This window comes from Eleutherodactylus coqui, unplaced genomic scaffold (assembly GCF_035609145.1).
Source record: "Eleutherodactylus coqui strain aEleCoq1 unplaced genomic scaffold, aEleCoq1.hap1 HAP1_SCAFFOLD_24, whole genome shotgun sequence".
Classification (NCBI taxonomy): Eukaryota; Metazoa; Chordata; class Amphibia; order Anura; family Eleutherodactylidae; genus Eleutherodactylus; species Eleutherodactylus coqui.
This window is the reverse complement of record NW_027102295.1, coordinates 177,521-249,609: the sequence shown is the minus strand read 5'-3', so window position 1 is coordinate 249,609 and position 72,089 is coordinate 177,521.

The following is a 72,089-nucleotide window of genomic DNA, read 5'->3' as shown; positions in this document are numbered from 1 at the left end:
CCCAAATGAAGAATGGTAATCTAATATTTCTGGGGTACTTTCACAGTGAAATTATAATTTAGTATAGAACTATATTAGGATGTCATAATGTAATGTAAAACTGCATTATGATGTCATAATCTATTCATGGTAGGGGATAGTATTTAAAACTGCATTATGATGTCACAAATTAGTAATAACAAAAGATGCAACCTAGAACTTCATTATATTGTAATATAGAGCTCCATTATGATGTCATCATGTAATGTAAAACTGCATTATGATGTCATAATCTATTCATGGTAGGGGATAGAATTTACAACTCCATTATGATGTCACAATCTAGTATTATTAAAGGATACAACGTAGAACAACATTATTATGTAATATAGAACTCCATTATGATGTCATAATGTAAAACTGCATTATGATGTCATCATGTATTTATAGTAGGGGATAGAATTTACAACTGCATTATGATGTCACAATCTAGTAATAACAAAAGATACAACATAGAACAACATTATTATGTAATATAGAACTCCATTATGATGTCATAATATTAAACTGCATTATGACGTCATAATGTATTCATAGTAGGGGATAGAATTTACAACACCATTATGATGTCAGAATCTAGTAATAACAAAAGATGTAATGTAGAACTTCATTATAATGTAGTATAGAACTCTATTATGATGTCATAATGTAAAACTGCATTATGATGTCATAATCTATTCATAGCAAGTAATAGAATTTACAACTCCATTATGATATCACAATCTAGTAATAACAAAAGATGCAACGTAGAACAACACTACTTTGTAATATAGAACTCCATTATGATGTCATAATGTAAAACTGCTTATGATGTCATAATCTATTCATGGTAGGGGATAGAATTTACAATATCATTATGATGTCACAATCTAGTAATAACAAAAAATACAACGTAGAACAGCATTTTTATGTAATATAGAACTCCATTATGATGTCATAATGTGAAACTTCATTATGATGTCATAATGTATTTATTGTAGGGGATAGGATTTACAACTCCATTATGATGTCACAATCTAGTAATAACAGAAGATACTTTGTAGAACTTCATTATAATATAATATAGAACTCCATTATGATGTCATAATGTAAAACTGCATTATGATGTCATAATGTATTTATAGTAGGGGGTAGAATTTACAACTGCATTATGATGTCACAATCTAGTAATAACAAAAGATACAATGTAGAACTTCATTATAATTTAGTATAGAACTATATTAGGATGTCATAATGTAATGTAAAACTGCATTAAGATGTCATAATCTATTCATGGTAGGGGATAGTATTTAAAACTCCATTATGATGTCACAAATTAGTAATAACAAAAGATACAACATACAACTTAATGATAATGTAATATAGAACTCCATTATGTCATAATGTAAAACTGCATTATGATGTCATAATCTGTTCATGGTAGGGGATAGAATTTACAATTCCATTATGATGTCACAATCTAGTAATAATAAAAGATACAACATAATTATAATGTAATATAGAACTCTATTATGATGTCATAATGTAAAACTGCATTATGATGTCATAATGTTTTTATAGTAGGGGATAGAATTTACAACTTCATTATGATGTCGCAATCTAGCAGTAACAAAAGATACAACGTAGAACAACATTATTATGTAATATAGAACGCCATTATGATGTCATAATGTGAAACTGCATTATGACGTAATAATGTATTCATAGTAGGGGATAGGATTTACAACTCCATTATGATGTCAGAATCTAGTAATAACAAAAGATACAATGTAGAAAAACATTATTATGTAATATAGAACGCCATTATGATGTCATAATGTAAAACTGCATTATGATGTCATAATGTATTTATGGCAGGGGATTGAATTTACAACTCCATTATGATGTCACAATCTAGTAATAACAAAAGATACAATGTAGAACTTCATTATAATGTAGTATAGAACTCCATTATGATGTCATAATGTAAAACTGCTTTATGATGTCATAATTTATTTATAGCAGGTAATATAATTTACAACTCCATTATGTCACAATCTAATAATAATAAAAGATACAAAGTAGAAAAACATTATGTAATATAGAACTTCATTATGATGTCATAATGTGAAACTGCATTATGACATCATAATCTATTCATAGTAGGGGATAGCATTTACAACTCCATTAAGATGTCACAATCTAGTAATAACAAAAGATACAATGTAGAAATCCATTATATTTTAGTATAGAACTCTATTATGATGTCGTAATGTAAAACTGCATTAGGATGTCATAATCTATTCATGGTAGGGGATCAAATTTACAATATCATTATGATGTCACAATCTAGTAATAACAAAAGATACAATGTAGAACAGCCTTTTTATGTAATATACAACTCATTATGATGTCATAATGTGAAACTTCATTATGATGTCATAATGTATTTATAGTAGGGGGTAGAATTTACAACTCCATTATGATGTCACAATCTAGTAATAACAAAAGATACAATGTAGAACAGCATTTTTATGTAATATAGAACTCCATTATGATGTCATAACGTGAAACTGCATTATGATGTCATAATGTATTCATTGTAGTGGATAGGATTTACAACTCCATTATGATGTCACAATTTAGTAATAACAAAAGATACAATGTAGAACTTCATTATAATTTAGTATAGAACTCTGTTATGATGTCATAACGTAATGTAAAACTGCATTATGATGTCATAATCTATTCATGGTAGGGGATAGAATTTACAACTCCATTATGATGTCACAATCTTGTAATAGCAAAAGATACAATGTAGAACTTCATTATAATGTAGTATAGAACTCTATTTTGATGTCGTAATGTACAACTGCATTATGATGTCATAATCTATTCATAGCAGGTAATAGAATTTACAACTCCATTATGATGTCAGAATCTAGTAATAACAAAAGATACAACGTAGAACAACATTATTATGTAATATAGAACTCCATTATGATGTCATAATGTGAAACTGCATTATGACGTAATAATGTATTCATAGTATGGGATAGGATTTACAACTCCATTATGATGTCAGAATCTAGTAATAACAAAAGATACAATGTAGAAAAACATTATTATGTAATATAGAACGCCATTATGATGTCATAATGTGAAACTGCATTATGATGTCATAATGTATTTATTGTAGGGGATAGGATTTACAACTCCATTATGATGTCACAATCTAGTAATAACAGAAGATACTTTGTAGAACTTCATTATAATGTAGTATAGAACTCCATTATGATGTCATAATGTAAAACTGCATTATGATGTCATAATCTATTCATAGCAGGTAATAGAATTTACAACTCCATTATGATGTCACAATCTAGTAATAACAAAAGATACAACGTAGAACAACATTATTATATAATATAGAACTCTATTATGATGTCATAATGTAAAACTGCATTATGATGTCACAATCTAGTAATAACAAAAGATACAATGTAGAACTTCATTATAATTTAGTATACAGTCGTCACTGGGACAGGTGGGGTCCTTTAAATGAAATACAATTTCACTGTGAAAGTACCCCAGAAATATTAGATTAGATAATCTGTTCTATTAATAAAATATAACTTTTATTATAGGACTTTATTTAAAATACACTAAATCACACCACCAAATGGCCCAGCACACATCAGAAAACTAGACGAACATAAACATACAAACACCCAAAGAACATACAGGACAGGGGATAGGTATATCACCTTATCGTGGTGATCCGCTATACCGATGTTAATTACCGTTCCCTTAATAGATTTACATGTACGGTTATATTGCTATTTATACAGTGGTAATAACGGTATAAATTTTATTTCAGAAGGCTAAGGATGATAGACAAATAATATTTAATCGACGTGTTTCTACGGCCCTGATGTAATAAGTGAGCCGATTCATCAGGATCAAGACAAATAGCCTCTGTCTTTTGTACTCAAATGCCCCAAATGAAGAATGGTAATCTAATATTTCTGGGGTACTTTCACAGTGAAATTATAATTTAGTATAGAACTATATTAGGATGTCATAATGTAATGTAAAACTGCATTATGATGTCATAATCTATTCATGGTAGGGGATAGTATTTAAAACTGCATTATGATGTCACAAATTAGTAATAACAAAAGATGCAACGTAGAACTTCATTATATTGTAATATAGAGCTCCATTATGATGTCATCATGTAATGTAAAACTGCATTATGATGTCATAATCTATTCATGGTAGGGGATAGAATTTACAACTCCATTATGATGTCACAATCTAGTACTATTAAAGGATACAACGTAGAACAACATTATTATGTAATATAGAACTCCATTATGATGTCATAATGTAAAACTGCATTATGATGTCATCATATATTTATAGTAGGGGATAGAATTTACAACTGCATTATGATGTCACAATCTAGTAATAACAAAAGATACAACATAGAACAACATTATTATGTAATATAGAACTCCATTATGATGTCATAATATTAAACTGCATTATGACGTCATAATGTATTCATAGTAGGGGATAGAATTTACAACACCATTATGATTTCAGAATCTAGTAATAACAAAAGATGTAATGTAGAACTTCATTATAATGTAGTATAGAACTCTATTATGATGTCATAATGTAAAACTGCATTATGATGTCATAATCTATTCATAGCAAGTAATAGAATTTACAACTCCATTATGATATCACAATCTAGTAATAACAAAAGATGCAACGTAGAACAACACTACTTTGTAATATAGAACTCCATTATGATGTCATAATGTAAAACTGCATTATGATGTCATAATCTATTCATGGTAGGGGATAGAATTTACAATATCATTATGATGTCACAATCTAGTAATAACAAAAAATACAACGTAGAACAGCATTTTTATGTAATATAGAACTCCATTATGATGTCATAATGTGAAACTTCATTATATGTCATAATGTATTTATTGTAGGGGATAGGATTTACAACTCCATTATGATGTCACAATCTAGTAATAACAGAAGATACTTTGTAGAACTTCATTATAATATAATATAGAACTCCATTATGATGTCATAATGTAAAACTGCATTATGATGTCATAATGTATTTATAGTAGGGGGTAGAATTTACAACTGCATTATGATGTCACAATCTAGTAATAACAAAAGATACAATGTAGAACTTCATTATAATTTAGGATAGAACTATATTAGGATGTCATAATGTAATGTAAAACTGCATTAAGATGTCATAATCTATTCATGGTAGGGGATAGTATTTAAAACTCCATTATGATGTCACAAATTAGTAATAACAAAAGATACAACATACAACTTAATGATAATGTAATATAGAACTCCATTATGATGTCATAATGTAAAACTGCATTATGATGTCATAATCTGTTCATGGTAGGGGATAGAATTTACAACTCCATTATGATGTCACAATCTAGTAATAACAAAAGATACAACATAATTATAATGTAATATAGAACTCTATTATGATGTCATAATGTAAAACTGCATTATGATGTCATAATGTTTTTATAGTAGGGGATAGAATTTACAACTTCATTATGATGTCGCAATCTAAGATACAACGTAGAACAACATTATTATGTAATATAGAACGCCATTATGATGTCATAATGTGAAACTAAATTATGACGTAATAATGTATTCATAGTAGGGGATAGGATTTACAACTCCATTATGATGTCAGAATCTAGTAATAACAAAAGATACAATGTAGAAAAACATTATTATGTAATATAGAACGCCATTATGATGTCATAATGTAAAACTGCATTATGATGTCATAATGTATTTATGGCAGGGGATTGAATTTACAACTCCATTATGATGTCACAATCTAGTAATAACAAAAGATACAATGTAGAACTTCATTATAATGTAGTATAGAACTCCATTATGATGTCATAATGTAAAACTGCTTTATGATGTCATAATTTATTTATAGCAGGTAATATAATTTACAACTCCATTATGTCACAATCTAATAATAATAAAAGATACAAAGTAGAAAAACATTATGTAATATAGAACTTCATTATGATGTCATAATGTGAAACTGCATTATGACATCATAATCTATTCATAGTAGGGGATAGCATTTACAACTCCATTAAGATGTCACAATCTAGTAATAACAAAAGATACAATGTAGAAATCCATTATATTTTAGTATAGAACTCTATTATGATGTCGTAATGTAAAACTGCATTAGGATGTCATAATCTATTCATGGTAGGGGATCAAATTTACAATATCATTATGATGTCACAATCTAGTAATAACAAAAGATACAATGTAGAACAGCCTTTTTATGTAATATACAACTCATTATGATGTCATAATGTGAAACTTCATTATGATGTCATAATGTATTTATAGTAGGGGGTAGAATTTACAACTCCATTATGATGTCACAATCTAGTAATAACAAAAGATACAATGTAGAACAGCATTTTTATGTAATATAGAACTCCATTATGATGTCATAACGTGAAGCTGCATTATGATGTCATAATGTATTCATTGTAGTGGATAGGATTTACAACTCCATTATGATGTCACAATTTAGTAATAACAAAAGATACAATGTAGAACTTCATTATAATGTAGTATAGAACTCTATTATGATGTCATAATGTAAAACTGCATTATGATGTCATAATCTATTCATAGCAAGTAATAGAATTTACAACTCCATTATGATATCACAATCTAGTAATAACAAAAGATGCAACGTAGAACAACACTACTTTGTAATATAGAACTCCATTATGATGTCATAATGTAAAACTGCATTATGATGTCATAATCTATTCATGGTAGGGGATAGAATTTACAATATCATTATGATGTCACAATCTAGTAATAACAAAAAATACAACGTAGAACAGCATTTTTATGTAATATAGAACTCCATTATGATGTCATAATGTGAAACTTCATTATATGTCATAATGTATTTATTGTAGGGGATAGGATTTACAACTCCATTATGATGTCACAATCTAGTAATAACAGAAGATACTTTGTAGAACTTCATTATAATATAATATAGAACTCCATTATGATGTCATAATGTAAAACTGCATTATGATGTCATAATGTATTTATAGTAGGGGGTAGAATTTACAACTGCATTATGATGTCACAATCTAGTAATAACAAAAGATACAATGTAGAACTTCATTATAATTTAGTATAGAACTATATTAGGATGTCATAATGTAATGTAAAACTGCATTAAGATGTCATAATCTATTCATGGTAGGGGATAGTATTTAAAACTCCATTATGATGTCACAAATTAGTAATAACAAAAGATACAACATACAACTTAATGATAATGTAATATAGAACTCCATTATGTCATAATGTAAAACTGCATTATGATGTCATAATCTGTTCATGGTAGGGGATAGAATTTACAACTCCATTATGATGTCACAATCTAGTAATAACAAAAGATACAACATAATTATAATGTAATATAGAACTCTATTATGATGTCATAATGTAAAACTGCATTATGATGTCATAATGTTTTTATAGTAGGGGATAGAATTTACAACTTCATTATGATGTCGCAATCTAAGATACAACGTAGAACAACATTATTATGTAATATAGAACGCCATTATGATGTCATAATGTGAAGCTGCATTATGACGTAATAATGTATTCATAGTAGGGGATAGGATTTACAACTCCATTATGATGTCAGAATCTAGTAATAACAAAAGATACAATGTAGAAAAACATTATTATGTAATATAGAACGCCATTATGATGTCATAATGTAAAACTGCATTATGATGTCATAATGTATTTATTGTAGGGGATAGGATTTACAACTCCATTATGATGTCACAATCTAGTAATAACAGAAGATACTTTGTAGAACTTCATTATAATGTAGTATAGAACTCCATTATGATGTCATAATGTAAAACTGCATTATGATGTCATAATCTATTCATAGCAGATAATAGAATTTACAACTCCATTATGATGTCACAATCTAGTAATAACAAAAGATACAACGTAGAACAACATTATTATGTAATATAGAACTCTATTATGATGTCATAATGTAAAACTGCATTATGATGTCATAATGTATTTATAGTAGGGGGTAGAATTTACAACTCCATTATGATGTCACAATCTAGTAATAACAAAAGATACAATGTAGAACTTCATTATAATTTAGTATACAGTCGTCACTGGGACAGGTGGGGTCCTTTAAATGAAATACAATTTCACTGTGAAACTACCCCAGAAATATTAGATTAGATAATCTGTTCTATTATTAAAATATAACTTTTATTATAGGACTTTATTTAAAATACACTAAATCACACCACCAAATGGCCCAGCACACATCAGAAAACTAGACGAACATAAACATACAAACACCCAAAGAACATACAGGACAGGGGATAGGTATATCACCTTATCGTGGTGATCCGCTATACCGATGTTAATTACCGTTCCCTTAATAGATTTACAGGTACGGTTATATTGCTATTTATACAGTGGTAATAATGGTATACATTTTATTTCAGAAGGCTAAGGATGATAGACAAATAATATTTAATCGACGTGTTTCTACGGCCCTGATGTAATAAGTGAGCCGCTTCATCAGGATCAAGACAAATAGCCTCTGTCTTTTGTACTCAAATGCCCCAAATGAAGAATGGTAATCTAATATTTCTGGGGTACTTTCACAGTGAAATTATAATTTAGTATAGAACTATATTAGGATGTCATAATGTAATGTAAAACTGCATTATGATGTCATAATCTATTCATGGTAGGGGATAGTATTTAAAACTGCATTATGATGTCACAAATTAGTAATAACAAAAGATGCAACCTAGAACTTCATTATATTGTAATATAGAGCTCCATTATGATGTCATCATGTAATGTAAAACTGCATTATGATGTCATAATCTATTCATGGTAGGGGATAGAATTTACAACTCCATTATGATGTCACAATCTAGTATTATTAAAGGATACAACGTAGAACAACATTATTATGTAATATAGAACTCCATTATGATGTCATAATGTAAAACTGCATTATGATGTCATCATGTATTTATAGTAGGGGATAGAATTTACAACTGCATTATGATGTCACAATCTAGTAATAACAAAAGATACAACATAGAACAACATTATTATGTAATATAGAACTCCATTATGATGTCATAATATTAAACTGCATTATGACGTCATAATGTATTCATAGTAGGGGATAGAATTTACAACACCATTATGATGTCAGAATATAGTAATAACAAAAGATGTAATGTAGAACTTCATTATAATGTAGTATAGAACTCTATTATGATGTCATAATGTAAAACTGCATTATGATGTCATAATCTATTCATAGCAAGTAATAGAATTTACAACTCTATTATGATATCAACAATCTAGTAATAACAAAAGATGCAACGTAGAACAACACTACTTTGTAATATAGAACTCCATTATGATGTCATAATGTAAAACTGCTTATGATGTCATAATCTATTCATGGTAGGGGATAGAATTTACAATATCATTATGATGTCACAATCTAGTAATAACAAAAAATACAACGTAGAACAGCATTTTTATGTAATATAGAACTCCATTATGATGTCATAATGTGAAACTTCATTATGATGTCATAATGTATTTATTGTAGGGGATAGGATTTACAACTCCATTATGATGTCACAATCTAGTAATAACAGAAGATACTTTGTAGAACTTCATTATAATATAATATAGAACTCCATTATGATGTCATAATGTAAAACTGCATTATGATGTCATAATGTATTTATAGTAGGGGGTAGAATTTACAACTGCATTATGATGTCACAATCTAGTAATAACAAAAGATACAATGTAGAACTTCATTATAATTTAGTATAGAACTATATTAGGATGTCATAATGTAATGTAAAACTGCATTAAGATGTCATAATCTATTCATGGTAGGGGATAGTATTTAAAACTCCATTATGATGTCACAAATTAGTAATAACAAAAGATACAACATACAACTTAATGATAATGTAATATAGAACTCCATTATGATGTCATAATGTAAAACTGCATTATGATGTCATAATCTGTTCATGGTAGGGGATAGAATTTACAACTCCATTATGATGTCACAATCTAGTAATAACAAAAGATACAACATAATTATAATGTAATATAGAACTCTATTATGATGTCATAATGTAAAACTGCATTATGATGTCATAATGTTTTTATAGTAGGGGATAGAATTTACAACTTCATTATGATGTCGCAATCTAGTAGTAACAAAAGATACAACGTAGAACAACATTATTATGTAATATAGAACGCCATTATGATGTCACAATGTGAAACTGCATTATGACGTAATAATGTATTCATAGTAGGGGATAGGATTTACAACTCCATTATGATGTCAGAATCTAGTAATAACAAAAGATACAATGTAGAAAAACATTATTATGTAATATAGAACACCATTATGATGTCATAATGTAAAACTGCATTATGATGTCATAATGTATTTATGGCAGGGGATTGAATTTACAACTCCATTATGATGTCACAATCTAGTAATAACAAAAGATACAATGTAGAACTTCATTATAATGTAGTATAGAACTCCATTATGATGTCATAATGTAAAACTGCTTTATGATGTCATAATTTATTTATAGCAGGTAATATAATTTACAACTCCATTATGTCACAATCTAATAATAATAAAAGATACAAAGTAGAAAAACATTATGTAATATAGAACTTCATTATGATGTCATAATGTGAAACTGCATTATGACATCATAATCTATTCATAGTAGGGGATAGCATTTACAACTCCATTAAGATGTCACAATCTAGTAATAACAAAAGATACAATGTAGAAATCCATTATATTTTAGTATAGAACTCTATTATGATGTCGTAATGTAAAACTGCATTAGGATGTCATAATCTATTCATGGTAGGGGATCAAATTTACAATATCATTATGATGTCACAATCTAGTAATAACAAAAGATACAATGTAGAACAGCCTTTTTATGTAATATACAACTCATTATGATGTCATAATGTGAAACTTCATTATGATGTCATAATGTATTTATAGTAGGGGGTAGAATTTACAACTCCATTATGATGTCACAATCTAGTAATAACAAAAGATACAATGTAGAACAGCATTTTTATGTAATATAGAACTCCATTATGATGTCATAACGTGAAACTGCATTATGATGTCATAATGTATTCATTGTAGTGGATAGGATTTACAACTCCATTATGATGTCACAATTTAGTAATAACAAAAGATACAATGTAGAACTTCATTATAATTTAGTATAGAACTCTGTTATGATGTCATAACGTAATGTAAAACTGCATTATGATGTCATAATCTATTCATGGTAGGGGATAGAATTTACAACTCCATTATGATGTCACAATCTTGTAATAGCAAAAGATACAATGTAGAACTTCATTATAATGTAGTATAGAACTCTATTTTGATGTCGTAATGTAAAACTGCATTATGATGTCATAATCTATTCATAGCAGGTAATAGAATTTACAACTCCATTATGATGTCAGAATCTAGTAATAACAAAAGATACAACGTAGAACAACATTATTATGTAATATAGAACTCCATTATGATGTCATAATGTGAAACTGCATTATGACGTAATAATGTATTCATAGTATGGGATAGGATTTACAACTCCATTATGATGTCAGAATCTAGTAATAACAAAAGATACAATGTAGAAAAACATTATTATGTAATATAGAACGCCATTATGATGTCATAATGTGAAACTGCATTATGATGTCATAATGTATTTATTGTAGGGGATAGGATTTACAACTCCATTATGATGTCACAATCTAGTAATAACAGAAGATACTTTGTAGAACTTCATTATAATGTAGTATAGAACTCCATTATGATGTCATAATGTAAAACTGCATTATGATGTCATAATCTATTCATAGCAGGTAATAGAATTTACAACTCCATTATGATGTCACAATCTAGTAATAACAAAAGATACAACGTAGAACAACATTATTATATAATATAGAACTCTATTATGATGTCATAATGTAAAACTGCATTATGATGTCACAATCTAGTAATAACAAAAGATACAATGTAGAACTTCATTATAATTTAGTATACAGTCGTCACTGGGACAGGTGGGGTCCTTTAAATGAAATACAATTTCACTGTGAAAGTACCCCAGAAATATTAGATTAGATAATCTGTTCTATTAATAAAATATAACTTTTATTATAGGACTTTATTTAAAATACACTAAATCACACCACCAAATGGCCCAGCACACATCAGAAAACTAGACGAACATAAACATACAAACACCCAAAGAACATACAGGACAGGGGATAGGTATATCACCTTATCGTGGTGATCCGCTATACCGATGTTAATTACCGTTCCCTTAATAGATTTACAGGTACGGTTATATTGCTATTTATACAGTGGTAATAACGGTATAAATTTTATTTCAGAAGGCTAAGGATGATAGACAAATAATATTTAATCGACGTGTTTCTACGGCCCTGATGTAATAAGTGAGCCGATTCATCAGGATCAAGACAAATAGCCTCTGTCTTTTGTACTCAAATGCCCCAAATGAAGAATGGTAATCTAATATTTCTGGGGTACTTTCACAGTGAAATTATAATTTAGTATAGAACTATATTAGGATGTCATAATGTAATGTAAAACTGCATTATGATGTCATAATCTATTCATGGTAGGGGATAGTATTTAAAACTGCATTATGATGTCACAAATTAGTAATAACAAAAGATGCAACGTAGAACTTCATTATATTGTAATATAGAGCTCCATTATGATGTCATCATGTAATGTAAAACTGCATTATGATGTCATAATCTATTCATGGTAGGGGATAGAATTTACAACTCCATTATGATGTCACAATCTAGTACTATTAAAGGATACAACGTAGAACAACATTATTATGTAATATAGAACTCCATTATGATGTCATAATGTAAAACTGCATTATGATGTCATCATGTATTTATAGTAGGGGATAGAATTTACAACTGCATTATGATGTCACAATCTAGTAATAACAAAAGATACAACATAGAACAACATTATTATGTAATATAGAACTCCATTATGATGTCATAATATTAAACTGCATTATGACGTCATAATGTATTCATAGTAGGGGATAGAATTTACAACACCATTATGATTTCAGAATCTAGTAATAACAAAAGATGTAATGTAGAACTTCATTATAATGTAGTATAGAACTCTATTATGATGTCATAATGTAAAACTGCATTATGATGTCATAATCTATTCATAGCAAGTAATAGAATTTACAACTCCATTATGATATCACAATCTAGTAATAACAAAAGATGCAACGTAGAACAACACTACTTTGTAATATAGAACTCCATTATGATGTCATAATGTAAAACTGCATTATGATGTCATAATCTATTCATGGTAGGGGATAGAATTTACAATATCATTATGATGTCACAATCTAGTAATAACAAAAAATACAACGTAGAACAGCATTTTTTATGTAATATAGAACTCCATTATGATGTCATAATGTGAAACTTCATTATATGTCATAATGTATTTATTGTAGGGGATAGGATTTACAACTCCATTATGATGTCACAATCTAGTAATAACAGAAGATACTTTGTAGAACTTCATTATAATATAATATAGAACTCCATTATGATGTCATAATGTAAAACTGCATTATGATGTCATAATGTTTTTATAGTAGGGGATAGAATTTACAACTTCATTATGATGTCGCAATCTAAGATACAACGTAGAACAACATTATTATGTAATACAGAACGCCATTATGATGTCATAATGTGAAACTGCATTATGACGTAATAATGTATTCATAGTAGGGGATAGGATTTACAACTCCATTATGATGTCAGAATCTAGTAATAACAAAAGATACAATGTAGAAAAACATTATTATGTAATATAGAACGCCATTATGATGTCATAATGTAAAACTGCATTATGATGTCATAATGTATTTATGGCAGGGGATTGAATTTACAACTCCATTATGATGTCACAATCTAGTAATAACAAAAGATACAATGTAGAACTTCATTATAATGTAGTATAGAACTCCATTATGATGTCATAATGTAAAACTGCTTTATGATGTCATAATTTATTTATAGCAGGTAATATAATTTACAACTCCATAATGTCACAATCTAATAATAATAAAAGATACAAAGTAGAAAAACATTATGTAATATAGAACTTCATTATGATGTCATAATGTGAAACTGCATTATGACATCATAATCTATTCATAGTAGGGGATAGCATTTACAACTCCATTATGATGTCACAATCTAGTAATAACAAAAGATACAATGTAGAAATCCATTATATTTTAGTATAGAACTCTATTATGATGTCGTAATGTAAAACTGCATTAGGATGTCATAATCTATTCATGGTAGGGGATCAAATTTACAATATCATTATGATGTCACAATCTAGTAATAACAAAAGATACAATGTAGAACAGCCTTTTTATGTAATATAGAACTCATTATGATGTCATAATGTGAAACTTCATTATGATGTCATAATGTATTTATAGTAGGGGGTAGAATTTACAACTCCATTATGATGTCACAATCTAGTGATAACAAAAGATACAATGTAGAACAGCATTTTTATGTAATATAGAACTCCATTATGATGTCATAACGTGAAACTGCATTATGATGTCATAATGTATTCATTGTAGTGGATAGGATTTACAACTCCATTATGATGTCACAATTTAGTAATAACAAAAGATACAATGTAGAACTTCATTATAATTTAGTATAGAACTCTGTTATGATGTCATAACGTAATGTAAAACTGCATTATGATGTCATAATCTATTCATGGTAGGGGATAGAATTTACAACTCCATTATGATGTCACAATCTTGTAATAGCAAAAGATACAATGTAGAACTTCATTATAATGTAGTATAGAACTCTATTTTGATGTCGTAATGTAAAACTGCATTATGATGTCATAATCTATTCATAGCAGGTAATAGAATTTACAACTCCATTATGATGTCAGAATCTAGTAATAACAAAAGATACAACGTAGAACAACATTATTATGTAATATAGAACTCCATTATGATGTCATAATGTGAAACTGCATTATGATGTCATAATCTATTCATGGTAGGGGATAGAATTTACAATATCATTATGATGTCACAATCTAGTAATAACAAAAAATACAACGTAGAACAGCATTTTTATGTAATATAGAACTCCATTATGATGTCATAATGTGAAACTTCATTATAATGTCATAATGTATTTATTGTAGGGGATAGGATTTACAACTCCATTATGATGTCACAATCTAGTAATAACAGAAGATACTTTGTAGAACTTCATTATAATATAATATAGAACTCCATTATGATGTCATAATGTAAAACTGCATTATGATGTCATAATGTATTTATAGTAGGTGGTAGAATTTACAACTGCATTATGATGTCACAATCTAGTAATAACAAAAGATACAATGTAGAACTTCATTATAATTTAGTATAGAACTATTTTAGGATGTCATAATGTAATGTAAAACTGCATTAAGATGTCATAATCTATTCATGGTAGGGGATAGTATTTAAAACTCCATTATGATGTCACAAATTAGTAATAACAAAAGATACAACATACAACTTAATTATAATGTAATATAGAACTCCATTATGATGTCATAATGTAAAACTGCATTATGATGTCATAATCTGTTCATGGTAGGGGATAGAATTTACAACTCCATTATGATGTCACAATCTAGTAATAACAAAAGATACAACATAATTATAATGTAATATAGAACTCTATTATGATGTCATAATGTAAAACTGCATTATGATGTCATAATGTTTTTATAGTAGGGGATAGAATTTACAACTTCATTATGATGTCGCAATCTAGTAGTAACAAAAGATACAACGTAGAACAACATTATTATGTAATATAGAACGCCATTATGATGTCATAATGTGAAACTGCATTATGATGTAATAATGTATTCATAGTAGGGGATAGGATTTACAACTCCATTATGATGTCAGAATCTAGTAATAGCAAAAGATACAATGTAGAAAAACATTATTATGTAATACTAGCGTACCCGTCGCGCGTTGCTGCGAAGACAGACAGACATACATACATTTGTTTTTATATATCTAGATGACGGCAGCAGCGACCACTGAGGTTTTGTAGGCCGCTGCTTCCCCCTTGCAGGCTGAATAAAATAGCCGTTGTGTGGAACATCCAATTTATCCGGCTGCTGTGGCTTCTTGGGAAGATAGCCTAGTACATGTTTGCCCACTTCCAACTCCAATGGAGACTGACTGTAAATGGCTGGCGTGCTCTAGTATTTATGGTTCCAAGCTGTACGTGTCATTGCATACAGTCTGTCTATCTATCTATCTATCTATCTATCTATCTATCTATCTATCTATCTATCTATCTATGACATCAGGAAATGAGAGAATTAGATTCCGTACGTAAAATTTGAACGCTAATTCTTTGGCGCTTTGAATTGAATAATCGAGTTGGGACCCATTAACTTTTCCTATTTATGACATAATCAATGCTCGTGCCAAATTTCAAGTTTCTATGACATTGGGAAATGAGAGAATTAAATTCCGTACATAAAATTTGGACGCTAATTCTTTTGCGCTTAGAATTGAATAATCGAGTTGGGATGAGACATAAGGCCTTGCCCATAAGCATTCCCCAACCTCCAAGAACTGAACCTACCTACCTGAATGAGATTTTGTAGGCCGCTGCTTACCCCTTGCGGGCTGAATAAAATAGCCGTTGGGTGGAACATACAATTTATCCGGCTGCTGTGGCTTCTTAGGAAGATATCCTAGTACTTGTTTACCCACTTCCAACTCCAATGGTAATTGGCTGGCGTGCTCTAGTGGTTCCAAGCTGTACGTGTCATAATAGAGCCTTAATGACATCACAATGCAGCTTATGAGAACATGTTGGGGCATGTTCGCGCGTTGCTGCGAAGACAGACATACATACATACTACGTTTTTATATATCTAGATGACGGCAGCAGCGACCACTGAGGTTTACCGCTGGGGTATGTCACTCTTATTACTAATGGTGGGAGTGTCACTATTATTACTGCTGTGGGATGTCACTATTATCGCTGGGGTGAAGGTGTCACTATTACCGCTGGGGTATGTGTACATGTGGCAGAAATGGGCAGGGCTCTTTCAGAATAGACCGGGTGCAGATTTTGACTGCTTTTTAGATGCGGAAATGCTGCAGAATTTTCCACAGAAATCTCCGCTGAGCACATTCTGCAGTATTTCTGCGTCCAAAAAGCAGTCAGAATCTGCACCCGGTCTATTCTGAAACAGCCTTGTCCTTTTTAGAACGACGGGGGTAAAATCATACGTCGTGATAAGCCCCGCCCCCTGACGTGTTGGCACTTTGCGATACATAAGTGGGTTTTGGGTTGTAGTTTGGGCACTCGGTCCCTAAAAGGTTCGCCATCACTGGCCTAGTACATGTTTGCCCACTTCCAACTTCAATGGAGACTGACTGTAAATGGCTGGCGTGCTCTAGTATTTATGGTTTCAAGCTGTACGTGTCATTGCATACAGTCTATCTATCTATCTATCTATCTATCAGGGTTATTGCATACAGTCTATCTATCTATCTATCTATCTATCTATCTATGACATCAGGAAATGAGAGAATTAGATTTTGTAGGCCGCTGCTTCCCCCTTGCGGGCTGAATAAAATAGCCGTTGGGTGGAACATACAATTTATCCGGCTGCTGTGGCTTCTTAGGAAGATATCCTAGTACTTGTTTACCCACTTCCAACTCCAATGGTAATTGGCTGGCGTGCTCTAGTGGTTCCAAGCTGTACGTGTCATAATAGAGCCTTAATGACATCACAATGCAGCTTTATAGAACATGTTGGGGCATGTTCAAGGGCGTCCGATGTTGATGACATCAGTGATGACATCACAATAGCAGGTGGCTTACTTATTCGATCTACGTGGGGGGGGGCGTAACTTTCGACGACGCTCGCGCGCCATTTATCGTAGGATATTTGTACTATGCCTATAATCTTCCCAGGAGTGTACTCAACAACTTCCCAAAGTTTCATGGCGATCGGATGAATGGTGTAGTAGCGCATAAAGGACAAACACGCACGCAGACAGACATACATTCAATTTTATATATATAGATAGAACGCCATTATGATGTCATAATGTAAAACTGCATTATGATGTCATAATGTATTTATGGCAGGGGATTGAATTTACAACTCCATTATGATGTCACAATCTAGTAATAACAAAAGATACAATGTAGAACTTCATTATAATGTAGTATAGAACTCCATTATGATGTCATAATGTAAAACTGCTTTATGATGTCATAATTTATTTATAGCAGGTAATATAATTTACAACTCCATTATGATGTCATAATCTAGTAATAACAAAAGATACAATGTAGAACAATATTATTATGTAATATAGAACTCCATTATGATGTCATAATGTAAAACTGCATTATGATGTCATAATGTAATTATAGTAGGGGGTAGAATTTACAACTCCATTATGATGTCACAATCTAGTAATAACAAAAGATACAACGTAAAACTTCATTATAATGTAATATAGAACTCCATTATGATGTCATAATTAGAGATGAGGGAGCACCAAAATGCTCAGGTGCTCGTTACTCAAGTCGAACTTTCCGCGATGCTCGAGGGTTCGTTTCGAGTAACGAACCCCATTGAAGTCAATGGGCGACCCGAGCATTTTTGTATATCGCCGATGCTCGCTAAGGTTCTCATTTCTGAAAATCTGGGAAATTCAAGAAATTGACACTGAAACGGATAGGGCAGGCGAAGGGCTACATGTTGGGCTGCATCTCAAGTTCCCAGGTCCCACTATTAAGCCACAATAGCGGCAAGAGTGGGCCCCCCCCCCAACAATTTTTACTTCTGAAAAACCCTCATTAGCAAGGCATACCTCAGCTAAGCACCACACTACCTCCAACAAGGCACAATCACTGCCTGCATGACACTCCGCTGCCACTTCTCCTGGGTTACATGCTGCCTAACCCCCCCCCCCCCCCCCCCCCGCACGACCCAGTGTCCACAGCGCACACCAAAGTGTCCTTGCGCAGCCTTCAGCTGCCCTCATGCCACACACTGGCCTCATAGCCACACCACCCTCATGTCTATTTATAAGTGCGTCTGCCATGAGGAGGAACCGGAGGCACACACTGCAGAGGGTTAGCAGGGCCAGGCAGCGACCCTCTTTAAAAGGGGCGGGGCGATAGCCCACAATGCTGTACAGAAGCAATGAGAACTCCAATCCTGTGCCACCTCCGTCAGGAGCTGCAAACGTGGGCATAGCAATGGGGAATCCATGTGCCACACAGTATTCATTCTGTCAAGGTGTCGCATAGCTCAATCCACACTGCAAGGGGAAAGCAGTCAGCGCTCTGCCCCCTACCCAAGTCAGTCAGTGCCTTTGTGCCAGACAGGTCAAACACCACAATGGGAACTAAGTTTGCACCAACAGCATAGGTGGGTCCTAGGAAACCCAAGACATGAACAAAAAATTGATCTGAGCGGCCAAACATGGCATAGGCCTCGGCCCACACATTCAGCAATCCTAGGCTGGAAGCGGACTTTCACTGCACCCAGGACATAGGCCTCTGCACAAACCATCAGCAATCGCGTGCCTACAGCGGACTCCAATGCTAGCGTAGTAGCATAAAAGCACTATCCGTACAAGAAAGACAGATCTACCAATCTCAAAACATTTTGCTGAATTTCACCATACAATCAGTCAGCTCAAATTTAGGGTCATTGACTCTGTTGCCCCACTGCCTCAAGGTGGGGACCGGGAGGGAATCCTTAAATGTAAAGAGATCCGTTGGATACACGAACTTGATACCCTTTCCCCCAAGGGTCTTAATATAGAGTATCCCATTATGTCCTGTATATAAATAGGTCCAGTTGATAGTCATGTGTCAGACTAATGTGCACTTTCTCTATCTGCAAATTATGTAAACATAATCTCATCTACGGTATTTGATTTTAATTACCTTTTATTTTATGTTACAGATACCTGTTTGATGCATGTGCTCCGGACTCCTTGTTGTTCCATTACTTGTTGTTTGGCTTCCAGTATAAACTCCCCCCCCCCCCCAAAAAAAATATTTTGTGCATTAATGTGTGCTAATGTGCATAATAAATAAATATGATATCATTCTATGTATTGGCTGCTTTATGAGGTATCACTATAGGTTATGATAATAGAGGGAGCTGTACTCTAATTGTTGGACCCATGAGTCATATGTATGAGATATGAACTATGATTAAAGACATATTGCTGTGAGATATGGTAGATTATTGATTATTAATATATTAGGGTTATTACCCAAGATTATTTATATTTTGACATTTATTTCAATAATGGACATCATTTTCTCCATATCTCACTCTTCAATAAAAAGTTTGTTGCTAAATCAACATACAGATATATGAGGCTGATCAATATTACCATTATTGTTTAATGTTGCTGTGGAATATATATATATATGTATATATATATATGTGTATATGTATATGTGTGTGTATGTATGTATGTATGTATGTATATATATATATATATATATATATTTAATATGGATTTGTTGTGTTGGAGCTAGTTTTCCCTATAAGACTACCTATAAACAGCATCTTATTTATAATTAATACTGTTTGCCACTACATATAGTCTTCTCCGTGGACCAGCGATACTTCTATTGCTATTAGAGCAGTGGAACTGCTAGCGCATGCGCACTTAACTTCTGAAGTCTCTTTTACTAAATAGAGTCCAATAGTTATATCAGCGGCATCGCAGGACTCCAGGCGCATGCGCGATCAGTCCCTCAAGATTCCTCTTGCTCTTCTAAATCTCGCGATAGTGGCTAAATCATGCACAGGCGCACTCGTTCAGATGACAAACCGGAAGCATCGGGAGCCATGGAGGACGTGAGCACATGCGAATTAGGTACTGTTCAGCTGTTACATGTGGGATTTTAATTGTTGTTTCACTATATATAGTCTGTAACTAAGGGTGTATTTGTACTTGACAAAGATCACTGTGTTGATCGAAACGTCGTATGTGTGTGGAGGAATAAAGGAAGAAGTTTTACTGCATCGCTGTCTGCTGCCACAGTATTTTCCTTCTTGATTGTGCTAATGATTGCAGCATCACCGCTCACCATCTGGGTAGACTCCTCAAAGTTTCCAAGGACCTGGCAGATGTCTGCCAACCAGGCCCACTCTTCTGTAAAGAATTGAGGAGGCTGACTCCCACTACGCCGCCCATGTTGGAGTTGGTATTCCACTATAGCTCTACGCTGCTCATAGAGCCTGGCCAACATGTGAAGCATAGAGTTCCACCGTGTGGGCACGTCGCACAGCAGTCAGTGCACTGGCAGATTAAACCGATGTTGCAGGGTCCGCAGGGTGGCAGCGTCCGTGTTGGACTTGCGGAAATGTGCGCTGAGCCGGCGCACCTTTCCGAGCAGGTCTGACAAGCGTGGGTAGCTTTTCAGAAACCGCTGAACCACCAAATTAAAGACGTGGGCCAGGCATGGCACGTGCGTGAGGCTGCAGAGCCGCCACCAGGTTACGGCCGTTGTCACACACGACCATGCCCGGTTGGAGGCTCAGTGGCGAAAGCCAGCGGTCGGTCTGCTCTCAGACCCTGCAGCAGTTCGTGGGCCATGTGCCTCTTCTCTCCTAAGCTGAGTAGTTTCAGCACGGCCTGCTGACGCTTGCCCACCGCTGTGCTGCCACGCCGCGCGACACCGACTGCTGGCGACATGCTGCTGCTGACACATCTTGATTGTGAGACAGAGGTTGCGTAGGAGGAGGAGGAGGAGGAGGAGGAGGGTGGTTTAGTGGAGGAAGCATACACCACCGCAGATACCACCACTGAGCTGGGGCCCGCAATTCTGGGGGTGGGTAGGACGTGAGCGGTCCCAGGCTCTGACTCGGTCCCAGCCTCCACTAAATTCACCCAATGTGCCGTCAGGGAGATATAGTTGCCCTCTCCGCCTGTGCTTGTCCACGTGTCCGTTGTTACGTGGACCTTGGCAGTAACCGCGTTGGTGAGGGTGCGTACAATGTTGCGGGAGACGTGGTCGTGCAGGGCTGGGACGGCACATCGGGAAAAGTAGTGGCGACTGGGAACCGAGTAGCGCGGGGCCGCCGCCGCCATCATGTTTTTGAAAGCCTCCGTTTCCACAAGCCTATACGGCAGCATCTCCAGGCTGATCAATTTGGCTATGTGCACGACGGCGTACTTGCGTTCAAACAGTTGCGCTAGCGACGGCTGGACGCTGCGCTGAGAGACATTGCTGGATGGGGCCGAGGACAGCGGAGGTGAGCATGTGGGTGCAGGCCAGGAGACGGTCGTGCCTGTGTCCTGAGAGGGGGGTTGGATCTCAGTGGCAGGTTGGGGCACAGGGGGAGAGGCAGTGGTGCAAACCAGAGGCTTGCACCACTGAATGACATCACTGAATGACATCATTGAATGGCTGTGATTGGTTAATCGGGCACTGGCTGATGCAGTGCTCCTCGGATACATGGAATACAGCAGCAACCACAGAGTACTAGAATGGAGGCAAATACTGACACAGAGACTAGTGTGGAGTATATGACTTGTGACCAGTGTCCGAACAAGCTTTCAACCAGTCCCTGAATGGATCGTCTATGCCAGAGTTATCAGCTAGTTCATTTTATTATGCATTTACCCCTTCCAGTGCTCAGGTATCATCTGGTGCCGTGTTATTAGGAATGAAAGTACAACAATATCCTCCAATCATTTTACAAACTTCTCCTTTTTCTGCTAGTAACATATCAAGAGCCATTCTATTTTGCCATGTAATAAGTAAGGTATGTCCTAGTTGTTCCTCTAGGCCCCTAATTGCATCTCTTGTATAATTAACAAATCTCTGTTGGTTATAGTATGTGTAATTAATCCAGTCTACATTTTTATCCACTGTTGCCCACCATGCAAGAAGAGACTCAAACCCGCTGCAGCCATCTGATTTCTTGCCCTATACTCGTTCAGTACCCCCCTTAGGACCCCTGATGGCGTCAAAGGAACCTTTGGGAGAGGAATTCCTAGTTTTCCGGACACGGCCCTTGCTGTTGTCCTCGGAGGTCATGAGGTGCACAGGCATTATCAGTTGTACCAAAGCACAATCCCGTTAGGGCCTGTACCTGGCACCTGTTCTAGGTACCTGTGACCACACAACCATCACACGTCTGCGTGTGCTCTTTGTAGCTCAGGCCATATCCCAGAAAACAGTGTGCCTCCATGGTTCTCCTCTCCATATAGTGTCCCTCAGGCAGTCTCCCGTAGTCTGCCTTGGTCCCATTACCAGGTAGCGCAAAGCAAGTATAACCCCAGGATCAGAGACAACAGCAGGTCCTTGCCCACAGGTGGAAACAGCAAACTCAATGTATAACATGGATCGCTTATCTGTGGGGTGTAGGTACAGTTAAGAAGCTTAATCCCACATTTTACGGTCATCACGGCTTGAAGACTTGTCATTAACTTTTTTTTTTATTCTTTATTTTTCAGATTATAACTTGATTACAGTTTACATAGTGTTCATTGCGCACCGTCACACCAACTTTATGAACATTACCATACCAAAGAATTAGAACAGTTTTTCTTTGTTGTGAATAAAAGGAAGACTTAACTTATTGCAACATTCAAGACTCGTTGTCCTTCTGTTCGTCATCTGTGTTTCTTTTCTTTCTATATTATATAAACTAACATGACCAATTAGACAGACGTGACACAAGGGGGATTAACCAGGGGGACACATTTAGGGGAAAAATAAAATAAAACTCAACCATTAAGTTGCGTGGAGTATAGCTATGTGGTCAGGTTTCGCTTTTGTCGTTTAGTGATCCATTAACGAGCGATATTCCTCAGATTCCTGGAACACCATCCAGTGATACCATATGTTCCTGAAGCTTTCCTGTGTGCCCCTTAGTGCCGCAGTGAAGTCCTCCATCTCCATGATCCTCCTTACTGTATTGAGCCATAGAGCCATTGTTGGTGAGGTTGTCTGTCTCCAAAGTTTAGGAATGCATGATCTTGCCGCACTCACTAGAAAACGTACTATAGATTCTTTGTAGGTCGCCAGTGGTATATCGCTGTGATGCAGGAGGAAGAAGGCCGGGGATTTTGGCAGGGGGTAGTGGGTGAATCTAGATGCTATCTGCCACACCTCTGATCAAAAAGCTCGCCAGGACCGAGCAGTCCCAAAAGACATGTAACATTGTCCCTTGCTCCGCCCCGCATCTCCAACATGTGGGGGGGACTGTCGGGAATATTCTATGCAAGTGGGAGGGCACCCTATACCACCTGGTGAGAACCTTGTATCCAGATTCTTGTATTTTGTTCAATATTGAAACCGAGTGTGTGATGATGAAAATTCTATCTCTTTCCTCCGGTGTAAGTGTGACTCCCAACTCTTCTTCCCATTTATTCATGTACTTAGGTGGTGAGGCCTCAGGTTGTGTGTTTAGTATGTTGTACATTTTGGATAGCGTATGCCTGAGGGTCCCTTCTCCCTACAGATGACTTCAAATTGTGTTTTTGGGCAGGCAAAAGTAGTGGGGCGGGGTAGCGTAGATAGAAAGTGTCTTACTTGTAATGCCTGCCATAATGGGAGTTGGGGTGAGTCCGTATTCCCTCTGAGCATTTCCAGTGGGAGCCACTGGCCTTCTTGCATAAAATGTTCTGCCCGGAATCTGCCTTCGGTAATCCTTGCACGGAATACTTTGTTCTCATTGCCTGGGGGAAATCTCGGGTTACCCAGAACCGGGAACATGGGTGAGGGCCTGGGAGAAATGTCTTTCCTGGCTAGTACTTTGATGGCGATCCCTAGTGTGGGGCCGATTGTAGGATGGAGTGCTAGTTCTGTGGGGGCTTGTCCCTCAGACCATGGGAGAGCTACTAACGGCGCCAGGGCTGCTGTTTGTTCTGTTGCTATCCACTGTTTAAGGGCTGCATGCCGGTGCCAGTCCACCATGCGTACTAAGTGTACTGCCTGGTGGTATTTTACGTAATCTAGTAGTCCCATGCCCCCCTCGCTTTTCGGCCGAGATAAAGTGTCTCTTGCTATCCGTGGGGCCTTTCCTGCCCATATGAATGTGGACGTGAGTGATTGTAAATGCTGGACGAAGAGCCTTGGCACTTGTATGGGAAGGGCCTGAAGTAGGTATAGTATACTGGGGAGTATATTAATTTTGATTATTGCTCCCCTGCCGAACCAAGAGAAAGTCCCTTTGGTCCAAGAGTTGAGGTCTTGTCGAATTTCGCTTAAGAGTGCTGGAAAGTAGGCGGGGTATAGGTCCTCAATGTTTGGCGTTAGCTTGGTCCCCAAGTATTGAATGTGATTCTTTTCCCACTGAAATGAGAACGAGTCCTTTAATTCCTCCACAAAATGTTGTGGGAGAGAGATGTTAAGAGCTGCTGACTTATGATAGTTTATTTTAAAGTTTGATATTTTGGAATAGTGGTTAATTTCTGCCAATAGGTTTGGTAAGGAGATTCGTGGGTTGGAGATAAAGAACAGGAGGTCGTCCGCATATGCGGCGATCTTATATTCTTCCTCCCCCACCGTGATCCCTTTAACGTTTGGGTTATTAAGTATTTGTGACAACAGTGGCTCCAGGCATATTATAAAGATCAGTGGCGATAGAGGGCAGCCCTGCCTTGTACCATTTGAAATGGAAAATGGCTTTGAAAGCTGGCTGTTTACTCTAACGGACGCGGATGGGCTGGAATATAGGCCTGTAATCCAGTGTAACATGTTAGGGCCCATACCCACGTGGGTAATTGTCGCAAATAGGAAGTCCCACTCCACCCTGTCAAATGCCTTTTCTGCATCTGTGGATAAAAGGCATATCGATTTGGAGAGTCTGTGCGCCTGGTGTATTAGGTTAATGGCTTTGGTTGTGTTGTCCCTTGCCTCTCTTAATGGGACGAAGCCGACTTGGTCTTTGTGTATTGTTACATAAGTAGGGGGAGATCCTATTTGCCAGAATTTTAGAAAATAATTTCAGGTCTGCGTTAAGTAAAGAGATGGGGCGGTAGCTCTGGCATTGCGCTGGGTCCTTCCCTTCTTTAGGGATGACCGCTATGTGTGCTGTTAGGGTATCTCTAGGTATTTTGTTTCCGGATGTTATGGAATTGAAGGCTTGGATGAAGTGGGGTGTAAGTGTTTCTGCGAATTTCTTATAATATGATAGGGTTAGCCCATCTGGACCTGGCGCTTTCCCTGTCTGAGAGTCTGTCAGCGCTTCTGCTAGCTCAGTCGGGGATATTGGGGCCTCCATCAGTTCTATGGCCTCCTTTGGGAATCTGCGAATGTTTGATCATTGTAGGCATTCGTGGATCCTAGCTTTCTTGTGTTCTCTGGCTTGCTCGGACTGTGGTGGAGATTGGTTATATAAAGAGTAGTAATATTGCCAAAACGCTTCTGTGATTTGTTCGGGAAGATGTAGTGTGTGGCCTTCGGAGTTCTTAATGTGTAGTACGTAGGCCCTAGCTCTTGCTGCGCGGAGGGCCCGGGCCAATATGCAGCTCGGTTTGTCTCCAATTCAAAGAAATGACGTCTACATTTCGTCAGGCTCACTTTTGCCTTTCCCAGACAGTGGGAACGGACCTGCTCCTTCAACCGTAGTAATTCTGTTCCCTTCTCTCTGTCTAGTGTCGATTTGTGGGAGGACTCTAGTGCCTGGATCTGATCCAGGAGTCCCCTGAGATGTGCGCTACGTTCCTTTTTAATGCGTGAGCCAAGGCCTACACAGAAACCCCGTATCACGCACTTGTGTGCTTTCCATACCGTTAGTGGGTCAACCTCTGGAGTGACTTTGTGTTCAAAGTATTTCCTTAATGTTGTGCGGATTTCGTCTGAGTTCGCCGTGTATTGAATATCCAATGCCATATTCTATTGTGCAGGGTAGGTAATTTCAGCGCTAGTATGATCATTGCGTGGTCTGAAAATGTGATGGTGTCTATTGTAGCCGAGACTAGATTCGCTAGGGATGAGAGTTGGAGGAGGAAAAAATCGATTCTGGAGTATGAGTTGTGTGGTTGGGAAAAGAACGTGTAGTCCTTTGTGGTGGGGTGTAAGGTTCTCCAGGCGTCTTCCAACTGATACTTGTGTAATGTATTTTTGATCCTGCGGTACGCTGACCTGGGAAGGTTACCGCTGCCTTTAGATGTGTCTATTCTTGGGTCCAACGGCATGTTAAAATCTCCTCCCAGGACCAGGGTGCCCTCCTGAAATTCCTCCAGCTCCTCCAGGATCTCCTCTAAGAAGGACACCTGGTTGGAGTTGGGTGAATAGATGGCCGCTAGTGTGATTTGTGTGCCAGTGAGTTTCCCCTTGAGGAAAATATATCTACCTCCCGGATCACAGCGGACCTCTTCCTGCTCCCATGGGACGGAGTTGGCGATAAGGATGGAGACCCCTTTGGACTTGGATTCCGCATTTGTGCTGTGGTAGGTGTTTGGAAATCTGTCGTTTGCAAATCTGGGGCTTTTGTTCGTGCGGAAGTGGGTCTCCTGGATAAAGGCCACATGTACTCTTCTTTTCCAGAGGAGGTGGAGGATGGAGGACCTCTTCTCTGGCACGTTCAGTTCCTGCGCATTAATGGAGATTATGGAGAGGTTAGCGGAGCCTGACATTGCGAAAGAGAGAAGATCAGGTTGCAAAAAGAAGGGGTAGTGAAAGCACCAAGTTGAGAATCAGGAAAGATATAGAGAGAGAGGGGGAAGGAGAGGGGAGAGTGGAAGAAGAAGAGAAAAAAAAAGAGGTGGGGGGATGGACACTTACACGACACACAAGGAAAACTAATCCGGGACAAACACAACTAAGGCTAGCCCGGTGGCTAGCAACTATATTTTAGTCAGGGAGCCTGTTTCCCCCCCTCAAAAAAGGGGTTAAGCCAGGCCCCCTGATGCCCTACTGGAGGTAACGTGGAAGTGCACTTACTGTTAAGGCCGCTGTCTAACTCGGAGATCAGATAACAAGGAAAACGACCACCGATTCCGTATCTGTTCCTCTATAACCTTCTTACTCGGAACTTGCGGGATGCCACTATCATTAGAAGTAGTACTGTGGGAAAAAAACAAGAGGAAGCAAAGAGACAAAATTAGACAGCTTTCAGCCCGTCCGGCGGGTAAGAGACTGGGGAACGCGCCGCCGTCATTCGTAGGGTATCTGCTGGCGGGGCACAATAAGTCTCGATTTCTTTGATTGGTTGTTAGTCTCGGTCCCTGCTGCCTTGCCGGTTGGAAAGGTTCCCTGGGTCCTTCGCGGGTCACGGGTTGCTCTGTGCCGTGTCCATGGGCATAGTCCAGTCTGGAATGGGCCGCGCCAGGACTTCTAGGAACCTGAAAGCTCTGTCCAGGTCTGTGGGTGATCTGACGGTGTACAGGCGGCCTCGCTTGTGTAATATTAAATGAAAGGGGTGGCCCCATTTGTAGGTCGCGTCCGCCTGGCGTGCTGCGTCCACAAGTGGTCTTATCAGTCACCGACTATTGAGGGTCAGTCTGGAGACATCTGGTAAGATAGTAATTTCCACTCCGTTAAAGTTAACTGGACTTCTTTCCCATGCCATGCGTTGGATTTCCTCCTTTTGTCTGTAAAAGTGCACTCGGCAGATGACATCCCTTGGCAGATTGGGGTTCCTTGTTCTCCCGCCCATCATTCTGTGGACCCTGTCCAGCTCTATTGTCCTGTCTTCCGGACGGCGTAGTAGCTTGTTGAAGACGGTTGTTACACACTCATAGAGCGCTTCTGGCGCCTCTCAGCTTTAGGTTGTTGCGGCGGCCTCTGTTTTCGACGTCGTCGAGGTGGAAAGTTAACTCACTGAGCTGTTTCTGCTGTTTTTCTATGAAGCTTGTTAGCTGTTGAAAGTCCATATAGGAGACCTCGGGGTTCTCTTCTAGCGCCATCACCCGTTCTGTAAAGGCCTGTACTGAGTGGTTAACTGCCGCGATGGCCCTCTCGTGTTTCTCTTCTATACATCGTATCTGCATCTCTAAGTCTGTTTTGGTCGGTAGGGCACGTATCATGACCCAGAGTGCTTGTAGTGTTTGGGAATCGTCTGCAGGTGGCGCTGTATGATTGCCAGGAGCTTCTGTTTCGGGAAATTACTGGGAGCTGTAGTCATGGAAGGTATTTATATCTCTGCTGTTGTCTCTCTGTTGAGAAGGAGGTCGGGCGATAGGGATAGGATTATCTCCCTGCATTACCCCGCTCTTGCTTGGGTTGTCCTTCCGGGGAGGGGTATGGTCTGCATCAGGTCCCTTTCTGCCACCCTTTGCGTTAGGGCTGTGTCCCTGGCTGGGGGTTTCATGGGATTCATTACCAATTGTGTAGAGTGTGGGTACAGTGGAATGTCTCGCTGGTGACCTCGGGGTCTCTGCCCTATTCCCCCTCCCATCCTGTTCAGGGTGTTGGGCTCTGTTTGGTGGTGAGGTACCTGGGTTCTTGGTCCACTGCTCCCTTAGTCCTTCTTGCTGCCCCTGCTCCGTGTTGGTGTGGAGCTGCGCTGCTCCTCCGGCATTTGAAGGTGGTGCTTCTGCACCCTGTACTGGCTGCCCGCTCTTTTCTGTCTGTAGCCCCTGGGTCTAGTCGGCAGGGGATTTTCTCCTTCCCTCAGGGTATGGCTCTGCTCCGCTGTTGTATGGGCTTCTCTCTCTGCCCTGGCGGTGTGCCAGCATGGGGCTCTCCTGCCTTCACCTGGCCTGTGGATAGGGTTGCTGGATCTCCACTCTGCTTCAGCGCGGGCTTGTCGCGCTGACCCAGTGCCATGTTGGAGAGCCGTCTTCCCGCTCCGGCGGCGTGTGTTCCGTGCAGGAACCGACTTATAGGGGATCCCTGGATCTGTGGCTGGTCTGCCTTCCTCTTCCCCACTCTAGTCATCATCGGGTATGGGCTATTTTCTTTGTTTTCTGGTTTTCTGAGAGTCAGTGGCAGCGGAGCTCCGAGATGTGCGGCCTCCCTCTCCTATGCCAAGCCACGCCCCCCATGCCACTTGTCATTAACTTTTATCTATCGTACAGTCATGTCTTTCTATCTCATATAATTATTAATAACATATAATTCTCTATACACTTAACCGCTTAATCCTCCAACCTTAACAACCCCCCCTCAGGAATTTCTCTTATCAAGGAGAGGTGATGGAGTAAGATAAACAAAGCTTTAACTGTTTTAGACTCCTACAGCTAACTGCAGTATCCTTGGAATATTTTTCCCTTAATAGGAACACTCAGGTCTCACATTATTAACAACTTAATTATTATTATTTTTTCTTACATGACATTATCACATTGAAAACACCATTTAACAATCAAACGCACTGCAAACCAATTACAGAACTAACATGTACACAAATAACAGCAAGAATGTATGTTCCCTATTCACACAAGTTTATATTAAACTTAATTCCTGATCATCTTCATTACAAGTCTATTCATTTCAAGCAAGCAGAGCATCGCTCTCAGACTACTACGTTAGAGAGTCAGTCACACACTCCCCCCTCCCTTCTTCTCACTAAACTCTAAAGCTGAAAGGTGAGGGTGAAAGTGAAACAAGCATTCCAATGTAACAGATGATTTAACCATTTGTGAGCTAACCCCACCACACAGAGCCAGCACTCAAGCCATTGTCTGTCAACTTCATTTAATACTACTGTAAACTTTCATTCCTTCACTGTCTTACCCCAGGACTATCTGCATCATGTAATCATCTCTGCTGTCCTGCTGCCTACTATCTCTGATCCTTGTCAGCACTACCGTCATCCATAGCAACCTGTCCCCTCACTACCTGACACTTATCTGAAGGAGACCATACATATTCCTCTGCTACGACTAAATATCCCACAGTATCATACTGACCCTATCTTATAACCCATATCACAGTTATAGACTAAAATGTATATACTTTAATGGAAATTTAACTTAAAAACATGAATGGGCTCACACACATGCGTATCGCATGGACGAACAAAACAACCACACAAAAACACAAAGGTCGCCTCTTCCTTATCTCAGGAAACTTATGGAGGCTAGAAAAATCAATATTGATAAAGGACTACTAATGTTATGTCCTCTATTTTTTATTTATATCACATAGGAGGTAAGAGGAAGGCTCTATCTGCTGTAGGGCGCCTGTAAGTATAATGCCCCCCGCAGAGTATTTTAGGTAGGGAACCTCTTCCTAACAAAAATTCGCCCCTCTGTGATTACAGTATAGCGCTTAGCGCATGACGAGATGGTTCAAATAGGAGAAACTCCAAGAGAACTAGACCCTTATGCGCAAGAATTACGGCGCAGACCAGGGTTATTCAATTGCAGTATGCTCGGCTCAACGCGTTTCCCCACACGAATGTGGTTCATCAGGAGCACAAATATTTTGAAGAAAGAATGATAAATCAGGATGATAACTGATTCTGCTTTTTGTTGTTTTTTCGTGATAAATAGATATTTTAAAATATTAGAACAGGGTGGCTTGGGAAAGCGCAATTTATGTGCTCGATCATATATAGACTGGATCACAGCATCTGATTTATTCAGGACAATTTCGAGCACTAAATCGCCATGGCGTGTCTCTATAGCCAAGTTCTTGGGAAATCCACACAATGGATAGCTATAGTGACAAATAACAGTACAGCTAGGGCTGAATGCGATTCACCACAAAAAGCCCACAAGTAGATCTTGCCCAGAACTAGGTATTGATTGCCCCAGGCAAAAGAAGTTGTTGCAGAGATAAATGCAACAGCCCCAAAAAGGCTAATAAGCCCTAGAGATTTTTTGACCCTTATTTGGTGTATTAGCTGCAGATGGTGCAGCCAGTTTCAAGAGTCAGCAGCTCATGAACAGCAAATAGTTGTTGCAGAGATAAATGCAACAGCCCCAAAAAGGCTAATAAGCCCTAGAGATTTTTTGAAAATAGAAAAACAAATAAATAAAAGGATAAAGCCTGTGGCTCTGATGGTGAGCCACAGGAGTAATGGCTCACCATCAGAGCCACAGGCTTTATCCTTTTATTTATTTGTTTTTCTATTATTGGGTGCTTTTAGGGATACTTTGGCGAATTAGATATCTGACATCTACTTGCAGGCTCTATTAGATAGCTCCTCTAATACCCTCACTGGGTTTTATGATAGAACTATTTGCTGTTCATGAGCTGCTGACTCTTGAAACTCGCTGCATCATCTGCAGCTAATACACCAAATAATCATCAAAAAAATCTCTAGGGCTTATTAGCCTTTTTGGGGCTGTTGCATTTATCTCTGCAACAACCATTTGCTGCTCATGAGCTGCTGACTCTTGAAATTGGCTGCACCATCTGCAGCTAATACACCAAATAAGGGTCAAAAAATCTCTAGGGCTTATTAGCCTTTTTGGGGCTGTTGCATTTATCTCTGCAACAACTATTTGCTGTTCATGAGCTGCTGACTCTTGAAACTGGCTGCACCATCTGCAGCTAATACACCAAATAAGGGTCAAAAAATCTCTAGGGCTTATTAGCCTTTTTGGGGCTGTTGCATTTATCTCTGCAACAACTTCTTTTGCCTGCGGCAATCAATACCTAGTTCTGGGCAAGATCTACTTGTGGGCTTTTTGTGGTGAATCGCATTCAGCCCTAGCTGTACTGTTATTTGTCACTATAGCTATCCATTGTGTGGATTTCCCAAGAACTTGGCTATAGAGACACGCCATGGCGATTTAGTGCTCGAAATTGTCCTGAATAAATCAGATGCTGTGATCCAGTCTATATATGATCGAGCACATAAATTGCGCTTTCCCAAGCCACCCTGTTCTAATATTTTAAAATATCTATTTATCACGAAAAAACAACAAAAAGCAGAATCAGTTATCATCCTGATTTATCATTCTTTCTTCAAAATATTTGTGCTCCTGATGAACCACATTCGTGTGGGGAAACGCGTTGAGCCGAGCATACTGCAATTGAATAACCCTGGTCTGCGCCGTAATTCTTGCGCATAAGGGTCTAGTTCTCTTGGAGTTTCTCCTATTTGAACCATCTCGTCATGCGCTAAGCGCTATACTGTAATCACAGAGGGGCGAATTTTTGTTAGGAAGAGGTTCCCTACCTAAAATACTCTGCGGGGGGCATTATACTTACAGGCGCCCTACAGCAGATAGAGCCTTCCTCTTACCTCCTATGTGATATAAATAAAAAATAGAGGACATAACATTAGTAGTCCTTTATCAATATTGATTTTTCTAGCCTCCATAAGTTTCCTGAGATAAGGAAGAGGCGACCTTTGTGTTTTTGTGTGGTTGTTTTGTTCGTCCATGCGATACGCATGTGTGTGAGCCCATTCATGTTTTTAAGTTAAATTTCCATTAAAGTATATACATTTTAGTCTATAACTGTGATAAGGGCCAAATAATTTAGTCTATAGACTTTTTCCGTCTCTGTGACAAGTATCTTATAACCCACACTTAATAAGGTAGACTACATATCATCAACACACAGAGGACAGTGATGGAGGGTTCTTACTATTCCTGCACAAGTCAAAGAAGGCACTAATCACTAGTGTTGTGTACTACAATCAGTGCAAGCATTGGGATGCTAGGTAAAAGGTACATCTATGGGAGGTGTGAAGCCAAGGTGGCGCCTGGGCGACAGCCGAGGGTATTGCAGCAGGTACTAAAATGGCCGCAGGCCATGACTAGCACTAAAATGGCCACCAGGGATGTGGCCTGACTAAGAGTACTATCAAGCCAGGCAAGCATCTAGCCACGCCTTATTCCTTTGTGTACAATGCCAACAAGTCCCTCATCTGACACATATCTATAATAATCTTTATGTGTATAGCGCCAACATTTCCACAGTGTTTACATAGACAGGGGGAATACAGAAAGACAAAAGTACAAAAAATACAGAACCACGGATACATAGTAATCAGCTGATGGAAACAATAGGGGTGAGGGTTCTGCTCCATCGAGCTTACACAAGTAATGGGGTGATACAGAAGGTAAAGGGGCTGGAGATGTGCACAGTATAGCGGGGTGGAGAGTGAGGGATGCTATATACAGACAATGGTCAGAGCTCTTCCACCATTCCCCCATCGTGTAGGATCGGGTAATATGATGATGACCTCTGACAATTTCAGGGCTGTCATCAATAGCGTTCCCCAGACTCACCAATACACCGAAAAGAAATGTTATTCCTGTTATTTTTGTCCTTACCGAGGAGGCCCATGGGGAAAGGGTGTGGATTTCTTCACCGAGTTGAGATGGAGACCACCTAATGTGCCCCCCCCCACCCCCCTGTAATGGGCTAAACTAGACCCCCTCAGCACACTGTCCCTGCTCTGCCTGTGTTACCTTTTTACAGTGAGAATGGTGAATCCAGGTCTGCCATTCAGCAATCTTTATTGCAGCAGGAGTGGTCAGGAGTACCTGGTAAGGTCTTTCTCACTTTGGGGTCTTCCAGTTCTTTTTCTTTATCCCCTTGATGAGGACCCAATCACCTGGTATTATTTCCCTTAGTAATGCTTTAGCCACTGAGGCTTCATGCGACTGACCTGTGAGAAACACTTCTATCCACTTGGCTAAAGCATCTATAATAACTAGGCAGTATTTCTTACCTTCACATTTGTTTAATTCTATGTAGTCCATACAAATGTGTTGGAGGGGATACTGAGGTGTAGGACAGCATCCCCTCCATGGTCTTGTATTATTTGTGCTAAACACAAGGCACAAGGGAATATAAGATAAACAAAAATTTTTAGAGTAGTTTGTAAACGCATAGGCTGTGAATACTTTCGATATGAGTGCTACCATCCCCCCTGCTGAGAAATGACACAGGCCATGGCTCAAATTTGCTGCATATCTGAAGAACGATTTAGGTAAGATAGTTTTTTTTCCTTCTGCGGAGATGTCCAACCCATGTACAAAGAGTGTATTCAGCATCTACAAGAGATACATCCTGCAGATCTGGTCTGGGTAACACCTTATGTGCCATCTCTCCTAGACAGTTGTATGGAGGACCGTCTGAAGAAATAGGCAGTAAGGTAGATGGATGGAGCGTAGTACATCCCTCAGTTGTCAGGTGTGGCTGTGAGAGCAGTAGTGTCATGTAGGAGGGATGTCTGGAAGGACAAAGATATGAGTATAACCAACTGCGTGCGGTACACAGTGTGAGTGGCGGAACAGCACTATAGTGGCAGGTCTGACTGCTTCAGCTGCCGCTGCTACCGCTTGTACACAGGGTGGGAGCGCTCGGCCACTGGATCTAGTCTGCAGGAGTAGTATGCCAGCGATCTGTTTCCCACTGTGTGCCTGAGTTAACACAGAGGTCATATATCCTTCCCTTGAGTCAACAGCACAAAGAGCTTGCTGTAGTTCAGCAGCCCCCAAGACTGATGTGCCCACCAGAGTCTGTTTTAACCTGACAAAGGCTTCCTCAGAGGGTGCATCCCACTGGATCCTGTCAGCTGCAGAAAGAGGTTCATCATAGATGAGTCTGGTAAGAGGTGCTGTCAGGGATGCATAATTTAGGATCCAGGCTCTGCAGACGTTTGTCATTCCCAAAAAGGACAGAATTTGCTCGTGGTTTTGGGACTTCCAGAATTGCTTGCCTACCTTCATCTGACAGGTTATACCCCAGATATTTAACTGTTTGCTGACAGTATTGGAGTTTCTACCTGTTTACTTTATGGCCTTGCTTATAAAGAAACCTCAAGGGTTCGACTGTGTCCCCCCACAATTCGCTCCACTGTCTGCTGCTAGCTACCAACATACAGTAGTAGCCCAGTTCCAGCATCCTAGAGGTAGTCAGCTAAGTTTGCTGACATAGCCTGGGAGAAAATTGTTGGAGATTCACAGCAGCCCTGAGGTACTCTGGTGAAGGTGTACCTAATTTTATCATAATATCTTATCTCAACCATTTTACTGGACATATTTAAGACTATATAATCTGACATTTCACAGGCTTATTTGTCTCTAGATCTGTTATAACTGGTTCAGAGAGGGATTCCCTGTGGGTCCGTCCATTAACCCCTTTTACCATGATATGACTATTACTACATTTTACATTGGGTATATATTGGGATGTATTAATGCCCTGGTGGCTCCTGAGCCCACCAGGAAAGTAATCATCAGCCCATTCACCTGGAGATCTATCTCAGGCAGTAGAAATTGCCAAGAGATCCTCCAAGTGTTGTACATCCATCCCTCTTAGTCATTTTTCCCCAAGGTGCCTGTGAGCATTGTTTCTCTGGGCATCCTCAGGCAAAATCACCAGATTTCCAATCATTCAAACACACATTTAAATCCCCGAGCTGTATCCCACCTCTGCTTCTTCCTTTGCCTCTACTTTCACATCCTCTCGCTGTCCAATGACCTCTCTGACTTTCTTGAACCGTCGTGTCACATTCTTCTCCCTGTATAAAAACTCTCACTTTCCCAACCTTTTCTTTGTAAAACTTTTCTGCATGTTTTGCATATTCCAAAACATCCTGCAATGATCCCATCCTAAGGGTAATCATGTATCTCATTGTGGTGGAAGCCCAGTATATATCTATATGGATCGGTGGGCCTTGGCAGTAGACAGTTGTCAATTTAACATTCTGTATACATATTTGCTTTCTGTCTTGCTACAAATATAATGTTCTTACAGTTATGCAATAGGTACTTCCGCTCATATGAAAATATCTGTTTTATAACTCTGCTGACATGGGGAAGCCAACATGAAACTTCTGTACTCAAAACGCTGACAAGATAATATATAGTATAAACACGTTACATTTTCCATCTGTTTTGCAATTTTGGAGGACAGTATAACTCAGACGGACAACCACAGTCTGAAACAGCCACCGCAGAAATTACCCAAGCAATTTTACTGGAAACGTATGCAAATAATATGGGGGGTTTGTGCAATTTATAGTTCATGATGTAACATCCAATCATATCGAAGGAACCACACGTGGCTCCAGGACAACCCACTCATTTCATCCACCACCTGATGGCCAATCACAGATGACCGGAGGATGGAAGAATTGCAAGATGCTTATCCAATAATTAAACAATACGTTGTATCTATGTAATCTTTGACCTGCCCAGATGGGCGGATATGTTAAACTCTTAAAATAGGCTACACGCCGATCATTAAAGTTAGAATTGAGGAAGCTATGCATGCTGAACCTCGTGTCAGTGTGAAAACTTCTTATGCGCATTATCAATTCAGAATTAATATGGAGGGGTGTAAACATTCCAACTTGAGTAAGCCGTGATTCCGCAAAGGAATTCTACGACAGTGGCACCCCAGATGGGACTGTGATCGATAGGCTCCGAAGAAATCGGACACAAGGCACGGACATAGACAACCTTGGACTTAGCGGGCCCACCAAATACACGGTAGGATAAATTAATTATCTATACCTGTGTGGCTAACTCCGGGCTTGCCTATGTGCCGTGCCAGGCCGATAGATTTGGAGACGCACGACGACAGGTACTTCTTTAAGTCTCGATCACATGATAAGAACCTGTCATAAGATATAAAGGAATGTTTACATGCCTGTTGTTTTGAGAGTACTGGTCGAGTGGCGAGGTCAGTAGCTGCCTTAAGGGGGGGGTTGACCCTGCGCAGGTGTCCCGATTACTCGGTCCAGGTTTGGTTACAAAACCTAAGAGTAAGGGACCTGTGAGGGTAGTTTGACGGGAAGGCTTTCCTGCTCTGGTCTGGTTTGGTTACAAAGCCTAAGGGTCAGAAAGCCGTCAAACGTCTGGGCAGGTATCGCTACTTTGGTAAAGTCTGGTAAAAGGCTTCCGAAGAAAGGGAACTGACAGACCGGATCCCGAGGGGCAGTAAGACTAAAACCAGCCGTACTGGTGCTCTGTCTATTTGTGTGTGTCCACAAATATTTGTTTATCGTTTGAATGTCCACGAGTAGATCCCTCCGTCTGAGGGTAGATTGATAAACTGTGTAGCGACAGAAATGCTAGAGACTCTAGGGCGGGGCATATTGTGTCTGGCGTCTGAGGAGACTTCTATAATCATAAATCTGGCAGCCATGATTGAAATTGAAAGGCAGCGAACATTGTACCGAGGTTAATTCTTACACCCTCCAGGAAAGTGTGGAAGGGGTGGAGAGTCAAGTTATCATTGATTAATCAAGCAATCTTTCTGTGTGTTTAAAACGTCCTGCCTGTCCTTTATATAAAGTTAGTGTGCTTGTCTGTTGTGTAGAGCTAATCCTGCTGAGTTATTATATAGAATTAGTATCAGTCCTGCTCAGCTGTAAGAAGGGATTGTTAGCAATGAGCATTGCATTGGCTGGGTTATAGCCAAGATAATGCACCGTACACAGTGGCGCGCTGTGGGTTTGGACTTTATAGGTTAGGTTGCATTATTGGATCCCTTCTAGTAAAAGACAGACTACTAAACTGTGTTGCCTTTGAATTGTTAAACGTTAACAATAGCATAGAAGTATAGGCTTGTGCCCGTAAGTGTGTTTGGAGGAAAAGAAGAAAAAAAAGGCTGCTAAGTTCATTTAAAAAGAAGAAGTGGAACTCCTAATAGAAGCAAAGCGATTCTTGTGCTCCAACATTTGTTAGTTATTTAACTAATGTTGGATGTTAAAACTACTCGTATGTTTTATTATGTAATCTCTAAACTTTGTTATACACCCGTCACATAAATGTAAAAAGTTATATGCCACTCACATCCTGAGGGGGCTCTTAAGAATACAGACTGCGTAGCCCACCATGCCCACAAGAAAATACGTCTATGTTTGCCAAGTCCCCAACAGCATACATGTTAGCAGTCCCCAATTCAATTGTAACCACATACAATGTTAGGTGGTCACCGCTGTGACCGTAAAGTTACAACATAATATATGTGATTTATGCATTAGACGTTAGAATTTCCCTAAGAGACCTGAAAAGGGGAAGAGAAGGTCGGTTGAAATGGCGTCTGTATTAATACACGCCAAAGGCACCAGCGTTCAATATAACAGTTTAGTGAATAGAGAGAATTGCAGTACATTACCAATCAGATGGAGATGCCCGGCATCTAAGACTGCATCTGCCCGGTCGCCGGAAGTCTGGGACAAAAACTGTTGTAAAAGTAAAAATTGTAATCCCTTGTAATCCTGTCGCTGGGCTGTCACGGGAGGGAGAGATTCTGAAAAGAGGAAGTTACTTGCCCTGTAGTCCCAGCACAAGTAACGTATATTCACAGACAATATAAAATAAATAAATAAACTACAGGGAGTAAGAGAAACTGTGGAGAAACTGCAGAGAAGCCAAGGAATAGGAAACAAGCAGGTAACGATAAGGCCAGGTATCCACAGGAGGAACGGGGCAGATTGACTCGTAATTTGTAAAATGTAAATTGTGTGATGCATAAGACTTTATCTTTATTGAGTTGCGATGTGTGCCCAAGGACTGCCAAACATTGAATGAGAGAATAAGGAAGTAAGTGATTAGCCACACTCAGAGGGGTGGAGCTAGATGATGCAAAAACACGTCTCTTATCCAAGGAGGGGGTAAGAATCATAGATAGCCAGAAGAAAAAGTTTTGTTTTTTCTCTTGTCCCAAACTCAGCTTTCCACGGTTCCTGACAAATTATGGGACAACTACAAGACAGACATAGGAAAATTGAATATACCCACCATGATAATATATACGAGACCCGGATACACACCCCTGGGTCAAACAGTATTCCCCTAGTTAAAAAAAAAAAAAAAAAGGGGGTGAATGGTCAGCCACGCAGATCAGGTGCTGTGTGCTGATGCTTCGGAAAAACTGCCAACCGGCCACAATTTCACTGTTAATTTCTCTTGCAGAAGGCTGTAAGGCCTGGAGGCCTCCAAAGACTAACCAAGTTCTGCAGGCCATACCTGTACATACACTGTTGCCAAATTCCGCACCTTTCAGGGCCTTGCTTCATACTGCCACCCATACGACAGTATTGACGCAAAAGCACGGAGGACAACCACAGCCATGAGGTTAGATCCAGTGACTCGAGGAGCTCCCTCATCTGCTTGTGCGGTGGCAGCAGTACAGGCAATGGCTGACAAATCTTCTAAGTTGTTATTGGACTACCCCCTAGTGGTCCGCACCCCAAATGACACCCAGAACATACTCATGCAAGTGCAACCCAAGCACTTATCTCTGGCCTATTAGATCCGGCTACAATGTGCTCTTTCCATGCCTCCCCCAATATCTCTTCCCAATGTTGTAATACCTTGAACCCGGCTACTCTTCTTTTAATCAGGTATTCCTGGGGGGAGGGGAGGCATAGGTGATTTGAGTATGGCAGATCAGCTATTTTTTAAAATTGGTTAAAATTCTGTGCAACAAGATTCTGACATTATTGTAGTGATGTACACACTGTTAATGATGCATATTTTGAGGTTTCTTTGTAGATGGTATCAGGGTGAGGATTGATGATTCCGAACCAGATATGCAGAGGTGACACAACAAGATGTCCTAAACGCAGAAGCTCTGCCTCCGTATGTCTCAGGGCAAGAAGCGGAACCGGAGGCCCTCACTGAGGCGTGTGGAGTGGTGGAAGGTAAGTCGGCAACTTTTTACACTGACTCCTGGAATGCATTTGGCATAGCTCATGATTATGGCCCAATATGGAAGGCCAGACAGCTTGTTATCTCAGTAGGACAGCCAATTAAGAATGGTGCAGCGGTGCAGAGTCTCATGGAAACCCTACTACTACTACCTGGCAATGGAGAATCCACACCGATTTCTACAACGGAGAAGCGAGAGATGACACCCTCGCCGACAACACAGCAAAGGCAGCGGCCCTCAAGCCGTGGAAGAAAGAAGAATAAATACTGACAGCATGAGTCAGTGATAAAAACTTTGGACTTTGATAAAAACTTTGGACTTTGATAAATACTTTGGACTCTGATAAATACTTTGGACTTTGATATGTCAAGGACTTTACAGTTACAAGTCAACGAGGAAAGAAAGCAGATGGGCTAAAAGACGGGAGCGACAGAACAGGACGGCGTATGGCGAACAATCAACAGAACTTGCCTACAGAGGTCCCTGTCCCCCATGATGGCCCAACTGGTACACAGAATCAAAAGCAGCGATGACGTCGACACTGAACAAGAATGGGTGACACCTAGGTTCTCTGTAGCTGCTGCATCATTTGTCCAGTTAGCATGATCTTTGCCATATGCAAGTCCGGACAGAAGTAAGGTGGCCATATAACACTTGCCTTGACCACTCTACCCATTTCAGGGATTGCCAATTTGACCACATTCAGCTCACACCTGTTGGGGAGTATGAACATGTGCTTGTTGTTGCTTGAGTCTTTTTCAGGTTGGAGGCCCACCCTGATACTAAGGTAAATGAGCAGATAACCACACAGAAGCTCATGAATGAGGTAATCTGCAGATACAGGGTACCGGAAGTGAATGAGGTAAACGAAGGTACACAGGTGTTCTCTTCCAGACTCAGAGGCAGACACTGGGACACATATCTTGCAGCCTGGGGATTGGGTGCGCATCAAGAAGTTCCCCAGGAAGCACCCTCCTGAGCCCCGATTTGATGGCCCCTACCAGGTGCTTCTGACTACTGCCACAGCTGTGAAACTAGCCGAAAGACTTACATGGATCCATCCATGCTTCATACTGTAAGAAAGCTTCAGATCCGGGAGACCAGTCTTAGTTGTGCCAAGGACATTACTCTGGTTAGGGCTAGTGAGAGAGGAGGGTGGCAACTGGAATCCTTAGTCGGAAGAATATGGGGGTATGGTTACCTTCCAGTATAACTCGTTCAATGTTGATGAGGTACAATGCTAACAGGAGCAACAAGTCTAACTGTTGCGTGTGCGGTAGTGCCCGACTACACTCGGGGATGGTCCCCCTAAATCTCCCTGTAGATGCTGAAGAGTGGTTTATTAGTCTCTTCACGAACATTTCCGCTAATTACACTGTCCGTGAGAAATGGAAGAAGGAATACTCTATAACTACTTAAGTGTCTTGCACCGGAGAGAGTATTACTGACTACCCTGGAAACTACACCTGCCAGGCAATTAGGCAGGGTAGAGGGAGATTTTTGGGGAACTCACCAATATTTCCCTTATTTAAAAAAGATGAAGAGCCAGTTCCGATAATGCCAACCACATACGCTACCAAAGAAAAGGAGAAATGTACTAGTACTGTGCCTGCCCCGATCTCCTAAGATGGATTGTCAGTGGAATTCCCATTTGCCAAGGGATAGTGCAGAAGACCTTAGGTTCCGGCGAGGGCACACCCTGTGGGGTGTTAACTTGTACAGATAGAGGGTATGGATGCCCGGAAATGAGCCCAGGGAATCCATGGCCTCCCTCTAAGGTGAGGTAGGGATCCCCCCCCCTCCTAGGAGTAGGGACTTACGGGCAGTGGGAAAACCCTGACGCAAGGGTGAGGCGACCTGGACGTGTTCACCATTAGGACTATCTCCAGGAGGGACATTGGTGTGGGTGAAGATTAGGTAGTCCCACGCCGTGCGTACCTGTGCACACTACTAGTATGTACTTCTAGTACAGCACATTAGAGTGAGAAGAGAGGCTCCTGGTGATAGTTTTGACCCACACATGTACGTTGACGTCATAAGACAGCCAAGGGGGGTACCTGACGAGTTTTTAAAGAATTTTCCTGATTTATTAGGGTAAATAAATGTTGACTGGATTAATTATGTTTATTATAATTAACAGCGGTTTATAAATTATACTAGAGACGCCTTATAGGGACTAGTCTACCAATAGGACCTACCTCGACTATGACTTTCCAAAATAGAATGGCACTAGGTACGATTTAGCCAAAAAAGGGAGTGTCTGTAAGATGATAAGGGAGACTTGTACCTACATTCCAGACAAAACGTGACCCGCAGGTAAAGACGCAGTTGCCATTAAGAAGCACTAACTAAAAAGAGCTAACCTTAGTCTGTTTTCCTCAGTTAGGTACCTGACAGGAGAAGGGAAAAATATAGAAAAATAAGTTTTAAGACATTGTGTATTTAGAACACTGTGATAGGTTTTCGCTAAGATTTTGCTTTATTTTATCTGCAGTGCACTCTGCTTATGTCCACGCAACATACCGGTGCTACAACGCCCCTGGTCCTGTTACCTTGCCGCCTCTGGAAAAGGGAAGTGGGAATAATCACCTTGTAGCTCTTTCCTTCCAGACTAATATATATGATAATGCACGTACTAATAAGACAGGGGTTCAGTCATGTTGATCAGTTATTAGATAGTCCTGATTTTGCACTCTTGTCGATGAATCGAGGTAACGTCAAGAAGGCGGGTTCTATACCAGTTATGCAGTGTTTACCTGAAATAGTAAAGGTCGCACCTAATGCCTAATGCCTCGAGATCCCAGGTGGTAGCCTAGACCTCCACATGTACCAAAAGACCCGATTGCCATGAACCCACACCTAGGTATCAGAGGGGCATTTACAGCCTAAGCGACAGTTGTGAAAGACCGCCACTCTACTGAGTTTTCAGAACATTCTGCACAAGAGGTTATTCTGATAAGGAAGTTATTAATTATATTTGTCACCTTTATAGTCATCCTAATTTCTGTTTGTCGTTGCATACAGTGTATTCCGACCCTGATGACTGCCTGGTCCACCTGTCCCACTACGACGTCCAACAAAAAGCCCACTGTCAGCGCAACCGTCGTCATCATGGATCCAGAATGTGATGATGTCGAACCATCCTATACCCCCATGGCAGTAATAGGCCCAGTCGTCTACAACACAATGCGAGTCTAGGGTCAGCGGTGGGGGATTGGGGTGGGACGGAGCAGGGCGAGTTTAGTGAAACAGATAGTTTCAAGGGGGGTCTGTGGTGGAAGCCCAGTATATATCTATATGGATCGGTGGGCCTTGGCAGTAGACAGTTGTCAATTTAACATTCTGTATACATATTTGCTTTCTGTCTTGCTACAAATATAATGTTCTTACAGTTATGCAATAGGTACTTCCGCTCATATGAAAATATCTGTTTTATAACTCTGCTGACATGGGGAAGCCAACATGAAACTTCTGTACTCAAAACGCTGACAAGATAATATATAGTATAAACACGTTACATTTTCCATCTGTTTTGCAATTTTGGAGGACAGTATAACTCAGACGGACAACCACAGTCTGAAACAGCCACCGCAGAAATTACCCAAGCAATTTTACTGGAAACGTATGCAAATAATATGGGAGGTTTGTGCAATTTATAGTTCATGATGTAACATCCAATCATATCGAAGGAACCACACGTGGCTCCAGGACAACCCACTCATTTCATCCACCACCTGATGGCCAATCACAGATGACCGGAGGATGGAAGAATTGCAAGATGCTTATCCAATAATTAAACAATACGTTGTATCTATGTAATCTTTGACCTGCCCAGATGGGCGGATATGTTAAACTCTTAAAATAGGCTACACGCCGATCATTAAAGTTAGAATTGAGGAAGCTATGCATGCTGAACCTCGTGTCAGTGTGAAAACTTCTTATGCGCATTATCAATTCAGAATTAATATGGAGGGGTGTAAACATTCCAACTTGAGTAAGCCGTGATTCCGCAAAGGAATTCTACGACATCATTATATAACCTCCTATTTCCTTCTTTACTGCACTTACAAACGCATTCTTTATAATGGCTGATTATATGCAGTGTTAGTATCATCTCTCTCCCCCTAGTTATCCTATGGAAGAGTTCTACCATCTCCGCCCTTCCCATTCTAATTTCCTTCTACAGAACTCCAATCTGGCCCTAGAATTTTTCTATCTGCTCTTTCCATTTAATTGTAACTCCTCATTAACCCTTTGAATTGTTTATCAAAACTGTCGGGGCTCTATTTATATGGGCGTGACAGTTTGGGGCTTCTTTTAACCAGGCTTCAGCAGCGGATAATTCGTATTTCTGCTGATCTTTAGCTGATTTTGTCCGTATTTTATCACATAATTCTTTACAACTTGGAACTTTTAATTTATTTTTTAAATCCATATTTCTATCCCCCCTTATGTCACAATATTTGACAGTCAGGATCTAACTTGTCCATGTACTTCTTATCCCCTTCAAGGACTTCCTGTCATTGGCAACAACAGAGACATGCACAGGAGAATGCCTTACAATTTGTATTTCCCATTGTTAGTAATTATGTTCTTGACATCGATTTACAAGACAAACAACATAAAACAAGCCTCTGGCCACTAAAATGTATAGTGAAAACGCAGGGGTTCCTGACCAGAATCAGTGCTTCGCTATATACACGAAGACTCCTTCTTGCCTTTCCGAGTAGGGCCTGTGAACATAAAACACAATATGGGGCTTGTCCGAAAACAACCTGCACAGCAAGGCTGGTCCTTAATGTGTCCTAGAGGTCAGTGCCCACGTATCAGATCCGCTTATCTCAAATCACTCACACATTCGCTTCATGCAGTATAAGTCAACAATACAAATATTACAATATGTTAGTAGGCGGCCGCCCTCTTTATATTCTTAGTTACTCTATAACACAATATCAAAGAAAAAGTAGTAGTAGTAAGATAAGAAGTAAAGTTCCTGGACACCCCTGTGCCCCATGACGTCATCTAACCGATTCTTTTACGTGCTGCGTGGAGTAATTCTTTCCTGTAGCCTTCTCACAATGCCTATGGTCTCACATAGACTACTGCTATTGTCCCTTGACAACAAATTTGTCTATACTTGCTTCTAATTTACAATACACATCGCACATAGACTACTGCTATTGTCCCTTGACAACCCATTCCTCTATACTTGCTTCTCTTTTACAATACCCATTGTAAATTTTACTAACACCAAAGCATACAGAAGAAGAGAGAAGAAAAGTTTAACCATTGTTATACTTACTACACGTTATCTGGGAGGCTTCTAAATTCTTAGGCTAGTTCGGAAAAACATCACTGTTTCAGACAGGATGCCCGACTGGCCTCTAATGACGTCTAAGCAAGACGGAGGTCTTTTAATGATTGGAGAGTACTTCAGACCCACCTTTTCACAGCCAGGCTGTCCCTTCCCTCTGCAGTGAGTCTTTCCGTCACGAAGGACCAAAAATGTAAGGAGAATTTATGTGTTTATCAAAGAGAAGATGATCCCAGATCTCGTGCAGAAGTCTGGACCCAGGAGAAATACATATCACACCAGCCTGTGCGGTATCAGATGATTTCTAATTTATTCAAAGGTGTATTTGGTTTATATACCATAAATGACATCACAGGAAAAGTATATACCTCCAAGGTTAATAATAATACATGATAGGCTGAAACTAAAATGTTTAACATAAGTTACACCTTTTAAGGTGTTACTATAACATACAATGAGACCGTTATGAGTTCACTGAAAAGGAATGAAGGTGGGGTGGGGGGGGGGGGGGGGTTCTGGGAGACTGTCTTATCTGCTGTCTGTCCCACCAGTACCATGCACGAATATAGAAAGGTTTCGTTTATCCCCTTCACCATTTCTGGACCCAGGTATATGTTAAGGAAATTGTAGATCAATGTATCAATTAATAGCTCTTTTATTGGATTATAGACTAGAAAGATTTAGCATGCTAGTATAAGTAGTGAAGTCTGGGGCAATTCCACCATATATGTAAGAAGGTACCCTCACCCTCATAGGCCTGAAACCGGAGACCTGATACCCTAGGAAACATACAGGACAGTCTTTGAGGCTTCAGATACCATCACATTAAGAGTTTGCAGCCTGCTTTAATAATTGATACATTGACAGACAGCTTGGCAGTTGAATCAGCAATTTTATTCCGTTCCAAGACCAGAAGTTCCTCATCTGGTCCAACTCCTTGCTCAATGCAGGATCACTAAATCATACCAGACAGATGTCTGTCCAGCCTCTGTTTGAAGACTTCCATTGAAGTAGAACTCACCACCTCCCGTGGTAACCTGTTCCACTCATTGATCACCCTGACTGTCGAATATCTAATTTGTGTCTCCTCCCTTTCACTTTCATCCCATTGCTTCTAGTCTTTCCTTGTGCAGATGAGAATATGGCTGATCCCTCTGCACTGTGACAGCACTTCAGATATTTGTAGACAGCTATTAAGTCTCCTCTCAGCCCTCTTTTTTGCAAGCTAAACATTCCCATATCTCCTAACTGCTCCTCATAGGACATGATTTGCAGACGGCTCACAATCTTGGTAACTCTTCTCTGAACTTGCTTCAGTTTGCCTATGTCTTTTTTTAGAGTGGGGTGCTCAAAACTGGACAAAGTATTTCAGAACCAACGCAGGGTTCTTCTTCAGGCTTAAATCCTTGCCTTTAGTAACAACTGTTTTCCATCACTGAGCCCAAAGACACATTTTCCACCAGACCAAGCATTCTCATGTTATGTCCCAACCATTTATGTGTCACAATATCAAATGGTTTGGAAAAATCAGGACATACAGTACAATATCTAGTGTCTTACCATGATCCAGCTTAGAACTTACCTCCTCATAGAAGCTGATCAGATTGGTTTGACAGCAGCTTGTCGCTCTCACCTATTGAATGATATTGAACAACGCATCTCTACAGGGAGGTGTATGGCCATCTTCAAGCTTAAAGAGGTAAATTATTGATGGCGTTTTCTCGGGATGGGTTTAGTGCCAGGGACCCCCACCGGTCGATTGTTTTGTGGGTCAGTGAGCTCAAGTACCAAGCTGATTTCTGTTCCAACTGCACTGGCCTGGCTTGGTATTGCTAGCTAAGTTCTCAATTAAATGAATGGGCACTTGGCATGCAATACCAAGATGCGTTACTGCAGTGGGAACAGAGCTGTACACTTCTGCGGAAATCAGCTGAGTGCACCAGCCCAGAGAACAGCTGATCGGTGGGTCTGCCTCCCGCCTCTCTACTATTGATCACTCATCTTAAGAATAGGCCATCAACAATTGACAACTGAACAACCCCTTTAAGGGCAGTCCTCTTGAGACATTAATAGTATTTTTTAAAAGTAACTCCAACACAATATGCTTGATTCCATCATCGGAATCACTAACCAGGCAAAGAACAAGATTTTATTTCTCAACCATAGGAATACACAAATGGGTGTACATAGAGCAAAAGACAAAGGAGCTCCTCACCAGGTGCCACTACTCCCCCCTTCCCATTCGTGCAAGTGCATAAAAATACTGAATATATTTGTGCCTGCTCTGGCTATTCTGCTTCCCTTTTGCAAATGTTATATGCACTAGAGCTTTGAACACCTTCATAGCATCAATAGGAAAGAGTTTAACCAACCAATCACCTCCTTTTTTTCCTTCATGAGCCTCAATGCTGCAGCAGAAGTTCCTTATATATTATGTCCCCCCCCCCCCCCCCGACAAACACACCCACATACAAAATATTCATGGAAAGGAAAATAAATTAGGCTTTGAATATACGTTAACCTAGAATAATTCTATTGACTCTTACTGTGATCCCAAATATTGTATTTCCTGCCTTGGGTTCTATACATACCATGTTTGATCATATACAGTTGCAATCAAAATTATTCACCCCCAAATTACATTTCATTGCTAAATTTACGAACTCCCGGCTCTTTGCAAAAAAAAAACTAAAACTAACAAAAACTATTTAAGTATCTCAATGCAACTAATATAACAGGGGGCTTCTCCAAATTCAACACAAAATGACACTTTTAAAGAATCCTGCAGTCTCAGAATTGTTCAACCCCCTCATGAGAATTGTCTTTAGTACTAATTAGAGCTCTTTGCTGTTATGACCTGCTGTAACCGTGATGCATAGCCCGACAGCAGCTTCTGACAGCGTTCCTGAGGACTCTTACCCAATTTCTCATGGATAATGGCCTCCAGCTCACCAATATTCTTGGGTTTGAATGCTGCAATTGCCTTCTTCACATCCCGCAAAAGATTTTTTTCTACGGGGTTCAAGTCAGGCAACTGTGAAGACCCCTCCAGAAGCTTCCAGGACTTCTTCTGAAACCACGGCTTGGTGGAGTTTGAGGTATGTTTGGGATCATTGTCCTATTATAAAGGTCCAATGACATCCAAGCTTCAGCTTCCTCACAGAGGCATGATTTCTTCTAAGATGCCCTGGATACTTGATTGAATCCATCTTGCCCTCTACATACTGGAGGTTTCCAGAGCCAGAACAACACAAAGCAGCCCCAGAGTATCACCCAGCCACGGCCATACTTCACTGTAGCAGGGGGTTCTTTTTAGCATATGCTTTATTCTTCCCAACATACCGCTGATCCACAGGCCTGAAAAGTTTCACTTTTGTTTCATGTTCCACAGAACAGAATCCCAAAACTTCTGTTGCTTATTTATATGGCTTTAGGCATGAGCTGACTTTTCTTGTGCTTTGGGTCAGTAGAGCTGTACTCCTGTGCAAATTGAAACCGCAGTATCTGCTGCCACCAAATCTTGCTGCAGGTGTTTTGCAGTTATACAAGGGTATTTGACCACCTACCTGTTTAGGAATCTGGTGTCAGCCGGTGATAGCTTCCTCTTTCTGTCACATTTAGGTAGTGTAGCCAGTGTGTCTTTAACTTTAAACTTGCAAACTATGCTTCCAACTGTATCTATAGGAACAGTCAGTGCCTTTGCTAACTTTTTATATAATTTTCCTTGTTTATGCAATGATGTCTTCACTTTCCGGGGAGAGGGGGTTGGAAACAGGTTGTACTAGATGGACATTGTCTTCTTTCAGCCTAACATACTATGTTAAGGCCCATTTAGACACAACAATAATCGCTCGAAAGATGTCTTTTGAGCGACTTTTCAGCAATAATCGTTGTGTCATTTAAGCACAAGGTGATTGCTCAAACGTTGAGCGATCACCTTGCGATCCCAGCAGAGGATGCAGATGACAAGCGGGGAGCCACTTGTTCTCTGCATCCAGCTGTTCCCCGCTGGGAGCCCCCGTCTGTCATACAGCCGAGCGCTCGGAGCGGAGGATGCAGAAGACAAGCGGGGTGGCCCTGCTTGTCTTCTGCATCCAGCTGTTTTCTGCATGTAGCGCCCGGCTGTTATCCAGCCGAACGCCCCGAGAAGGGTATGGAGACCGCAGCTAGACAGCTGTGTTCTTCATACCCAGCCTGTCAGCAGGGTATGAAACAATAGTATCAGCTGTATCCCGCTGTGAATCCCCGATAAGGCTCATTGTTGTCTTTCAGCATGCTGAAAGACAACGTTGAGCGACAGCTTAACGAAAACTGCATGAAGTCAGTGCAGTTAAACATAACGATTATCGCTCAAAAGGCGAATTTTGAGCGATAATTGTTGTGTCTAAATGGGCCTTTAACCATATTTCTAACATGCAGTCAAATGTCGTCCACAAACCTCTATCTAGTCCAGATAGATAATAAAGCCCTTGATTAGTTGCATCAGGTGTGCTTAAGACAACACCTAATTTGCAAATGTGTGCTCCCATGAGGGATTTTATTGAGGGAGGAAGGTGAATAATTCTAAAAGTGCAGTAGTCATGAAAAATTATATTTTGTGTTGTATTTGGAGAAACCACTTATGTTAGTTGTGTTGAGCTATTTAAATTGTTCATCCCCTGCTTTTTTGCAAACAGCTGAAAGTTTGTAAATTTGGCAAATAAACTTGCAATGGGATTGAACAATTTTCATTGCAATTATAGATGGCAAAATATGTTTAAAAATATCTAATCATACAGCATATAATACAGCATTTCTAAAGTAAAGGTGGCCATTCACATTAGTTGAAGGGCTTCTGTCATCACTAACTGTAAACTAAGTTATGGGGCTCAAAGGTGAGAGCCGGTGGTCTGCTTATTATACTCAGTGTCCCCTGTTTCAGTGCTGGGCCCCTGAGAAATCAGCACACACACACACAGTGACCATATCAGAAGGCTGTGCGCATACGCTCTCCCATCTATCTCTTTAGGAGAGTGGGCGCACACAGCCTTGGGAAGAGTGTCACCATATATATGCGAACACTAATTTCTCAGAAACACAGTCCTGGAACAGGGACCCTGTGGCTATAAAAAGCATCTTACCTGATCCCCCGTCCCTTTATCTTTGAGGCCCATTATACAGTTCATGGGGCCAACAGTTGAAGACAGAGGCTCTTTAAGTGCATTTTGCATGGAGCAATTTGCTCCGGTAGCCAAGCGCCAAATCATTGGCACTTGTATACCAAGCCTTTACATAAGCTGATTCAAACCTTCTGCAGGACTAATCGTTTGTCCCACATAGAGAATCATTGATGTCGGCACCACATCCCTTGTTGACATCATGAGGTTTGCAGCTGGCGATGATTTTGTTCAGCTGCATGAAAGTTGCGACCAGCTGCTGAACAAATGTTTGCTTATTAAATGGTGGATCAGGTACAGCTTTACATAGGTCAAAAGTCAGGCAAAAGGGTGTTCATGTGATCGTTCATGCCAGATTGTCAGCTCATGTACAAAGACGTATAGAAGGTGGTTGATCAGTCGTTAAATTTTCATCTAGTGAATGATTGTTTCACAGATGTAGCCATACGTTTGTAAGTCCGTGTTGGCTGCCACAGTTGTTCAAACTGGCCATACTAGTTCAATGACACTTGGCGACAGACTAATGAGCTTTTGTGCATGATTCTTCGAATCTTTTGCCTCACCCTTGGACAAAGATTTCCAGACAAGGTCTGTATGTCTAAGAAAGAGCTCTGTACTCCAACATACAATTGTAGATGTGAGGGTTTCATTAGACAGGCAATCCTAAGTCAGTAACATTTCATTCCACTCACATATTTGGACCCTTTTCAAACAATTGTTACTGGTAATCAAATATCATCACAAAGGATTAGCTGAATTGCACGAAGGAGAAGACATCGGTCACGTGTATGGCACCATATAATGCAGAGTTCTTACTTACATATATCAGATGGAACTCCTATTCTAGCACCCAGCTTACACCACAGTGCAGTCAACTATCTGACTAGATGAGTGTATGCGATTTGTCAGATGAAACAATTGTTGATTGTTAAATTTAACCTTATGAATGAGGATTTTGCTTGATATTGTCCATTTTCATCAACTTAAGTTTAATGTGTATGGGTACGAACATTGGGGAAGGCAATGGCAAACCACACGGCAAAAACGGTCTGCCAAGAAAATGTCATGACGTGACGTGGCCCTAGGAGTCAGTCATGACTCTGTGCTTGCACCAGGGGACTTTACTTTTACCTACCAACATACACCAAAAGTATATATGTCTTTATGGGATACATCTGGATACATTTTTTTTGGTACAGTACTAAAAACAATAAAATTATAAGTCAAGAGCAGAATCCAAGAATTATGCATATACACTACCACAGAATATGATTGGACCAACCCACATCCTCCTAATAATAAAAGGCGCATCCTCCATAGAAAACAAAACAATGTATCATCTAGATCCTGACTGTATTTTTGTATCTTCAAAACCAGCATACAATGGCATCCATGTGTTTTTTCTAACTATATCGTTGGTCATAGGATTTGGCAACAACAAACTGAATAACTTTACTTCCATCGTTACGAGGAAACTTTATAAAAGTTCGTCAAAAAGTACTCGGCGAAAACAACAGAAAAAGTAAAGCAATAAAAGTAAAAAGAAACTCATCACTGCGGAGATGGAGCAGCGCTGTACATTCTCTACTACACTTTTTTGAAGTCAGGAAACATAGGACAAAAGAAGAACAGATTTTATTTATTTATTTTTTAAATAATGGTCAAGGATTTAATTCATCTTGTTTCAATATCATTACAGAAAATGTTATGGTACAGAGTTCTTCAGTATTTTCTTTGCTTCTTTTTCTCCACATGAATGCTGGTACACTGTAATCTGTACAAGATCAGTTTTTGATTTTTTTTTCTGTACATTTCTTAAATGTATTGGTTAAAAAGGCTGTCAGCACTTAAGGAAGCAATTTTTTTTTCAAAGAAAAGGTATTCAGGTACTGCCCAATAGTACTGAGCGGAGTGATTGCCAGGACGTCTCTCCTCCTTGTTAAGAAGATGGGAGTCTGGATCCAGATGCAACCACTTGGCACATCAACACGTTATACAAGATAAAGAACAAGCAGAGCTCTCTTGTGAAGCGGTTATGAAGCATACTGATAAGGGAAACAGCAGTGTCATCTAAGCTAGTATAAAGTAAGCAGACAGCCTTGGTTAAGAGCTTAAGTATTTGTACTTTAAGGATGAGAGAAACACAACTTTTGCAGGCATCTACTGCTGTCTACTAAAAGCTACTGCTATTAGACCTAGCATTTTAACACACAAAGCAATTGCAATGAAGGAAAAGTTGCCTTGATATAATCAGAATAAGGTTTTATAAGAGGTTTTTTTTTATAAGGTTTTTTTTGGGGGGGGGGGGGATTTTTTTTTCAGTTTTTCTCCTCAAAGTCAGTTTTTGAAATTTAGTTCAAGATGTTGACTACACTGATCAACTTTATCCAAATCATAAAAACTAGCTGTGCCGTTGCATATTACAGGATACAGTCAATGATATGTGGACATGCATCAATGCTTCTCTCTTGCTTTTGTCATCATAGCCTTCCGATGACCATGACATCCACCACCTCTCCCTTGTGAAGTTCCACATACTGCTCTGTCTTTGGAGGTAGCATCAACAGTCCATTGGCACTGCGCATACTCATCAGGCGACTGCTCATCTGATTACCTGCGTGGAGAAGACATAGACGTTAGCACACTCCTCGTAAGACAAGATGACAATGGACATTTCCTATATGGGAGTTCTTGGTGTCTGGATCAGTCGACGTAATGTAAAGACTGGTTCATTAATCAGCTTACTCTACCTAGTGGCTAATGATTAACCTTCTAGTGTGATGGGTTATTCGTCTTTAGGGTCTGGAGGAAGTAGTTGACTATACTAATAGATCACAGACTGAACATGAGTCAACACTGTGACGTAGCAGCAAAAATGAAAAACACAATTCTGTGATGTATTAAGAGAAGCATAGAGTCTAGATCATATGAGGTAATTATCTCCCTCTACTCTTCCTTAGTCAGACCTCAGCTGGAATACTGTGTCCAGTTCTGGGCACCCCAATTTTTAAAAAAATAGACAAACTGGATTAAGTTCAGAGAAGAGCTACCAGGATAGTGAGCGGTCTGCAAACCATGTCCTGTTAGGTACGGTTAAAGCATCTGGGAATGTTTAGCTTGCAAAAGTGAAGGCTGAGAGGAGACTTAATAGCGGTCTACAAATATCTGATGGGTTGTCACAGTGCAGAGAGATCAGCCCTATTCTCATCTGCACAAGGAAAGACTAGAAGCAATGGGATGAAAGTGAAAGGGAGGAGACACAAATTAGATATTCGACAGTCAGGGTGATCAATGGGTGGAACAGGTTACCACGGGAGGTGGTGAGTTCTACTTCAATGGAAGTCTTCAAACAGAGGCTGGACAGACATCTGTCTGGTATGATTTAGTGATCCTGCATTGAGCAAGGAGTTGGACCGGATGACCATGGAGGTCCCTTCCAAATCCACGATTCTATGATATTTATGGGAACTATAAAAAGATTTTCCAAACCTGGCATCCATTTTTTTGGTCCTTAGGAACATAAAGTAAAAACTAAAACAATGTAAGGTACAATATACTGTGTATAATTCAAGTTGACTCCTCTGACTTTCTTGATGTAGGTAGTGGGACCCTTAGTGGTCATCTATTGTGGTGACGGGTTGAGTAATGTCTGTTTGGCAATCAAGGTCAGGTTTCCAGCTAAAGGATTTTCAGATCTCCTGATGATACAATATAGAATAGAGCCAGCGGATTTCCATTTCATCCCAATGTATTTTTACACCATATTATGCACCACGCCTGTTCTTTTTGCAATGTTTTGCCACATCGACTGTTAACGCTTTACCATACAAGCAAGCTATAGGAACCTTTCCTAAAAATGGTTCTTGCCACCATTTGGTCAGTTTTTTTTTTTACTTCTTCCATGACTGATATGATAAATTCTTTTTGCTTTATAGCGAGTCATCCACCAGCATATTTCCATTCAAATCCCTCTTCTTCCTTGCAGGGCTAATAGAAATCAACCTTTACAAGTCTAAAAGGAGCCTAAGGGTGGCTTCACCTGTGCCAACTATTGGCTGAAAAATCGTTCGAACTAGCAATTTTGACTCATAGTTTTTCTGTGCAATAACGCAGGATTCGATTGAGCGAGAAATTGCTCATTGATCATTTTGTTTTGGCTAAGTGTAACAAAGCAACTAGTGAGTTCTCATTGAACAACTGTTTGTTCACAGTAAACGGAGGTTGACAGCTGGAAGAGATCTCCAGCGCGCTTCGCCTCCATTAACTGAACGACTATCGCTCCTGTGTGAAAGTACAGAAGTCTTAGTTGTTGGAATGGCTTTCGAACGCTTACATACCCGAAAGTCATCCTGTGAAAAGCTACCCTAAGAAAAGAAAATGGTGGCTTCCATTACCGGTTATGCAGTTATTTTTTGTTAGAAGCTGTAGGGGTGGGCACCCCGCCATGGCACTTTCTGACTGTGTGATATCTGCTAGTTATATTATCAAGTTGATGGCAATGTTATTAAAATATCCAGTACAACCTAACTGATAGAAGTGTCCAGTTATATGTAGTCAATAGAGACCTGTACTTTGTGCCCAAGGCAGTGGCTCTTGGTGATGCCACGTAAGTATGCAGCGATGGTACTCTGGGCGAGGATCCAACTTTACATCACAAGATAACTGCAAGACAGAAAAGAAAATGTTCTCCTATATTCAGTCATATTCACCTATTTTTCTTGTTGTATTTCAATCATCTGTCCAACTTTAAATACCATCTACGAGAGTGAAGAGCGGCAGCTAGGAGCATCTGAAAAAACAGACACATCTATGTATTACACAGACATGCCACTGATAGCAATGGACAAGTGTAGAAGTTCCCCTTGCTGTCTTTTCCCTCATAGATTCCAGTGGTTTGCTTGGGGTCCAGCAGTTGGACAAACTGGGATTAGCTTATTTTTAATGAGGGTCCCTTCTAACAAAAAGGAATGGTCTAAAGAGGACTTTGTAAATATATAGCATTACTTATCTTGTACTGATCATGACTTACAGTCTGCATTATAATCAAGAGCTGTGCCCATAATTCTGCTGGTCCCCATTGCACTCCTATGATGCAGTGAAACTATTCAGTGCCTGATGTGAAAATCACATTTCCCAAATATGCCAATATATATCCAGACATACATCCAGTAATAAATCATAGGGTATTTTGGCAATGAAACCTGAAGAATTGGGAATGCAGCTCTGGAGAATAATACAGGATGTAACTCCGTACAAGTGGAGCTGGTGTTCTGCTTGCATACCAATTAAATTACTAGTTTCTTCAAGCACAAAAATAAGCCATGGTGAAATTGAGCATTACACACAGCCCATTAAAATGAGTAAGAGGTCTGTGTAATGCAGGGCAGGTCAAGTCCTCCAGATCAGGAGACATTCTTTCTAACTGCTCTCCACTCCTCAGGAGACAGGGACCCTCAATGCCCTCTTCTAATCTAATTTTGGATTCCTATGAGGCTTTTTCTTTCTGTCATTATACAAGAGCGCCACCTGCTGGCTAAAACCAGCACTGCAGTATGTGGTGTACCTAAGAGGCTCTGATGACGGAGCAGCCGACAATATACAGTAAAAATACCCTGTCGGACGTCTTCAGGCTTTAATCAGAATGTCGGAAGCTGTCAGACAGTTGATTGGAAAGGGTTAACTCATAATTCCCTAATAGGGTACACGAAAATGTTTTTTTTTTTAAAACAGTACAACCCCTTTAACATAACATCCTCCAATTGTTAGCAACATATTGTAGTAGTGAAATTGGGGAACACAAAGACCGTATAGTGTAAAGTTAGGGTGGTTTTATATCTGCAGCCATGGTTCCACTTTTGTGCTCTGTTCGGGGAGCAGGAAAGGGGAATCTCTGCAACCAAATGGCTCATTCTCTGGACAGCACCACAAGCACCAGACAGACCCCATTGATTATAATGAGGTCCGTCTGTTTTCCACTCGGCTGCCTAACTTTAGATGAAAGAAAAAGCTCTGCATGCAGCACTTTTTCTTCCAGTACTTTGAGCCGAATCTGCGACTGAACCTCCGACTCCGATGTGAAATCGGCCTTAATCACATACACATTTACCTGGAGTTTTTCCTTAAAGCGGTATTCCGGGCGATGGGACATTTTTTCCAGTTTTCACCCATCCAGTGAAAACTGATAGATCAGTGGGATCGTCCGATTGCTGTGCTTGGCTGTTTGCCCCTTTGAAATGAATGAAGCAGACAATAATAGTCGAGCACAGCACTCGGCTATTTCTGTCTGCCCCGTTGAAATGAATGGAGTGGCACTACTCCATTCATTTCAATAGGTCAGACATATAGGCAAACACAGCACAGCACTCGGCTATCTGCCTGCACCGTTGAGAGGAATCAGCCTGTTCTGTGTGACCAGCAGCTCTATTCCCTGCTTCCCTGCAGAAGCGAGACGATGTATGCTGAACTGTGAAATAAGCGGGACGCAGGTCCCCCAGTCTCAGGAACACTGAACACTGGGGGTCCCAGCAGTCATACCCCCACCGTTGAAACATCCCATCGTTGAAAATCCCTCTTAAAGTAAACCTTCAAAATTCTGTCCTTGTACCTAACGAAGTGGAGGGTAAATTACCTGCACTTGTTCTTCTATGCCACGCCTCCCAATCTGCCAGTTTCAGGCCGTGGCTCCACCTGTCCAAGATGGCTACAGCTATTTTCTAACTACCTAATGCACTGCTCTCTGATTGTCCATTGGCAAGTCAGCGAACAGGTATAATGCATCGTTAGTCTAAGACTACCAATACACTGTAGAGATTAGCTAGATTGAAGACTGAATCGGCCATCTTGAATGCCCGAAAAGAGGACCTGGAACTGCAAATTGGAAAGACGGCAGAGAAGAACAACTGCAGATAATATACACACCCACGTTCCTCCTCCGGCTCCATTGCAGAATTTTGTCCAGAAAACTGGAGGGTCACTTTAACATTTACTTATAAAACAAAAACAATATAAGTTTTCAAACAGCGGCAAAGTAATGGAAATTGAGCAGCTATTTTGTGTCTTCATATACAGAGACATTCATGTTGATGTAAAGTCATATAACTGCTTTATATGGTAAATTCTCAAAATAAAGACCCTTTGTACGTGTATAGAGCCGCCTCACTAGACACTTGGACATGAAACACACACTGTTTTAGAGGTGTATAACATTTCCTAATAGGGGTGACTGCAATAAATAGCGATGGAACGGCAGATACGAATTCCGCTCTCCATATAACATGGGCGGTATAAATACCCTGGCTTTGATGATTGTAGGTCTTGGATCCAGGATTCCCTGCATCTTTCTTAGTGCTGGTACGACAAAAAGATTACAGGTAACTACTGCTGACACAGGGTTGCCTAGAGTGAATGGAAGACAAATACCATTAATCAGGAGAAGGCAGGTAGTAAACAACGTAAATTATGTGTAACACGTTCAGGCTTTTACTCCAGAATCCACATTTGATTTTGTAAGATGTAGAAATAGATTTTTCCCTTTAACCTTGTGAATGCACGGTAAGTTCTGATCAATAAGGCCTTTTTCGAGCTGGACCCCTTCAAGACCATAGCGCGACTAGTAAAACCAATGCTTTCCCTTGTATGGGTTAATTTATTAGGCATTACATATGTTGATTGAAAAAACAATCAAAATACTAACGACCACCCGTCTGTCGGTGAGTTACATGCTCCGCCCCTGATCACATGACAGTGACCTCATCAACTAGTTACAGCGAGGTAATGAGGTGCCCCAAGGATGTCTAACCACCACCTAACTAGTTACACCGAGTTAGTGAGGTGCCCCAAGGATGTCTAACAACCACCTAACTAGTTACACCGAGGTAGTGAGGCGCCCCAAGGATGTCTAACAACCACCTGACCAGTTACACCAAGGTAGTGAGGTGCCCCAAGGATGTCTAACCACCACCTAACTAGTTACACCGAGGTAGTGAGGGGCCCCAAGGATGTCTAACCACCACCTAACTAGTTACACCGAGGTAGTGAGGCGCCCCAAGGATGTCTAACAACCAGCTAACTAGTTAGAGCGAGGTAGTGAGGCGCCCTAAGGATGTCTAACAACCACCTATCTAGTTACACCGAGGTAATGAGGTGCCCCAAGGATGTCTAACAACCACCTAACTAGTTACACCGAGGTAGTGAGGCGCCCCAAGGATGTCTAACAACCACCTAACTAGTTACATCCAGGTGGTGAGGCACCCCAAGGATGTCTAACAACCACCTAACTAGTTACATCCAGGTAGTGAGGCACCCCAAGGATGTCTAACAACCACCTAACTAGTTACACCAAGGTAGTGAGGCACCCCAAGGATGTCTAACAACCACCTAACTAGTTACATCCAGGTGGTGAGGCACCCCAAGGATGTCTAACAACCACCTAACTAGTTACACTGAGGAAACACCAACCTCCCAGTAACCATTATTAACCATCTCTGTTCCTCCGGTCATCACAGCCTCCTCCTCCGGTTACCCCACAGCCGACAGTCTGCATACAGCGGTCAGTTATCTCGCAGCTGACAGATACCAAGCAGTAGTTACCTCAGAGCTGACAGTGGACAGTTACCTCAGAACAGTCTCCTGCAGCGCTCAGTTACCTCAGCGCAGCGCTCAGTCACCTCAGAGCTCAGTTACCTCAGCGCAGCGCTCAGTCACCTCAGAGCTCAGTCACCTCAGAGCAGCGCCCAGTCACCTCAGAGCTCAGTCACCTCAGAGCAGCGCCCAGTCACCTCAGAGCTCAGCTACCTCAGCTCAGACATGACACCATTAATAAAACACAATTGTTAAGCAGACATACATTCCCCATCATCACCCTGACTCACCCTTTCTTTACAGCCTAGTAAGGGTTACCACTAACACATTTAAAACTGACCAATCTACCTTAGGGGGCGCTCACCCCAATGTAATTGCATATGGGTATGTGTATATACAAGCCCATATATATATATATACACGTATTGGCTCTATCATGTGCATATATGTGGCAAAAATACAACATGCTGCGTTCTGTTTTGCGCTCATGTATTACACAATTCCGATACGCTAATTTGAGAGGAACTGCGTAAGGCAATGCAATTAATTGCCTGCGAGTTACCACCTTTCATACGGGCATACAGAACACACGTAATACATGGTAATCATATGGCGGCCTAATGGATGGACAATCTCAGACAACGGTCCCTCCTCTAAGTACCTCAGACCCACCAAGCCATAATACACAAAGGGGTGAAGCTGTGTCACTCACCTGTTTCAGCTTGAAGGTTTTTTTAAAATGATATCCTCCAGGTCCAACAAATCTGGTTCTCTTGGACAACGGCGCTTGGACAGTGTCTAGAAAACGAAGCAGAAATGGTAACAATTTCTACCATGATATTGCGGGAAAAGTACAGTTCATCCATCAAGTGTACCACTAGCTTCTTAAGAGCAACAGATCAAAGTATGAATAGCTTTTTTCCCCTAATTCAGCATAGAGCTGAAAAAAAATTCTAGAAAATTAAGCATTAGTTTATGATTCAGTTTAGTGATCGGGTTTACAAACTACTCAGCAATGTCTACTAAGTGGAAGGATAAAACCACTTCCACAGGCCGGTACTGGAATATAACATTGGCTAGGAGGACTTGTTTTTTTAGTTGTAAATGGGTATTTCCAGAACGGACCGACCACCTATCCACAGAACAGTTGATAAAGTCTGATCAGCAGCGCGAATCTCACCACTGGGACACCCACCGATCCCAAAAACGCCAATCCCGTGTCCCTCTCTGCTGCTCACTTCAAACCCCGCAGTGAGGAGCAGCTTGACTAGTGTGGCGGCTGAGCATGTACAATGCCAGTCCATTACATTCTGTGGTCCTGCTTAAGTGCTTGTCCTGAGCTTTCTCCGGCAGCCCGATTGAAAGGAATTGAGCAGAAGCAAACAGTCATCCGCACCTTCATTCATGCACCAGGAGAGGCGGATACGGCGACCCTGTTCTTGGCATCAGTGCTGGTTTCGGTGGCGAGACCCTCACCAATCAGACTTTCGGCACCTATTTTGTGGATAGGTGCCAAGACAATCCTGAGATTAGTGCTTTATAGCAACCCTCTGGTTTCAGGACCAAACTTCTACCCTGGACTGAAGGAGGGTATATTACTTGCAGTTGTTCTTCTCTGCCATCTATCCGATTCACGAATTCCAGGTCACATTTTTCAGGCGCCCAAGATGGCTGTTGCAGTTTTCTAACTATCTAATGTATACTGTGCACTGCTCTCTGATTGACCAGTGTTGCTCATGTGATCAGTGCTGGCCAATCAGAGAGCAGGTATAGCAGGTTATATCAGCCACCTTAGACAACCAAAAACAGTACCCAGAACCAATGGATCAGAGGGACGGCAGAGAACAACTGCAGGTTATATACCCCCTTCTCCCTCCGACCCGGTAACAGATCTTTGTGAAGTATTCTACTTCACTAGACTTTAATTGGCTTCCATTTAGCACTGCACTTTAATATTATACATGTATTACCGGTTACAGGACTGTTTTCTCTCTGGGTTTCTCTTGGCTTTGAGATGGTTCTATTCATGATCTGCAGGATTTCTTTTTATGCAACTAGAAATAAAACAAGAGCATTTGAGAGGGAAGATTAAATATGTAAGACGGGTCTGACAGATGCATAATTAGCCCAACAACATTTAGAGAATATACAATCTATACTCCTTTCCCTTACAGAATATATTAAATGAGTTTCCCCACCGATAACACACATGGTATACAAAAATAATACTCAATATACACAAGCAAGGAGAAGATCTGCCAAGGCTGGATACTACCGGCAAGGAGCGCCCGCTGCGGCTCGGCCCCCTCACTTGAGTGTTGCGTCAAACTTCTAAGTAGATTTCTTTCTGTAGCGCAGCAGCGGTTCAGAATAAAACAAGACACATGCCAAATGGGCATCTCTGTCCTGGGTTCATGCTGCCCGTGGGTTTGGGTGGCATGAACCTAGTGACAGCTTCCTTTTAAGGATTAAAGATTACATACCGTACTGATTTCTCATTTTTATACAGCTCTATGCACACACTTGCTTCGGAACGGAAGACATAAGCATCAATTACAGGAGATTGTAAAATTGTGTGTATATAATAGAATATGAGAAACATCTATTTACAGTGAGCCGCTGAACAGAAAGGTGACAGCTGGCCTGAAAGCACATTTATAGTCATGTATCTACTAGTAAACCGTATCCTGTAGTGAAAATGTCAGCACTGACTCTGAGAAGAGACATTTACACAGAACTGAAGGGGTTAAATAAGCATAGACTATAGATGCGAGATGTGAGACAGGTAGGTGGGAGGCGGTAGGTGTGAGATGGGTAGACGAGAGACACCCATTAACAGACCCCAGCCGATCAACTATTGATATCCCGAGGAAAGATCTTCAATAGTATTTCCCTGGAAAACCCCTGTAAGTCCTCCTGCCCGCGGCCGGGTCGGAATCCGACTGCGAAATCTCACAGCGGAATCAGACCTGGTGACCCCCAGAGACTCTATACTCGCCTATCCGGATCCGCTACGAGTGTTTCCGCTGGGGCAGGGCGTAACGCGCCAGCGCTGGGCTCTAACACGGATTCCTGCGATACTACTGCGAAAGTGCTGACGGCCGGTCAGCTTCCATTGACTGCAATGGAAACTGTCTGTGCGTTTTTCTGCACTAAATAGAACCTGCTGCGAATCACCCCCGCAAACGGAAAATCACAGTTAATTTCCGCCAGTGGGCAGGGAAGAATCTTTTAACATTGCATGTCAATGGACGGACATTGCTGCGGATTTCGCGGCGGGCGTCTGACTGCGAATTCCGCAGCAAAAGTCCGTCCATGGGCATTGGGCCTAAGAGAAGAGATTATTACTTTTTATAGACAAGGAAAGGGATACAGAAAGATAACGAGGCGCTGAACGCCCCTAGAGACACAGCTGGAAGCCAGACGCTGCCCTACTAAGTACTAATGCTCCATTCTAAATTAGTTCAAACAAAAGAAATTGCGCCGTAATCCTTGCGTGTAAATGCGCAGCCATCGTGCGCTATTAGTTTACTTTTCGTTTCAACCAGCATAATAATCATTGCTGTTTGCTTACTTCTCGCTGCGACTAACCCCCCCGCTCCGTGCTTCTCACAGAATGTGATGATCTGCCTGTCTAAACGTTCTGCACGAGCGCGAACAACCAGCGGTGACGTCACATGTTCGCGCAGATCGTTTAGCCGACAGTTGTTTCATGTAAATGGGGCATGAGGTTATATGTACACAGGCAAGTGTGATAACTCAGACCTATATCGCACTCGTAAACCGCAGATTTACAGGCTTCTGCAATGCGCTTCCCCTTTAAAAACGTGCGATTTGCATCGCTGAACGTGTTTGTCACTCATGAAAACAATTGCTCATGCCTTCAATAGTTAAAATGGAAAAACACATCAAACTCATGAGAACTGCATTTGCAGATGAGTGTAATGCAGTATTTTTGTCTCCTCTACAGAATACTGGGTGATCCTTGCAGACAAAATCACCCAAAAATAAGACAAACTGTGATTTTTCACTTTCACTGTATTGGTACGAGCGAAACATTGCTGGATGAGAGCGAATCCACTGAAAATAATTGGTTCTTTAAACACGCAGGTTCTGTGCGCGGCGCAACAACACAGAACCCCCGGATTATTACCGCTGGTGTAAATACAGCCTAAGGGCTTACTCAGACGACCGTATATTGGCCAGGTATTCACGCCCGGCCAATATACGGTGTCCCTCTCTGCAGGGGGAGGAGGCTGGAAGAGATGGGAGTAGTGCACTGAGCTCCCACGCCCTCTCCACCCCTCGGCACTATTTGCAAAGGGAGGGGCGAGGCAGGGCAGAGCTAGGTCTCGAAACTTAGCTCTGTCCCCGCCCCGCCCTGCCCCCTCTCATGAATACCTATCCGATATACGGTCGTCTGAATAAGCCCTGAAGACGCTCGTCATGAAGGGGCTGAATACTTCTCAGACTGCAGGAGGTTTTAAAAGTGGCATTCTATCTTCAACTTGGAGAAACCACTTTTATATCAGTTGTGTAGATTTATTTAAATTGCTTTTATTTGATTGAGTTTTACAAACAGCCGTAAGTTCTTAAATCTGACAAGCCTAATTTGCAGGGGGGGGGGGATAATTTTGATTGTAACTTTAGTTATGCCCTATCCTATGAGTAACTTTATATTACTGGAATACCTCTTTAAGCACTTACAGAACTCCAGTGTTGTGACCTCATCGTAACCAAGACATCTGCCATAAGTGGTATGACATCACTCTCTCTGCCACCTGAACAACAGCACTGACTCTGAAGAGGTGGAGACACATCTGAGACCAGAGGAAATGATACATCGCTTCTTCATCCAACAATACAGTAAGTAGATGGGAACTGGGTTATAGAGTCCGCATGGAGGGGGAGGAGGTGCACTGTGCTGTAGCGTTACATGAAATGCAGTATCATATATAAAATATAGATTTATTAATATATTTTACTTGAACTCAAAACTACCAATTACCTGATAGTTTTATTCTTTATGGAAAATAGGCGTCATAATAGCAATCCTATATAGATAGTAAATGTACATGCTGTCTCATGACATAGAGGTATTTCCTTATAAATTGTTTATGTTGCCATAGTAACGTCAGGAGACGACCACCAATAGGATTGCTGGTCATCAAATTGAAAGTTGTCAGTTGTGTGCAGTCAGTTATTGGTGGGTGATGTTCTTCTCTCCATTCAGTACTAGTAGACATGTGATGGAGATCTATACTGGAAGCTCGAGTAGAAGATCTATAGTTGTCCTGTGTTTAGGGCTCATTCACACGGGCGTAAGGGCATTTCAGCCACAGAAATACGCAGCATTTTGTGTGACTGGAATGCACTGATGCCCACTTATTTTGCCGGCTTTGGCATGTATTTGCCACATGTTTGCGCACACAAATGTTGAGTGGATTGATTTCAATAGGCTCTTGCGGTGCACAAATGACACCAGGAAAGGTCATGTTGCAGATTTTTCACGCGATCGCAGATTGCATGAAATTGAGATCAATGGGTTCTATTTACTGAGGATTATGCATGCAAAATTTGTGTGGGTTTTATGTTGTGCGAATACGCCCAGGTGAACGAGCACTTATTCCCTATGGAGGGCATTTGCTGCCCGCAGGCTCCTCACTTGTAAGTCCTATTTTGGGTCTTTATCTCTGAGGATATAGAGGTCTTCTCTTGCTTTCTATGGTTACGTGTCAATGTGGCCTCTCGTATAGATATATCACAGCAATCACAGCCTATCAGTCACAAATATCAAATTATTTTGTTGATATAGAGCTGAAAGCAAGTGATGCCAAGAGAACATGACCGAAGCCAAAGGACAAGATGAGTTCATACTAGGGATCAATGGGAAGCCAGGTAAGTATAATAATGTGAAAAACACAGAAATACACAAATCATAAAAACACATTACATTAAAAAGATCCCCACATAATATAAGTCCCTGAAAGCATAATACAAAGCATATATTTATTATATAGCAGCCTGCTAGTATAAGCAGCAGCTAAATAGTTAAAATGAATTAGGGGACATATGTATTAAGTCTCCTAGACTGGGCAAGATATAGCACCCTGCTAGTATAAGCAGCAGCTAAATACTTCATATGAATAAGGGGACACATGTATTAAGTATCCTAGCCTGGGCAAGATATAGCACCCTGCTAGTATAAGCAGCAGCTAAATACTTCATATGAATAAGGGGACACATGTATTAAGTATCCTAGCCTGGGCAAGATATACAACCCTGCTAGTATAAGCAGCAGCTAAATAGTTAAAATGAATAAGGGGACATATGTATTAAGTCTCCTAGACTGGGCAAGATATAGCACCCTGCTAGTATAAGCAGCAGCTAAATAGTTAAAATGAATAAGGGGACACATGTATTAAGTCTCCTAGCCTGGGCAAGATATAGCACCCTGCTAGCATAAGCAGCAGCTAAATAGTTAACGTGTTTAATATTATATGCTTGTATGTGCAATGTTTTTCTATGTACCCCCACACCTCGTTCTCATGAGGCACCCATGCGAGAGATCCGCAAATCAAGCCACCCATAGGGATGCATTAGCACTACAAAATAACTAAAACCATGTGGATGTCAATTTTTCCTGGCATGCAAACCGTACATGCAGGAAAAAAAAAATCACAGCATGCTCCATTTTTCTGTGGATCCAGCACTGACGGCTTCCATTGAAGCTGACACTGTGGATGTGCAGCAGATCCGCGGGAAAACAGGAGATTTAAATGTTAAAAAAAAAGCACAGCGCACCCGCAGTGCAGAAGAAAGAAGATCTGGCCGTGGACAGAAAAGACCCACACTGGCTTCGGACAAGTAAGAAAATGTTTTTTAGGCCTCATGGCTTTGGGCACGGGTGGAAACCACTGCGGGATTCCACACTTTGAAACCGTGCGTGTCCGTGGACATGAGGCATTATCACATACATGTCTGCTAGTAGTTTCATTCTTTTTGTGTCTTTGAAATCACACGTCTGAATAGTAGCACGTCTGTAACCTACACCTTAAGGCGTAAACATATGTTAATCATTAGCATTACAACCTGTTTTGAATACTCATTTGTTCTGCTTGTATATACTGTCTGCATGTATATAATGGTGTATATATATTCTGCAATGTCCACATATGTAATTTATATTCATGTTGGTAATATCATATGCAATGTACATAACATATTCTTGTATATAGTGTTTGTGTATGTATTATTAATATTGCAATGTCTGTACATATTATAAATGTCCACATGTTTTAGATATATTTATACACAATCTACACATAATGTGCACACAGTGTTTATACGTATAATATTTGTACTTTACTTTTTGGTGTTATGCCTGTTTATTTTTATATAAAGTTTGGATATACTGATGTCCATGTATATAATATATAACAAAAGTATCTCTCCCATGGGTTAGGCTGCCTTCACATCTGAAGACTGTGAGTATATATAAGTGTAACTGTATCTATACATGCATATACATCCGTGTACTATTAATTCTGTAATATATATGTGATATGTTTCTATATCCTGGTAATGTTTCCGTGCATTAGCACATCAATATCTGTATATATGATTGATGCCCACGCATGTATTTATGTTATATCCTTAGGGAGCCAGAAGACTGTGAGTATATAAAAGTGTATATGTACCTATATATGCATATACATCTGTGTACTATTATTTCTGTCATATAATATATGTATAGAGTATAATGGTAACAAAAGCATCTCTCCCATGAGTTAGGCTGCCTTCACATCTGAAGACTGTGAGTATCTATATATGCATACACATCCATGTACTAATAATTCTGTAATACATATGTGATATGTTTCTATATCCTGTTAATGTTTCTGTGTATTGCATTAGCACATCAATATCTGTATATATGATTGGTGCCCACAAATGTATTCATGTTATATATTTAATGTATATATTGTTTGCATTGGTAATGTGTATATTTATGCCTGTATGGATATTATATGAATATGTGTATATGTGATGCTCTTCAATGTAATTAATGTTATGTTAATGTCATTGTATATATGTACACAGTATATATAATAAAGTATAATGTATTGTTAATTGCTTGAGATAATAGTAGTATCTTTAGTATAAGCTTCTTATTGTATCCTGTTAATGTTTATGTGACTGTATTATGTGATAAGTTCTGACCCTGATGTGACTGACCGTACAGAAGAAGCAGAATACAGGACAAGCTGCAATGGACAAAGCCTTCCAATTACACTCAGTATTGTCACTAAATAAGCAGAGCAGGATGTAAATGACATTTCTCTTCCCATCAGGCCCTCCAGGGCCCCTTATGGAGATGGGTCCCTATACTGACACTGTATATGTAGAACAGGAGATCTCCAGTGTAATTGGTCGGCTTTATAGGGATTCTCTGGTTATATGTAAGTAGCATTTATATAGCAGATACATAACTGATCACTACATGCGCTCTGACCTTCTTATATCATCACTGTGACCCTACAGAATCCTGAGCGCTGATCTCTGGTTCTGCCCTGCAGGGGGCGCACAGTGTAAAGATGCTCCTGATCATAGATGAGGATAACAGGTTAGAGCTCTAGTGACGGGTTATCTAGCAGCTAGTTATATATTCCCGGGGAATGCTTTACCATAGCAGTGTGATACTTTACCTGTATAGTCACTCACATCAGTATTATCTGTCCATGTGTTATTATATAAGGTAGCATACAGCAAGGCTCCTGCTGGAATGAAGCACATAATGTAGAATAAAAGCCACCTAGAAGTGTATAGATACAATGTGTGCAGTGTAACAACTGCAAACTAGATCAGTTATTAGAAGGTTCTGCATCATATTGATGCATATAGAGGACAATGTGATTCTGTGCTCTGACAGAGGATGACATGAGCCACATGGAGAAGTGACACATGCCACATCTGAGTATCTCCTCTTCTACAAATCTAGTCTTAGTGTAGGGACCCATCTGAATGAGGTCGCCGTGACGGGGCAGATGGGCTCGCACAATTGGAATAAAATGTGCGCCAAGAACCTCACATTTATACCTCTAGTTAGTAATATGTAAACTGTGTGGGAAAGAGTTTATCATTGGGATCTCTGCTCATATCAGTAGTATTAACTCAAATGGAAACTTTGCCAGGAAATCCCAGCAGCTCACGATAGGTAGACGAGAGCGCGAGATAGATAGATAGATAGATAGAGAGCGATAGATAGAATCATATATAGGCTATAGATTTAGTAATAAACATACAGCCAGTCTGCTCCTTGTAATATATGTAATGACGGTACACGTGATCCAAGATCATCCTACACAACCCAAGTGCAGACACGCTCCAATAATGCCAAGTGTTGGTTCACACTTCTGTTTACAATAGAAAACCGTGACACAAGTGCTCGACTATCTCTAGCCGTCCCATTGACGTGAATGCGACAATGCTGCAGTACTCAGTAGGGCTGCCAGGAATAGTACGATGCTCTGAGTAATGCTGCCTTATTACGATATCCATCAAAAAATGGTTCAAATGAGCGAAAGTGAAGATAATTGTTGGGTTTAAACAAAAGCCAATAACAGAATGAGATTCAGCAGGACTAACAGTCATTGTGAGCTCGTTCACTTATCATTGTGTTTAATCATCCCGCTCAGTTCCAGCGCAGATCCAACATGAAATGTCTGCAAGAGCCAAGCAGAACCCATATTATAGTCAATGGGGTTCATTCGGTCATTGAACCATTTGTCCAGAGGATTCCCTTTTTCAGCTTGCATAAACAGAGAAGGAAAATGGAATCCCCAATGCAAATGTGACTGTAGACTAAGAAGATGAATGCCGCCCTCAAATATGACCCCTGTTTATTAATCTGTCAGTGAGGAATCTCAGCCTCAGGTGAAGCTTCTGTCCAGCCTTGGACCATTCTCAAACTTCGAGAAGTAAATCTACATAAAGTGAATGTAGACCCCGCTGGGATCACACAAGTTTAGGCAAACATATACCTTCTCTTTTAGGGTTCTTCATGTGATTACATACAATAGTTTGACCATGGAGATTTACTATAAGTAGAGCAAATACAAATCATGTCCTGCCCGGTTTTTGTTTCCTTGCAGGTAACAGTGTGAAATGATAACGGTCTGTTCCTTATCTAACCAGTGAAATAATTTGGCCGTGATCCGACCGACGGTAGAATGAGGTTGTCCAGAAAAGTTCTGCATTCCCTTGCCAGCACCGTGACCAGAGCCCTCAGTGACAAGAACAGTATCGCAATGAGTGGAACCGACTCTTCAGCGCCCCCATACACACATCCTGAATAACTGTGCCCCCCCCCCCGTCTGTATATTCTGTACATAACATTCTAAAGACCTGAGACAATGTATTTGATATCTCATTACATGACTTGTCATTCATTTCTTCTATCAGTCCTGCTTTGTTGTTGGGTTCTTCTCTCTTGTGTGGAAGGATTCATATTTGTGTCCAGTATATAGGCCTTCATTGTAAATTCACAAATGAAGTACACTCTATACACAACCGCTCCTCTTTAGTATTGCAGGATGATGTAACTAATGCATTCCATGCATCAGAATGTGCGCTATAACCATTAACCCCATACCACTGCAGGGCATATAGTTACATCCTGGAGGTTCAAGGTGTGTAATGGAGGGTGATCACGGGTCGATCCCGCTCTATACCATGCAGGTGTCAGCTATTTTTTACAGCCGATACCCGCCCACAATAGCCTTGAGAAGCAGTGCTGCTCATCGGGGTTTGTTAACCCTTCAAACGCTGCCATCAATTCTGACGTCCAATGCTATTATACACAGGCTGGACCGCACTGTCTACTGCCACAGTGTGTAACAAACAATGACTATTTCCCCATGCGTACCTTTCCGGTGGTAGGTCCTGGAAGTAGGTTAGGCCTACTAGTTCAAAGCAATCTTCAAGCACCCCTACATCGCCATCGCGTTAAAGCCGAACTATCTGAGTCTCACTTGGATTTGGACTTGAATGAGGAACAGGTCTCTAAACTCTCCTCTCTGGTTGGTAGCCTAATACTTGCAGTGAAAGTGAACCTTCACCTGAAGGGTCTGACACATACTTCATCTGAGAAAACCTTTACCTTCAGACGCCCAAAGGTCTTCCCTTCCCATACAGAATTTGAGGACCTTTTAGCTAGGGAATGAAACCTTCCCAGCAAACACTTCACCAAACAAAAGCATTTAGATATCTTGTATCATTTCGTCTTTACCAGTAGTGCCTATGGCTGATGCCTCGTTCTTTAGGGAGGCAGGAGCCAAAAATTTTGAATCCCTAGCCAAAGTTTCCTTTGGGGCAGAGGGTTCGGCACTACAACCTGTTTTTGTCTTTACCTGGTTCGATAGGGCCACCAGCGAATCTGCCAAGCAACTACATTGCAGCAGTCTTTTGTCTCTTCGCCAGAAGAATTAGACATTGTGCAGGAGATAGGTTAGGCAGGAAAATTTATCTGCGAAGCGGATATAGCAAGATTATTGGCCCGCACCGCAGCAGTGTCGGGAACCTCCCTCTGGACTTTATGGCTCAAGTTCTGGGCCGCAGATTGAATTGCTTAGGCTTGAATCTTTTAACTTTAAAGTTAGATTTAAACTAGGCCAAATAAATGATTTGCCTCAGAGGTTGAAAAAAATCCTCCTGTGGTAGAGTATGAGTCTCACAAATAATCGGGAGAGGTTGATAGCAGGAGATGCAGAGTCTATGCATAGATTTCCTTATCGTGTCGGGACCACTAGATGACAGACTGGACATCTACAACACAAAGGCTAAAATTGGTGCCATATATCCTCCTACCTGAAATCCAAGGTAGAGTAGAGAAACACCAGGGCTGCTTAGCACACTAACCCAAACAGTGAAAAAATATCAAGATCAGATTTTTTTTCAAATTTAATTTTTTATTGAACATTTTGAAGCTGTAGAATTAAAGATGCTTAACGCTTTCCAACCCACTGTCTGACATCTGAAGACATTCTGATTGAAGCCTGTACAGCTTCGATGTCAGAAGATGTCCGGCAGGGTAT